The sequence below is a fragment of the Mercurialis annua genome, linkage group LG4 (assembly GCF_937616625.2).
Source record: "Mercurialis annua linkage group LG4, ddMerAnnu1.2, whole genome shotgun sequence".
NCBI lineage: Eukaryota > Viridiplantae > Streptophyta > Magnoliopsida > Malpighiales > Euphorbiaceae > Mercurialis > Mercurialis annua.
This window is the reverse complement of record NC_065573.1, coordinates 19,330,386-19,391,333: the sequence shown is the minus strand read 5'-3', so window position 1 is coordinate 19,391,333 and position 60,948 is coordinate 19,330,386. Positions and strand designations below refer to the sequence as shown.

The window sequence follows — 60,948 nt, the reverse complement described above, 5'->3', positions numbered from 1 at the left end:
CCTGAAATTAAGATACAAAGATGAAAGACAAAAAAAAAAGCAAAATAGTGAGATCCAAAGCTACAGACAGTGTATAGACTGAAAGCACATGGTAAATTTTGAGAAAAACAGAAGAAATTTTCAGATGAAAAACAAAAAATGAAGATAAAGATGAAATATACAACACGTATACATTCCGAGGAAATAATGGTGACGGTCAAGAAACCAAAAGGATGAAAACACAACGGATGAAATATATGTGGCAATTGCAATAACACGTGTCCAAAATCCATGAACTATGGCAGACACGTGTCAAAATATAAAAAACTAAAAAGACTCACCAAGGAAGTGAAAAGACTCGTTGAAAAAAAGATAAAAATCAAACAAGATATAAATGCCAAGACATTAACTTACTTACGGGGGTAAATAATGGAAACTGAATTCCAAAATAGTATAGTGCACTAAGTCATATAGGGTTCGCCATCGAAGCAAACTCGAAGACTCGCCCAAATAAACAATGATCGAGCCCAAGGGGCTCGCCCGATAAGAGAAATCTGAAAGGACTCGCCTAAACACGTGAGATTCAGTAATCAGATCTAGTACAACTTGTCAAAGTTCTAATTCTAAATACGATTCAACTATGAACCGACAATATAAAAGATTATAGAAGACCCAAATCTCTTAGAATCCCGGAAATATTTTCATACTTGTAAACATGTTCCAATTTAGGAGTCTAATCCTATTTAGGATTCTTCCCTAAATAGGACTCTTATTGAATAGAAATTCTTTCCTATTTTGACTCTTCTACCAAATGGAAATTCTTAATCCTATTTGCATATTACAAGGTATTACTCCTTAAACACTATAAAAGGACTTGAGGTGTGCCTACAAACAAAATAATTACAATTTACGCATAATACTCACTCAAACTCATATACTGACTTAAGCATCAGAAAGTTAATCGGATAACTACCGTCCGATCAGCCATCTACCTTGTTTTGCAGGTCAAACTTCAGTTGCAACGACCAGACTTCATCAATAAACTATAATTGTTTTCTCAATTTAATCACGAATTTCAAAATGTCTCAATTGTATGCAGGAAGTTCCATTTTTCTTAATTTGATACATATGTTGACGTGACACTCGTTTATTGGTGTGATTTTGCTGAATTGGACATTCTTTTTGGCAGCCACATCACCATATTATGATCTCATGTGTCGAATTGAAAAAAAAACTTTATGCATACAATTAAAATGTTTTAAAGTTCGTAATTAAATTGAAAAATTAAAGGGTTAATTACAGATTAAATTACGAACATTACCCTGATTTGCAATTACAACACGAACTTTGAAACTTGACAATATTAATAATCAACTTTCATTTTTTTGAAAAATTAGTACACCAAACTAAAAAAACACTAACGTGAACATTGTAATATATACAGCCACGTTTTGTTGCATGATTGACCGGCATAACAATTTGCCAAAAATTGAAAGTTGGTCACTGACGTTGTCAAATTTTAAAATTTGTGTTGTAATTACAAATTATATTGAAGTTCATGATTTAATTTGTAATTAATTCAAAAATAAATATAGTTTATGAATTTTTTATAATAATATCACTATAAATTTTAAAGTAAAATTTCGAGTGTGATTTCTCTTCTTAAGTCTGGAACAAGATTCTGAGGATCTCTGATGAAAGAAGACAAGGCTTTGTGTGGAGAAGGGAGATCAGTTTTTTGTCAAGAAGAGCTAGAGGGAAGTCTAGAAAAGCTAAGGCTAGAAGGCTTTGGTTTAATGCACAATTTATTCAATCAAAATGTCCAGTGCTGTGAGCAAATCTGTGCTAGAATTACTAGTGATGTTAGAAATATGTTAAGATAAAGCTTAGGCTGTCTGTTGAGCAGGGTCTCAGGGTTTATTTTGCCTGAGCTTTTTTTGTTTCTTTTCTGGTGCTAGCCTGTTAGCATCCAGTCTGTTTTCCAGCTGGGCTGGTTGTATCCTGGGCCTCTTTTCGCAAATATATTTGCTCTTTGGTTGATTGACAAAAAAAAATTAAAGTAAAATGAACAAGTTTTATGTAAGTTGTGGTCATTAGCTATTTTAACTAGAGTGTACAAAAAAAATGAATCTGAATAACTATTTGATTTGATTTGGCACAATAAAAAGTTTATAATTTTTCATGGTTTGATTATAGAGAAGAAGAAAAAAGAATTGTAATGATGTTTTAGAGAAAATCGACCAAAAAAATAATGGTATTTATAACTGTACAAAAAATAAGATATGGTATTCTAGAATATATAACAGTAGGTATGTATATAATACTTTATTAGGTAACACATATAATAATTTAATATTTTAAATTAATTTATTTTATCAATCATAATAATTAGGAATAAATTACTTTTTTTTTATTTTTTTATTTTTTAGATGATTAAATTTAGATCTTATTTTAATTTATTAAATTATATATTTTGACCAAACAGTAAAAATATTTAATTTTAATCAATTCTGTCTTTATTTTAAATTTGGGGAGCAAATATAACTTTTCTTTTTAATATTTTTAGCACCCTTGCTGACTGAGTGTCAATTTTAAAGCATTTTAAAAAGTTATTGTTCATTTTGTTACAACAAAAAAAATTCAATAAGGTTCGATTTATTACATTCTATAAACGTTTTGAGTCATTTTACAATTTATTTTCAATTATGTATTCTAATCGGTCACTGGTATGATTAATAAAATCAGATTTTGTCATGATCAGCATCACTATAAAACTAGATTTTGATTGCATAAGTAGATGCAAAAGATTTTAATTGTGTCTTCTAATTTAAATATATGTGCAACTTCAATTGTGTCTTCTAATTTACACTAGTAATTCATTTTGTCAAAAAAGCAAAACCTCTTAAAGCTAAAGGATTAGCACAAAATAATTAATTTAGGAGTAATTGAGACGTCTAATCCACTTCCAAAGCAATTGCTTTAGCTGTAGCATAACTAAAAGAAGTTAAAAGTAGGGCATGATAAGATATGATCTGATCCATGCAATATGATTTTGGATAAAATACTTCACGTATAAACTATGAAAAATTATTGCACACAATCGTTGTGCCGTGTCATTCGTGCAACAAACTACTTGTGCGTTAACAATGTGGAAAATTGAAAGATAAAAAAATAAGTAATAGTTAAAAAATTCTCTACCGCAAATATTCATTGGCTTGATGTAAAAATGACGTGGCACAACGGTTGCATTAGATAAACACTCATAAACTATAATATAAGTTTTTTCATTAGTGGGCATTGTATTAGGATATTCTTCTATATTTGTGTTTCAGGTGTCAAGAATCAAGATCCACTGAAATCAAATTCCTTTATTCCCTTTTCTTTTGAAATAACAAATAGCCCAATATTATCACTATATTTATCAACAAATTAAAATTAATGATAGTCGAATTTGATTATTAGTATTGTGATTAAATTTTAGAGATATGAGACTTTTAATTTTTTATATAATTTTATGTAATTTGGACATTTAAAGATAATGTGGTTTATTGGAGGAGATAAGATAATATCCGAAAAAGATTAACTACATCAATTTCAGATATGTATGAAATTATAAAAAAAAAAAGATTATACATGAAATTATCAAAAATTAAAAAGCATTAAGGAACATTATAAAAATTACAAAAATAATGACAGAATTGTGAATTTCACTAAAATACAATTTATTTATTTTAATAAGTAGTAGTTTGTAATGTCAAGATAAAAGATTATATTTTGTCATCTTTCAATCAAAAGTCTTGCTCTATGAAAGATCTATCAAGATTTACACCGTTTATTGTATTTTTTTGACCTGCACCGTTCATTTTATAATGAAGGTGTAGATCGTGACCCCCTCAAATTCAAAATGAACTTGAAAAAATTTCATTTTTTTATGTTTAATTAAAAGGACTAAGCATTTAAAAATACATATTTTATATCTTTTTAATATATTTTTGTTTGTGGTCTAAATTTTTAAAATCATCAATTTTAGCTCATTTTAATTTTCATACTCAATTTTACATAAAGGATATATTTAAATATTTGTCTACTCTAATTTAAATAAATAATTATAATAAAATTGAAAAGTGAGATAAATTTGACGATTTTAAAAGGTTGGTCATAAACAAAGAAAAACAAAAAATTGAGTATTTTTAAATTATTATATCTCAAAATAATATTTTAAAATTTTCAAAAAAAATATAATTATTGGTATTGATTATCATTTAAAAATAACAATAACAAATTTTGAATTTTGAATCATCTTGTATTTACTTTTTAGTAATATATTATAACAAAAAATAATAATTTTTAATTTTTAAAATCAACCATCTTCTTAAAACCAATAAACAATGAACAAAATATAAAGTATTTAATGGTTGTACTACGGTATTTTTATAATAAAATTATTAATATTTATAAATAAAAAGATTTAATTGGTTTGATTTGTTGTATAAATGATGAATAGTTATAAAATTTATAAAGTTATGAGTATTTATAAAATAAAATAATATTATTTATCTTTTTAAATATTTTAAATGATAAATATTTTATTGGTTTGTTGTGTAAGTAATATGGGGCCTCGTATATTTATTCGCGTGAAAATCGTGTAAAACAAAGTGAATAAAACATAAGTGAATGGACAACAACTGTCGGTCCACAAGGTTGAGTTGTTGACTCATGCAAGTAGAACAAAATAGATCATTCACATATTGTTTAGATTTAAAATTATTAAACTTGACCAATACTATTTAGAAAGCTTTTACAGTTTACTTTTTAAATTATAACAATAATTTCGGATGTTTCTACATATCATTTTATATAGATATATTAATCAACTCTACATATATACAGAGCCATGAACTAATTTAAAAGTAAATAATTTTTTATATATATAATTAAAAGAAAAAACATTCATGAAAAAAATCGATCACATGACGTAGCAAATTATCAACACTTATAATATTTTGAACTATTGCTAAAAGTAAATAAATGAAATATGCATTCACACTCATTTTTTTTATCTGATTATGAGGTGTCCTGAACGGGATTCAACAATAAAACAATACTTTTAAACCTTACACATTCGACTAATCCTCACTCGAGCCGGGTAGGTTTCTTACGGAAGGCAAAGCTCTAACCCCAAATTTTAAACGGCTGCATATATGAGTATGGTTCGACCCCACGACCTCACTTAAATTAGAGAATGCCTTACCAACTCACCTACGTTTTGGGGTTACATTTACACTCAATATTAATCATAGAATACAATATAAAATCATTAATTGTTATAGTCAATTCCATTGCTTGTTACCCTACAAAAAAAAGTAAAACATAAAACTGTGTACTGGTATTTCCATAATTGTATTTTGTTTTTAAAGTGATATGAATTATGTTGAGAAGTGGTAAATGCAATAATGAGTAGTGTACATGTGAGTGTATGAAAATGACCTAATGAAGGGCACCATAACATACCCTTTAGCCCCTCTCCTGCTTTATATAAAGCCACCTTGTTCTACCCTTGAGCATTTTATAAAATATAAAAATCAAAGCAAACCAAAAAACATGAAGAAATCAATGGTGTTGTTTCTTTTTCTCTCTGTTATTCTGTCTTCAGCATCTGCTCGTCTACTCAGTTCTAAACAAGGTACCCTTTTCAATTTCTTTCACATCTAATTATTATTATTCTTCCACTAAATCTAATGAACTGGGCATTTTGCAGATGGAGAAGAGGAGAAAAGCTATGTCATTCCTGAGACGAGTAACTATAATTCATTAACAGAGATTAAAGAAGATATATCCAATGTAAGCAAATTTAATTTGATTTTTCTAATTTTTTATATATATAATTGGAAAAAATTGTCTGGCGTTTATACCATTTGAGCTACGGTTTGATTGTGTTGTTTTTGATTTTTAGCTAATGGGATTAGAGAAATGCGGAGATGGAAATGAAGAATGCGAGAAGAGAAGAATGATAGCCGAGGCTCATCTCGATTATATTTACACTCAGAACCACAACCACCCTTGAGATGTTAGAAAGTAAATAAAAATAATCCCATCAGACCAAAGCATTTAGGATTGTAACCCATGTGTAACCTTAAAGTATATGAAGTTTGATACTCAAGTAAGTTTTGTGTACCTAATTATTCTCTGCTATTTCTAATAAATTAGCAAATGATGTTGCTCATTTACAGTACAAAATGTTAATGCAAAACGAATCTTTCTTAATTTCTCTTCTTTTGTTGGTCTTGTGGGGGTTTAGTTTAGCTGCAATCCAAAATAGTTGAGTATATTTTATTGCTGATCTGCAATTATTTTGATATAGCTGTTAAGTCTGTGATCCACGAAGCTGATCTGCAGCTCATCAACAGAGAATATTGAAACCCAAACAAAAAGAAAAAATACTTATAGAACAATTGTTTTTAGAACCGAACCAAACCGGTAAGTTCAATAGACTAGAGATCAATCCGATTTAACTCATTGTCTAATTCCTTTTACTAATTAAAATGTGCTCAATTTCAGCCATTTACTAGTTAAAATGTTATTATCTATTCAAGAAAAATTTAAGCAAATATGCTTATTATAGAATATATAGAAATACGATTTTAAACCACTATATATATATAGATACGATTTGAACCCGCAATCATATTGCCTTGCAATAATTTAACTAATTGAACAAATAGTTACACCAGCTGAACCATGAACCCATAGCCATACCAGAACACCAAAGAAAAGAAAAAAAGGTGGTTTCTTTCCTTCTGCCATGGAAATTATGTTAATCCATCAGGCAAGAATTGAACATCTATCGGTGGTAATAAAAATAGCCTTATAATCAGTGAAAATTAAGAGTAGATTGTGCCCGGAGAAACAAAATATCCATACCACAAAAACCACTAAATTAAATTCACCTTCAAAGCATCTTCAAAACCAACCTACAATGCCTTAATTTCACACTGCTACTCATCTGTAGTTACATAAGGCAAACACGAAAATACTATTCTTCCAACTCTCCTGAGAGTTCAACGCTTCGCCTTAAGAAAACCTGATACAGAGTGACTGAATTTAAAACTATACATAAAGCAGAAGAACACCATACAAAGAATCCAATAATAAAAGTGCCGTCCTCAAGACAGTGAGCTAGGAAAACAAAATCACATACTATATTGTTGTCGCATTCGCAATTTACATTAAGAAACAATCACCAATAGCTAAACCAGATATCCAGGGAAAATAAAAAGTAAAAACAAAATAACTGGAAGCCAATTGTGAAGCTGTTAGAATAGATGAGAGTACTTTTCCTTGCGAGTGTTTGCATGAATAAGAGATCAATGAAGCAGAGACCTGCATCAGTAACTATGAAACAACACATCAAGGAACCACAGACCAGCCACATCAGTCAAATTGTAGTGTATAACCAATAACCATCTAGCAATTATGTATTTGTATTGGACTAAAACAAAAACAAAAAAGGAGAAAAACCAGCAGGAAAATTACAAGACAGCTCTCAGCACCATTTTGGTGCACAACAAAATTATCATACAGCCATTAGAAATACTCTATGTATGCTCATTATACAAACATTTGCGGTACATGACGGCGAACCTGAATTTCCATGCTCTGCTTCTACCTGCCAATCAGCCATGCTGTCTTCAGGCGCTATCCATCATTATCCTACCAAAATTTATAACATTCCATCAACCATCCACCAACGTGAAAAAATGACTCCCAAATAGGTAAAATATGGACAAAACAGAAAAACATGGTATGACGTTTTCCATCGCAAGAGAATTCATGATAAAATCAGATACTAAGATATTAATAGTTGGTAGCAGGAATAAACCAGACACAAACATTCTGAACTGACTTGACTAGAAAAAGGGCACGACTTGATCATTCTAAAAATATATACTTGGTGCACAAGTCTTAGAAGAGAGACTGGTTTATGACTCAAACCCAGGATCTTTCAGTAACAAAAAAACAGAGGCAATGATGTGGCAAAGTTCATCCTCAGCATTCTAGATTATAGGTACTAATTATGACCCCCTTGTACAGACCGGGAATACAAGTGACCAAAGTCTGCTGAAAATGAAATTAAAAACATGAAATTGCAGAAGTAATTTTGCCGCCAAAGTACTAAATTAAAAGGAGCACCTTTATTTTATTTTATTGTCTTTTCTTTTTAAAAATGATTAAAAGATTTCACCTACCCCCATGGTGATTTGAACCCAACCCAAGACATTTAAAGTGATTTTTATATCCTTAGACCCAATGGTGTCGCAAGTTCAGAAATTCACCGAGGCACCAAGTCCTCTATAAGAGTATCTAATGAAATTTAAGCCATCAACATCTATCACAATGTATCCAAATCAAAAAAACTAGCACAATGACTGATGATCCAAGAAACAAATTGAAAAAAAAAAGAACAGAAATAGATAACAGACCTAGCATACCATGTAGCAGGCGGGGAAAAACAAGTGGTCCGTTTAATCTTTTGATAGATGCAGACACGCAAAGAACAAAAGATAATTTCCTAAATTAACTTACCATTTCAATAACACTTGTCAATCCCAACTCATCAACTGAACTGTTTGACACACAGTTCACATGCACAATGGGCCCCTCAGCATTCTCATTTCCAGTTCCTATCTCACCCTCCTTCGAAGCAAGTGACAAGCGAACTGCTGCTTTAAACATCCATTTGTTCTTTTGTTGACTATAATAATCTTCAAACAACCCACCACACAGAACACATACGCATCGATCTTCATCTGCAGGAACCATAGGCCCGTCATCATCCACTGTCCTCCCAGATTCATCCATGAAAGCAGATAAGTCGATTCCAAATGGAAGTCCAGCCTTTCCAGCAACCCAATTCCCTGAATCTGCATACCATCTCCTTGTAACTCTATTTATATCATCTGGTTCAACCTTCCTCCAGGTATGCCACTCTAAGTGTCTATCAAGACTTTCTTTGAGCTTAAGTTTAAGACCACATATGCTGCATTGATATTCAAAGTCGTCATACATTGCAGCAATTACAGAAGGATGAAATTCTCGGAGTACATCAGGTTTGAACTCAAATCCTAAAAGACTTTTTCTCTCTGCTGAAGCTGGCTGATGTGCTGCAGCTGAGTTTTTAGCATCAGCTTTGGACAGAGATACTTCAACTTTGGTAGAGGAAAAGGATGTAGCAGAAGATGCTCGAACAGGGGAAGTCGGTTTGGAGCTAGAGTTAGATATGCTTGGGTTCTGTGATTCTGAATGAGCAAGCAACTCAGACGGCGACGGTGATGATGTCTCTGACTTTGATGCTGATATTAAACCCTTGGCAACTAATGAACTCAAAAGGTTTGATAAAGGGTTCACAGCCTTACTCGCAGCATTTGATGACTGTAAGGATGACAGCAGAGGGCCAGCAGGTGGCAGTGGCTGCTCTTCTTTCTTCTGAGAAATATTTGACGTAGCTGAGGTGTCATTTTGTGACGGATCAGCTGATGCTGTCGTAATCCTTGTCCCAGAAGATTTAAATGTCGGAGGAGGGCAGCTTGGAAGAGGAGGCTGAATGCTTGAATGAGCCGACATTTTCTCAACATCCTGAGAACATTTACTAGAAAGACCAGCAGTTGTTATATTAGGGAGAACGCCACTTTTCATAACAGCAGCCAACAAACTGCTTGTGCTTGATTGTCCTGAAGTTTCTGCATTAAGTCGAGTTGAAATGACTGGTGCAGAACTCACTAATGTTGGTGGAGTACCAATTTTAGAAACATGCATTGGTTGTGATTTTTGAAACTGACCAGAAGGTTCAAGCTGACTGGGTTCTACTTGACGTGGCTGGGGAAAAGGATACTGGCGATTAGGTTGTACAGAAGGTAGTGAAGAAACCGTCTTTGGCAAGTCTTTGTCATGCAGTTTTTTCAATCGACCAGGCTGAACATTTGGCGGAAGCAAGTTTCCTGACAATTGATGTGTCTTGTAATCAGGTCGAGGCAGTGATTGAGATTGTGGGAGCTCTTGCTCGGCTGAATTTAGCAATTGTTGATGTGGATAGCCTGGAAATGAAGGTGAGAGTCGATGTTGGTGCATGGATGACTGACCTGACGATGCTAGAGATTGCAACCTTTGTTGCCCTAAGGTTCCAGAATATTCTGAAGATGTATTTGTAGAAAACCCAGAGCTTGAGGTTCCCGTATGTGGTTGAATGGGAATTCTGACGATGGAGGAAGTTCCACTAAGCCCAGCAAGAGCAGCAGGGTACCCCTCTGTCTGACCAGTACTAATAGTAGAAGAAGCATGAGTTAACAGTCTGTCAGTTGGTAGCAACTCTTTCGATCTCCATGGGGAGGGTAAACGATGACCAAAAGAAGATTGCTCTCTTTGTTCAGTGGACTGTGAGTCAGAAGAAGTTTCTCTGTCAAATCTTGACATGACCTCAAGTGCACTTTGCGGTTTTCTAAATTGATTTTCATACTCCTACACAAAGGGAAAAAACATAAGGAATTGTACTCTCAAACTAACATGTCACTTGAAAGAAGAAAACCCTTTTTATCCATAACAAATAACTCATCAGGTACAAAATTGGATTGCCTCATAGGCACCCTTTTAATCCATAGAATGTAAAATTTATAAATTTAAAGATTCCACTGTTTGGATTAAATATAAAATCCATGAATTCATAAGAATAAGAATAATTTTGAAATAACAAATTATTAAAACAATCAATCACCCATAAATAATAATAATAATAATACATTTCAGCTTTCCCACCTAAAAGGTAGACATTTTTAACACAAATTTTGAGGGATGATAGATTTTTAAAATCCATGAATTCTCATTACCAAACGGTTTAATTTTGTATAAATCCAAGTATTTTGTGATCTTTATCGTAAAATCCACAGATTTTGTTATCTAAAATATCTCAATTCAAACAGTGCAGATACATAATCATAAAAAGCATTTCCTATAGCAATATTAAGAAGCAAAAGATTAATTTGCTACAACTGTGTTCTTTCTGTCCTTGTTCAAATCATTACTATGTTTAGGAAACTTATGTTTTTGCTTAATCATTCTTACCAATTTCTCTGAACCATCAGGATTCCAATGATCTTTTCTGGAATTTATAGAGAGATGGGCTGTATCTTGATCAGATAATCTGGAGTGCATCTCCCACATAAACTCCTCTTCCTCAGAGTTTTTCCAGCTAGCAGACACGGAAGGGCTGCTTTTACTTACAGTGCTCTGTGTTTGCTGTGGACGTAAATCAACATTAGCAGACTTGGGGGTTGAGTAATTTGGAAGTCCCTGCTTCACACTAAAACCATTTTGTTGGCCAGGTATTGATGCTGCAACACTGTTTCCAGCTCCATACCAAGGTTTTTCATGTCCTTGCTCAGCTACCCTTCCACTACTTCTTCCAATTCCCAACCCTAAGTTCCTTGGGATGTCAGAATTATATTCAAAATCTCCATATGTGGGTTCAATTTTCTTCTCATGACCAGACTCGGTCAGTATTTCTCTTTGAGATCGTTGAATATTCTGAAAAATATGCTATAACATGAACCCATAGAAAAAGAAATAATTGCATTACTTCAATATGAATAAAGAAAAAAAAAAACTTCACGCACATGCAGTTTAACAGCAGGATCTACCCAAGGGCGTCCACCAGCAATACCAGTTGCTCTTTCTGGCCTCTGTACATCCTCCCCGGAGTTGGCCAGGCCAGTTGTCATTCCCTTTGTCTATATCACATTGAAACAGAGGGAAAAAAAACATAAGGACTGAAAATTTAGTAGACCCAGCAACATTTCTCCTTCAAGCATTAGAAACTATAAGGTTCATAAAAATGTAATGCATCGACAATCAGCTAAACTAATGCTTGCTTTTGTGACAGAAAAATCTTTGCGAAGATTTCCAAGACATCATAAATAATCCCTGGTCCAAAGGCTTACCTAGCTAATTTAAATTCAATGTACTACTGAAAATGATTAGCACTTAGCAGTATAGAAATCTCAACCTCCGGAAATTTTTCATCAATTTTTTAATTGTATTTAAAAAGACTACCTTTAATGTTTAATTCTTGCAGCCACGGCATTTATAACATCTTCCTCTTGATACTAGAGACTAAACAGAAGGAATCAAAAGTTTCTTACCGTAGGGCCTTGGCCATATGCAGAAATCAACATGAAACATTTAACGTTAAGTATGCTTACCCTACTTGATTGCTGAATATGCTGAATTTCCAATATCTTGGGATTAATATGAATGCTTTGCCGTCGGGACTGAGAATCTGACCTAGATGCTGCAGCACCTGAAGATGAGCCATTTACGACAGAAGAAAAGCCAAGTTCTTTCTCGATCATTTGAAGCGACTGAGGAGGGAAGACTCCTTTCCATGTTCCAAAAAGATGCCTCATACTTGCATGAACAGGAGGATCAACCTGCCTGTAGGCTTTGCAGAATACCTAAAATGCAGAATGAATTGGCTACCAGTTAATACCCTATGGAAAAATAAACATTGATCAGAAGAGGATTGGGTGATCAACTAAAATGACCAAAACGATATCTACATTTCACAGACGTGTAGGAGGTTGATGAAGCAATGAATACATAAGAAAGAGATAAAAATTCACACATAAATAAGGAATATTCCTAACGTACAGTATTGACTCCAATAGTATGACATTCTCAATTGTCTATTTAATTAATCAGGCTTTCCAAAAACAATTTTATATTTATGAGAAAAGCATGCCATTACATGCCACGCAATAGGAAAATCTAACCTCAGGTAGCCTGGCAGCAAAGTATTTTATGTAATCCCTCCCGATGTTCTTTACAATGCTGTCTAAAAGATAAAGTGATGGCAGCTTTTGATCACTGGGAACCTGCAAATAATTATTATGATCAGACATGGAAGAGTAAAGCTCCATGGAGCATGACTAGAGGCCTAATTTTAATAAACGAAGGAAGAAGACAAAAATGGTTCACTAGATTTCACATCACAAAATATTTTTGCTTCATATTATTCATATAGCAAGCAATAATGGTAATGTCTCCTCAAGACAAAGAAGAAGAACAAAAAAGTAGTAGATGATAAACCATGAATAATAATCTAATGTTGAGGGAATCCATATTAGTTAGAATAAAGCCACAGCTTTCATTACAAACAAAACACAACTCTCAACCAATTTATTAAATAGAAACATTAGTAATCATAAGTTTGATTCCCCTGTTCCATCCAACAGGGAAGGCATTGCAGAATATTCAGTAATATCTATAATACAAAAAATGTTGTCATGAGCTTTGCAAAAAAATCAGTAATAACCCCATCAAGAGTATGATGATTCATATTAACAAAAGTAAGCAGAACTTACTGTCACTGAGAAGCTGCAGATTTATTAAGTAACCAAAAGATCATAATAAAGAAAAAACTGCACTAAAATTGCTCGACGAGACATGGAGATTTGCAGGACGCAACAAAAGTTCAAACAAACCATTTATTATCGGAAGTAGTGATTAGATGGGAGGCAAGCATACAGCAAAAGCCCCGAAATTGGATAATCAGGCAATTCAATAAGAAGGGTTACTATAATTCTCACAAAGCACCAACTTTAAAATCTCAAAACTTATCATTAATTTGTATTTACACTCTCTATCTATATCCATTATATCATCACAATTAATACCACTACTGCTACTTTTCTTTAACATTTAACTTTACAATCTAATTCGCATATCGAAAACTGATGACGGAATCACCTCAATAATATTAGTGCAAACAGTAGCTGCAACAGCTTTCGCAGCATGGAGATTCTCTCCAGCAATTATAGTCAAATTAGTAATAATCGGCTTCGAATTAAACGTCAATTCCGCTAGCGCTGTACGGTACTGACTCACTAACTCATGAAATTGCTGATGCGGCGTTGGTGCCTGTGGATGATAAGCGCCGCTTTCCGACTCGGCATCGCTATTAATAACCCTAAATCTCGACGCAGAAGGTTGCGGCTGAGCTGATAACGCAGGTGTAGCGCCTGTTCGAAAAGAACGGCCATTAGGGTTTGATTGATCCTCTGTTAATCGAGGTTTCTTTAAGGCGGCTGGTGCTTCTCTTGATCTATCAAACGGTCTAGTGCGCGTACTCTCCATTTCCATGAACAATTAAAGAAACTAAAAAGAATCAAAAACCCTAACCCTAATCGATAATCTATTAACCCTAACAATGTAATGTAATCTATTTAATACAATAATCATTGAGATTGAAGTTTATAGATTCATAAAAATAAACTAAAATTACAATAAATTGAAAACATTGAAATTGAAACAAAACCCTAAGGGGTAGTTTTGTGTACAAATTGAATGAATTAAGATACAAGGGGAGAAATTGAAATTGTACATAAACAGATTGAGAGATTATTAAAAAGAAATTAAGGGCGATTTACAGAGACAGAATTAGAAGTGGGAGGATTAAGAATTGGAGATAGAGAGAGAGAGAGAGTGAAGCTCGTTTTGAGACAAACGAGCGCTTCGGAATGGGAAGACAGGGATTGGCATTTTTTTTAGTGGACTACTATTTACCGCCCCAAATTACTACCCACCGCCCCAATTTTGACCAAACTACCCCTAATCCTTTTAGGACTCAAAAAAACAAAAAAACCATCCTCTCAACTTCCTCTCAAACCAAAATTCTCTAAAATCCATTACAAAATCTCAAGCAATAATCGGAGCCGATTTATGTCGGAATTGACGAAAGATAAAAGACGGGGACCTCCGGTAAGTAATTTAATTTCAGTTTTAAATTTTTTTTATTTTTTTTTTTACGGAAACCGGTCATCGTCCGGCGATGGCGATGACCGGTTGCACCATCGCCGGCCGATGGCGATGGTGCAGCAGACCATCGCTGGGCGATGGCGATGGTCTGCTGCACCATCGCCATCGTCGGGCGATGGTGCAGGCCGTCGCCTGGCAACGGCCTGGCCGTCGCCGGCGATGGTGCAGGCCGTCGCCGGCGATGGCCAGGACCCGCCGGCGACGGCCTGGCCGCCGCCGCCGTCCGAGGGCCGTAAATCGATTTAAATTTTTTTTATATATATTTTTTAATTTAAAAAATTAAAATTAATCGATTTAATAAATAATGAAATAACCTAATAATTAATTAAAAAAATTAATTGAAAAATACAACTAAATTTTATTAGTTATAGGTGTAATTAAATTAAATTTTATTAGTTATAGGTGTAGTTAAATTAAATTTTAGTAGTACAATTTTAGGTTGTATAATATAATTTTTTATTTAATTAAATTTTATTATTAGATTTAATTAAATTTAATTTTGATAGTGATATTATTTTAGATTTTAAGAAATAATCTTTAATTTTACGGACTAAATAAATTTAGGTATTTACAATTTAGAATTTTATTAATATATTTTTATTTGCTTAAGTTTAATAGTATAATTTAATTAATATTATTGTTTGTAAAATTGATAATTGCAGAAAGAAGGACCCGGTAATGGTAGCAGGGGAAAGAGTAAGCCTATTATAGCTGAAGCTGATTTTGAGGAGTCGGGACAGCGAAATGTTCGAAAGCGTGGTGTGAGTGCCTCAGTCCGACGACACAAGAAGGGGGCTCCTGCTATTGAGGGAGCTAGTGAGACGCCAGTCGATGATCAGATACAGGATGATCGGATGGAGGATGATGACATGGAAGACCGCCGGATAGACGATGCTGATTTTGAGACTTCTGAGGACGAGAGTTTAGGACCAATCGTGAACATTCGACGGAAAAAGGGGAAAGATGGACGGTTTATTGCTGAAACGTCATCAGATAAATAAAATTTAATTATTTCATTAATTTAATAATAATAGTTAAAAGATATTAAATTTATGTTAATTGTTGTAATTGTAATTTCAGTGACGAGTAGAAGAGCCAGGACTGAAATACCTGCTTGGACTGTTAGTGATCCAGTGCCAGGTGGACCTGAGGACGGGAGTATTATTCCCAGTTTCCTTGGACATGTCGCTTATGGAATATGGACAGGGAAGGAGGAGCGAGGCACTCTGAAGTGTCAGAGTAGACATGCAGTTTGTAAGAGGCTGTCAGCATGGCATCATGACGCCTCAGACGAGGTCAAACACCTGATAGCCGAGAGTGGTTTGGGGCATCTCCCTGATATTATGTTCAGTCACTTGGATATTCCGCTCCTTTCTGCATTTGTGGAGCGATGGCAGCCTGATACTAACTCTTTTCACCTGCCATTCGGGGAGATGACCATTACACTGCATGACGTGTGGATTATTCTCCGTATTCCTGTGGACGGAAAAGTGGTTTCAGGTAAATTTTACTATATTTTTGTTTAAATTACATATTCATTTTAATAATTTATTTTGTATTCCTTAAAATAATACATGGCTGGAATATGTTTTCAGATAAGCCCGGGAAACAGTTGTTGCTTGCCTCCTGTGTAGAGATTTTAGGGATCTCTATGGATGACTTGTTAGCTAATTCGACGAAGCATTATGAAAATGGAGGGGTTCTGATTGAGTCCATTTTTAGGAATTGTGGACGGGGTTTGAGTGCTGAGGTTGAGGCAATAGCGTGGATGTGGCTGACGCTAGGTTGCACTCTTTTCGTCGATAAGACTGGCCACCGGGTTAAACCAGCCTGTCTTTGGGAGGTTAGGGATGGAGTCGCAGACGCGAAGGATTATTCTTGGGGTTCTGCTACACTGGCCTATTTATTTCGTCAGTTAGGAATCGCCTCCAGAGGCGACTGCCACAGTTTGTCTGGGTGTCTGACATTTCTCCAGGCTTGGATATACGAGTATTTTCCATGTTTCAGACCCCAGCGAGATAGGCTAATTACAGAGATTGGCACTCCTCGAGCGTGTAGTTGGAGTGTATCCGGGACAGAGTGCACAGAGATCCGGCTTCAGTCATTGCGTGCCCGCATAGACAGTTTGACTGCCGACGAGGTACGTTGAATTTAATTGTATAGTTCAATTTTCTATATTTAGTTGAATTAAATTAACATGTTATTTTTTAATAATTTTATATATTTTGGGCAGGTGTCGTGGCTTCCCTTTGGTGGTGACCCTGCTGCAGTCCTTCAGCGGACTGCTTACATGGGTTGGATAGTGTACAGGGACATTGTTGAGCCGTACATGTCCGCCAGATTTGTACGTCAGCTGGGGTATGTGCAGAGCATACCGTCGCCTATTCTTCGGCCGGAAAAGGCCGTTAGGGCGTGGAATTCAAAGTTGTACAATGTGGAGATGGCTCAGATTGGTGCGGTCGACGGCTGGCAGGGTTTTCCTATGACTTGCATGCTTCCTTTGACGTTGCTCGAGCCAGCCACTGTTCTTGCTGGAGCTTGCCATCCCGCGTACTTGGAGTGGTACGCACGATTTTCCCACCCGCAGGTCCTTAGCTCTGACGTTACAGCTTCACGAGGCCGTCCTTCTCGCTCCAACATTGATTATGTAAGTCTTTATTAACTTAGTAATTAATATATATATATTTAATTGTTTAACTGATCTTAATTTACTTTCCTTTTGTAGTGGGTAAATCGTTTCAGTTCCCTGAGTCAGAGAAATCTCACGCGTATCACTGCGGCTAGTGCGCCGTTTGCCATTCCGGAGATAGATCATAGCATATCTGAGTCGACCACTGACTTGGAGCGACTCATTGCAGACTGACGGCTGGCAGATTGAGATTATTATTTTTAGTACTCTATTATATTATGGTTTTTTTTTATTTTGTTTGTTGTACTACATATTAAGTGATGTTTTTTAGTACTCTATTATGTTATGTTTTTTTTTTGTTTTTTTTGCAACAATTTATATCTAAACATTTGGCAGCACTTCCTCTATACTACTAGCGTAATACATATATAGCATCAATCCCAACCTAAAAACACATTATTTTGAAAAATATAATTTTTAGCAACAAAATATAACAAAAATTCGGCAGCATTTCCTCTATAATAGTAGCATCACCCATTTTCAGGGACTTCCTGTAAAACACAAATACATATATATTTGCCAACAACACCAACCAAAAAACACATATTATATTTACAGAGTATTTTTAGCAACAAATTCTAACAAAAATTCGGCAGCATTTCCTCTATAATAGTAGCATCACCCATTTTCAGGGACTTCCTGTAAAACACAAATACATATATATTTGCCAACAACACCAACCAAAAAACACATATTATATTTACAGAGTATTTTTAGCAACAAATTCTAACAAAAATTCGGCAGCATTTCCTCTATAATAGTAGCATCACCCATTTTCAGGGACTTCCTGTAAAACACAAATACATATATATTTGCCAACAACACCAACCAAAAAACACATATTATATTTACAGAGTATTTTTAGCAACAAATTCTAACAAAAATTCGGCAGCATTTCCTCTATAATAGTAGCATCACCCATTTTCAGGGACTTCCTGTAAAACACAAATACATATATATTTGCCAACAACACCAACCAAAAAACACATATTATATTTACAGAGTATTTTTAGCAACAAATTCTAACAAAAATTCGGCAGCATTTCCTCTATAATAGTAGCATCACCCATTTTCAGGGACTTCCTGTAAAACGCAAATACATATATATTTGCCAACAACACCAACCAAATGTATTACTAAGTAAAACAAGTGACACGGCCTCAAACATAAGCATCTAACAATCTCTGCCATTGCGCTCTCCTGAGAACGTACAATCCCTCCAAATACTCAACGGTAGCATCCCTGTTTGTGAACCACAAGGAGGCAATAGGAGGGACTGGAAAATTATCACATAAATCTAGACGAACAAAATGAGCGTATCTACCCAAAAATAGTATCACTATCTCTCTCAGTGGCCGTGAGTCGATATCAGATGAATGTAAAGGCAGAATTGTACACGTACCAAAACCCGGCTGTGAGTTCGTCGCGCCATTTATGAAAATGACAGCTACATTGAAGAGAGTGGCAATGGGGAACAAGTCATCTATAACCTGCATCCAGTGATCGCGCCCACATGCCTCCCCTTCCCACCTAATACGTGAAATGGCCGCTTGGATCCCATCACTGCAAAGACCGTCATATAGGCCAGGGTTGCCGGCTAGTTCATTTGCAATGCTTCTTCTTATGAAACCCCACTTGTTTTGATCACCGTATATGTAATCTGCGACAACGCGAAACCCACAGTTCCCGTCGCCATCCACGTCCACATATTTCGTGACAAATGGCAATATGATTCCAGGAATAAGCTCTGAATTCGGGATAAAATCTGCATAAAACATATATTGACATTATTGTTATACACAATATATTAACTTCGCTGCATTATTGTTATAAAATATATATTTACCTGATGTAGGAGCACTGTAGCCCCGACCTTGTGATGACTTCGCACGGCCACGACCACGACTGTACTCCCAAACACTCTGGTTCCGCTTGGTGGATGTGCTCCCCTTCGGTCTACCTCTCACCGTGCTCTTTACTTCTGGTTCAAGATAAGCAGATTCTTCGGGATGAAGTCGCTCGTTGATAATATGAGATATGTCGCGCACAATAGAGGGATCTTGAGACATCACCTCCTCCACAACCCCGCAAAAGTACCGATGATCCTCTGACTGAAAAGCGGCATAATCGGCTTGTTCTGATGTTTCAACCCCGTCACCGATAACAAGCGTCTTCCAAAACGAATGGATACTGTCCAGACTAATTGGAACACCTGACAATATTATATACGACACTTATATTAGCTTTCAATAAGAACATTACTATCGAAATAAAAAGTATTGCATTGTACCTGCATCAATCACCGCTTTCAGCTCACATGCACACGGAATCTGATGTGTTGTTCTCAGCACACAACCACAACGAACTAGAACATCGCAACTCAACTCTCTCATACGCCTTAGTTCCTTCGCCACTAAATCAAGACAGTAGTGGGACACTTTGTAGGAGACATGGTCGTATGGATAACCTCGTCGATGGACGCCTATAGTCTGTCTGGAGCCCTCGAGTGTTTTCCTGCCAATATAGACAACACACTAAATTAATGATAATGTCAACGTTATTTTTTATTATTAAGAAACTATTAATTATTACAAAAACATACCTAATATCAGTCAACTGGGACTGTATAACGCAGTCCACCTTCGTCCAAACTGTGTTTAGAGCACCGGTACTAGAGTTGAGCCACTGCTTTAGCTGAGCATGTGCACTCTCCACTCTACACGTAGTGGTGTTTCCAAAATGTAAGACTTTGTTTGTCCAACATGATACAAACTTCTCTTTGTGCCCCAACCAAGTACGGTCAAGATATTGCATCACAGCTGGAAACGCTCTAGTCCGCATTTTCACAGTGGTCAAAGCTGCTACGTATTGTTCCTCTGTTTGAGCCTTAATAAGTTTCTTCCACGACCCATTCATGAAAGTATCAGTTATTGCGGTGTCTCTCCCACACAGTTTGAACACTTTGTCTTCTACATCCTTATTTATGTGCCACGTACAAAGCAGATGAGGGGTATGTGGAAATAACTCTTTCACTGGTTTAAGCAGCCCCAACTCTCGATCAGTAAAAATACAAGTCGGCTGTAGGTGGTCGCCAATCAAAAACCTCAACCTTTCCAACACCCATCTGTAACTCCCCTCAGTCTCATCCTTCATAATTGCATATGCAATTAAGAAGTTCTTGTTAGAAGGAGTCATACCGATAATCTCAAAGAAAGGCATGTGGTATTTGTTGGTCTTATACGTGGAGTCCATACCGATCACCCAGGGGTAAGTTCGGACTAACCGCACGGAGTCAGGATGCGACATGAAAAGATGGGTCAACACACCTGTGCTCTCCTCAGAAAGCGTCCAGTGTAAATAGTTGTGCGTCAGAGCCAAATGAAAAAACTGACCTACCATATCTCTATCCTCAAAGCTGGACTTTCTCAAATTATCTCTGTAATTATAAACTTGTCTTCTTGTAGGGTTGTCAGATGGAAATTTTTCTTGAACAGCCGCCAAAATAGCACACGGCTTAGCTTGTGCCGCACTCATATCCCGCACAATCATTTTGGCCGCAGCGCTCAGTCCGCTCATCTGACGGTGTCCCTCAGGATACACAGCTAACGCATGATTGTGCATACTTGAAATCCCAGACTTCACAAGAACAGTCCATGTGCCATTAATAAATTTCACCATAATCCTGAAAGGGCATTGGCAGGCCTTCGTCTTCGTATTCTTTCGTGCAAAAGAATCTAAATCTGTGTGCGACCCTCTATATCTCTCACCCCGACAACATCTCAAAAGTTTTACCAACCCCCCTTTCTTGTGAGACGAAATAACCAGCTCAAACCCAATCCGTATAGAAATTCCCTTTGCCCAATTTATTGCTTCGGTATCACTTTCAAACCCGTTTTCATAAAAAAACCGTTCACTGTAATCGATACCGTCACTGCCATAATCTTCTAAATGAACCTGCAAAACGAAAATAATTGTAACAATTTTCAGAAAAATAAATTAAAATTACACTAGTTAAATAAAATCACAATTATAAAATAACATTAAACACATGAATACAAAAATTCGCTAACAAAAAAAGTTAAATTTAATCGAAACTCTAATTAAAAACACTAACAAATAAATAGTAGTCCACATAAAATTTAATTAAAACACTAAACTTATATTATAACTAATAGAATTTAATTGATCTCTAACTAATAAAAATTAATTAATTTAAAGACATTTAATTATTTATTTCATTAATTAAATTCATTAATTAATTTTTTTATTATTTATTTAAATTAAAAAAAATGAAAAATATTGTCCCTCAGGGACGGAATCGTCCCCGAGGGACAATTGATCCATTGGGCCATCGCCCAACGATGGCCCATGGCCGCATGGCCCATCGCCATCATTGGGTGATGGCCCAATGGTCCATCGCCCAAAGATGGCGATGGACCATTTGGGCCATCGCCCAAAGATGGCGATGGCCCATATGGTCCATCGCCATTTGTCGGCGATGGACCATTTAAAAATATTTAAAAAAAATTAAAAAAATTTAAAACGAACGTAAATAGATAAAATACCTCGGCAAATCCGGATACGCTAGTTTCAGATGGTGGATATTCGTTTCCCGACGAATTACGAGCGTTATCCGTCATTTTAATCGAATTAGTAAATGTGGACTACTATCATTTGAGAGAACACATTTTTTTTTTGGTTCAGAATTTTTTTTTTTACAATAAGGGTAAAATGATAATTTTTGGGGCGGTGGCCAGTAATTTGGGACGGCGAATAGTAAACCCCCTTTTTTATTGTGGACTGCTAAATACCGCCCGAATTTAACTACATACCGCCTTAAATATTACATTTCTATCCTTTAGCTAAAAAAACTGAAAATCAAACTCTTTCAACTCTATTCAAATCCGAAGAACAACAATCATTATATCAAGCTCAAATGTCGGATTCTAACCGAGAAAGTGGACAACAACAACCGGTTATTAATCGTTTTTAGTTTTTGTAGATTTTTAATAGGAATTTTAGTTTTTTTTTTTGAAATTTTTTTGCTGCAGACGCGATCCGAATGGGTCCGCAGCAGCGGCGGACGTCCGCCGGAGAAGTGCGACGATAAGTCGCACATCTCCGGCGGACGTGCGATGTCCAGCCGGACGCAACCCGGCGCCCAATGGTTGGACACCGCAAGTCCGGCGGAGACGTGCGGCTTACCGCCGCACTTCTCCGACGGACGCCCACCCTCCTGTCGTAGTTTATCGGTATTTAGTTTATTAATAAATTATATAATTTATCGGTAAATTAATTAATATTTGTATTTTAAGTTTAGTGTAGTCAGTAAATCAATTATTTGAATTTAATTTTAGTTACTTAATTCAAATATTTTTATTTAACTAATATTATTCTAAATTGGTAAATGTACAGACAACCTGATAGAGGAAAGGGTTCATTGATACCTACGGATATTGAGGGGTCGGGAGCTCGACATATCCGGACCGGTAATGTGGCCGCCTCACAACGACGACAGAGAGACCAGTCGAGGACTACTGATTCAGACGATGGTTGGCCCGATATCTTCCAGAGTGATGATGATCCGCAAAGTTTAGACGAGCCAGCACACCGCCCTCCCTCCCGTCGTAGGACCGATTCATCGTCCGTAGGTAAGTATAATTCAATTATTACGTGAATTTGATAATATTGATAAAAAAAATAAATTTGTATTAATCATTAAATTCATAATTACAGAGTCGACTGGACGATCTCAGGTTGACGGCTGGATCGTTCGTGCTCCAGTGCCGGGTGGACACCATGACGGCACTGTGATTCCTAGTTTTCTTGGTCATGTTGCTTCCAAGATATGGGAGGGGGAGTTTAGAGGCATGCTGAAGTGCCAGAACAGATACTCTGCTTGTCAGAAGTTGGTGCTGTGGTATAAGGAAACATCAGAAGAAGTTAGGAATCTGATAAACCTTACCGGTTTGGCGCATCTCCCAGATACTATGTATGCTCACCTGGACGTTCCGCTTCTTTCTGCATTTGTGGAGCGTTGGCAGCCTGACACTAGCTCTTTTTCACATGCCATTTGGGGAGATGACTATTACGCTGCATGACGTTTGGTATATACTCCGCATTCCAGTCGAGGGATCTTTGATTACTGATACGCCCTATAAGTTAGATTTGCAGCGTTCTTGTGCAGAGATTTTAGGTATCAGTGTAGAGAGATTAGCTTCTGGGGGGCATCTGGCGCAGGGAGGGATTTTTATTGAGTCGGTAATCGAGTTGTGTAGTCAGGGTGCTGCGGGTGAGGCTGAGACTGAGGCCATTGCTTGGATTTGGTTGACTTTAGGTTGCACCTTATTTGTTGATAAGAGTGGACACAGGTTCAGACCGGCATGCCTTTGGGAGGTTAGGGATGGGTTAGGGGACGCGCCTTCTCATTCTTGGGGCTCCGCTACACTGGCGTACCTGTATCGGCAGCTAGGAGTGGCTTCTAGGGGTGATTGTCAGGGGTTGTCTGGTTGTCTGACACTACTTCAGGCATGGATATATGAATATTTTCCATGCTTTCGACCAAACCGTGAGCAACTGATTCTCGATCTTGTTTCTCCTCGAGCTAGCACTTGGAGCGTATCATCTTCTGAGAGAGCGGATACCCGGGTTTTTGCATTACGCACCCGTTTAGACCAGCTTACTGCGGACGAGGTATGTAAATTAAAATAAAAAATTCTAATTACTTATTTGTATTTGTACTAATTTCTTGTTTCTTATTTAATTTTTGAGCAGGTGACGTGGCTGCCTTTTGGCATCGATCCTGCTATCACCGTTCCCAGGACTGCATACATGGGCTGGATACAGTACAGGGACATCTAAGAGCCATATATGCCTGTTAGGGTCCTTCGTCAGCTGGGTTACGTGCAGATTATACCTCCTCCTATTTATCGGCCTGAGAAGGCCGTGAGGCCGTGGAGTTCACTTCGGTACGTGATGCAGACCTCCAGGGTTGCTGCGTCTGACAGATGGGGTATGTTCCCATTTGATCATATGCTTCCGTTCTTAAGGTTAGATGTTGTGGTTTATGCTCTAGAGTACTTGGAGTGGTACGCCCGACATTCGCATCCTCGCCTGCTCAACACTGATGCATTACCTTGAATTTTTCAAAAAATATTTTCTCGAGTAATTCTTGTATCCATAAGATTGGGCATAAATAAAGATATCTTTCAATTTGAACCTTTGCGTAGTGAGTAGGATTCTGATTCAACAAGAGTGACTCATAGTCTTGAACTCTATCTTGGACATCAAACCACGCCCATCCCTTTTCAAAGGTGTATTCATAAGCTCATGCATTAAATGACATGCACCTCTATCCCAGTTTAGTGAACGCTATATAAATTTTTGCCCTTAAAGTTCATAGAAAACGGCCCCCACTTCCATATTCACAAAGGTGAAACTATCAAGAGTACACATGTAGCTTGGTATTCCACTCCATTTGGAGTATATAATTCGTTAAGAGATTTTATTAACTCATCCTCGATCGCTTTAGGTATCATGTTTCAATATTGCATGTTCTGGCTCATATCATTCACAACTTGTTATTGCCCATTGAACCTATTTCTTAGAATCTACAGTCAGTTAGTTCGGGTTTCCATCATGAATGACTCATTCTATAGGCAATAGTCCCATTTATTTAAAAGTTTTGTGAACTTCCTCTCTAGCCCAACCTTTCATCAAGGGATCTGCTAAGTTATCATTAGTGTGTTCCTGATCCACTATAACACTTCATACTATTCTTACGACATATATGTCGTTTTCTAGAGGTATATAAACAGCTCTCAATTTTTGCAATGGCCGCGGTACTATCGCTATGGATCAACACAACTGGTATCTGTCTTTTCCATAAAGGATTCTCATATAGCAAAATTCCTAGACATCCTGCTTCTTCACTAGTAGTGGCTAGTGCTATCATTTCTGACTTCATCGTTGATTGAGTTAAGATTGTTTGTTTATTTGATATCCAACAAAAAGTTCCACTAGCTATACTAAAAGTATAATCACTCGTAACTTTGGAATCATTTGACAATATATTTCAATCTGCATCGTTGTGTCCTTCAAGGACTGCAGGATGCTTTCGACAAAGTAACCCAAGTTTCATGTTTCTTTAAGGTACCTCATTATCCTTTCAATAGCATGTCAATGCTCAATACAAGGTTTACTTGCAAACCTGCACAAAAATCCAACGACATATGCAATGTTGGGTCTAGTACAATCAGTGGCATGCCGAAGGCTTCCAGTGATGCTCGCATTATCATATTGTTGTACACTATCACCAATGTTTTTAATTAGTTTTACATTTGGAACAGGTATACAGTCAAAGTAATTGTATTTCTTTAGAATCTTCTCAACATAGTGAGATTGATCTTAAAGAAATTCCATGTGCATTCTTAGTAGTATTGATATAAGACTTACACTCACTTCTTCGAGATCTTTCGTATCAAAATTGGCACACAACAATGATTTCATAACCTTAACAACATGAATATTTGATCCAAAGATCAGCAAGTCATCAACATATAAACATATGAAAGTACAAAGTTTATTCTTAGATTAAAAGTAGATATATTTGTCACTTTCATTCACTTTAAAACCATTTGAGATGACAAGGTTATCAAATTTTTTATGTCATTTTTAGGTGCCTTTTTTAGACCATGCAAAGATTTGTCTAACTTGTGATACACATAATTTATATAGTACTTTTCTAAGTATAATGTGTGCATTGTATATTATTTTGAGAAAATTATATTTGGAAAGGTGTTGTTTTATAGGTCAATTATGCAAGAAATTCATGGACCAAGAATCAAAGGAATTTGCAAAGAAACGAAGAAAATATGTTATCCTTCTTCAAGACTTCAAATGAGAAAGTGTTCTTCATGTAAATTTTAGTAGACATCCTAAGATCTCCAAAATATCAAGAATTACATCATTAGGAGGTGTATAGCTCGACTTATGAAATTTTAAAAATTGACAAACTGCGCTTCACATTTTCCTACTTACAGATTTGACCTTTCTCCATTGATTGGATATTTAGGAATACTTAGAGATCTCTGGTGAAATTCTGTTTTTCCTATGAAATAAACGAGACATCTCAAGATTTCCAATGAATTAGGAACTAAGTCATTTGGAGGTGTGTGCATGCCTTTCTAAAGTTGGTGATTGCACAAAGGATTCTGTCGGCCGGCAAAAATGGAGAACTCGGCAAGAATGAAGTCTGGAAATCAATCTTGTCGAGTTTAACAAGCCTTGACAGGTGTAGAAAAGAGGGAACTCGGCAAGGACACTTGAAAGAGTGAAAATTGACAAAAATCTCATTTGAAATGCGCTAAATTCATCGTGGATCAATCCTAGTTCGACTCAGACTTTTTTTACAACATAAAAGGTGGAATCTTATACTTATAAAAGATTGAGAGCATCAAAGATCAAAGTCCAAATTGGATTATGAGTGTTTCTCTACACATTCAACACTTGATCTTAATCCTAAAAGGAGATTGACGTATGATAAAACTTAAGTTTCAAGACCTCTATAAATAGAGCTCGGCTCAAGGCTAATAATTCATTCAATTCATTATGTAAATACATTCATTCTTCTATTCTTTAGGTTAGTTTAGTTTTACTTTTTATTTTAGTTTTTCTTTAACTTCACTTGTAAAATCATCCAAGCACAATTTGGATTTCAAAATTTCATCGAAGCAGATTATTTTCAAGTCAAATCAAGTTTGATTTTTTCTCTCTTCTCTTTAATTATGCTATTATTTATTGTTTGCTTATTTAATTTTACCATGTCTAGCTAAATTTCTTGACTTGGAATATTGTGAGTAGTATGGATGTTGGGTTTAAAATCTGAAAACTAAATTACATATGTTTCTTTTTTAATACAATCTTAGTTATTGAGTTTAATGCTTGTGATTAATTGGCCAATAATTGCATGAAGTTAGATTGAATTGTAAGGAGGGGACATAAGCAATTTAATTGGAAGAGGTAACCAATACATAATTACAAAACATGAGTCTAACAACCATGTTTGCGTTATGTGGATAACTTGATCTTAATGCTTTGGTTATAATTGTGGGTTATTTTCTATTGTCATGTAAGTCGTAACAGTAAGGATTATTTGAGGTACTCGAGTTATAATCAATCGGCTAGTTCGAGCCTGAAAGCGGGATTAGTGATTTTCGATATATCCTCCATTGTATGAAACAACTAAAATTGATGATATGATTAATATTTATAGGGCATCAATAATACATACGAAAACAATATTCTAGATTGTTTGTTATCATTTTTAATTTCTTTTATTTAGTATGTTCTTCTTTTATTAATTTAATTTAAAATACAAAAACACCTCATCTTTGATTGCTCAGATAATAGTTTAATTAACTATTTTTCTATTAGATTCATTGCTTGTGGGTTCGACACTCTACTTACTATTTATTACTTAATCATGATATTGTATACTTACAATTTTGTGCATCAACTTGCACACTTTTTATTCCTGACCATGTATCACAAAATCTTCAGGTTGGTCCATGTAAATTCCTTGGATATTAAACTCTGTGGATCACTCAACTTATGCCAAATTACAGAATGATCACTAAAGTCACTTTTGTTACAAAAGTGTCACTGATCTATTTCATAAATTACAACGGGAGGTCACTCCATTGAAACTCACCGTTTTTGTTATAAAACGCTGCGTTTGTTGCCTAGGTACTGCCGGATTTGTCCAACTTGTCAATTAATAACCCATGTCAGCCAAAGGACACTGTCTGAGAATTTCAGAAACCAAAAGTAATTCTCATTCCTTATCTGAATATGAAATACAAAGAAAGTATTTATAGAGAACATTGAGAGATATACACGAGAGATTATAATGGAAACAAAAACAATATGTAGGCAATAAGTCTCCAACGGTATAGCTGAAATCATGGGTTAGTATAAGGCAAGAATCTCTTTTGTTTAATGCCCATTGATATTGCAGCACACTCCATGATATTAGCTGCAGAATTTCTTATTTCCTTTATTTGAGTTTGAGTCAACCTTTGATTCTCTTCACCCTTTTTCAAACTGGAGGGAACGAGAGAGTGTACTCCAAGTTTGCTGCGAAAAAGACAGAAAGGTTGTTTTGGTAAGGGCTTCGTGAATATATCTGCGATTTGATGAACTGATGGAATATAGCGAGTGGTTAATGCACCGATGGCAACTTTTTCTCTGACAAAGTGATAATCGATCTCGATGTGCTTTGAGCGAGCATGGAAGACTGGATTAATGGTCATGTATAGAGCACTCTTATTGTCACAAAAAAGTTGAGGTGCTTCATGGAGTTTGACACCAATATCTCTGAGTAAAAACGTGATCCACACTATTTCAGCAGTTGTAGAGGCTAAAGATCTATATTCTGCTTCAGAGCTGGATCGTGAGACTGTTGGTTGTTTCTTTGAGGACCAAGAAATACAATTGGCACCTAGATATATACAATATCCGGTTGTACTCCTTCGAGTGTGAGGGCACCCTGCCCAATCCGCATCACAGAATCCGTATAGCTTTAATGGACTTTGAGTCAAAAATTTGATTCCATAATGCATGGTTCCCTTGAGATATCGAATGATTCTTTTAACAGCTTTCATGTCTTCTACTGTTGGATTTTGAAGTTTTTGACACACCTTGTTGACAGCATGAACAATGTCAGGACGAGTGTAGGTTAAATATTGAAGAGCTCCTACTAAACTTCGATATTCTGTTGCTTCAATTAATTTTGAATCTTGTGGCGTTAATTGAGTTTTGAGCGCCATTGGAGTGTTAAAATGAGAGCTGTCAAGAAGTTTTGCTCGATCAAGGAGGTCTTTTATGTATTTACTTTGGGAGAGAGTGATGCCACCGGAGAAACGTTGTACTTCAAGTCCGAGAAAATAACGAAGTTCGCCAAGATCCTTCAAAGCAAATTCTGAACTGAGTTGTTGTATAAGAGAGTGAATAACCTCTTCATTATTACCTGTAAGAACAATATCATCGACATAAATTAGCATGAGTATAACCACATTATTTTTGTGTAAAATAAATAAAGATGAATCAGCCTTGCTGCATATAAAACCAATATGAATTAAGAAATCGGATAAACGGTTGAACCAAGCGCGCGGTGCTTGCTTAAGGCCATAAAGGGATTTGTTTAATTTGCAAACAAAGTTAGAAAATTTTGGATCGCCAAATCCAGGAGGTTGCTCCATGTAGACAGTTTCTTTCAAATATCCATGTAGAAAGGCGTTCTTGACATCAAGTTGTCTCATTTTCCAATTTGATGTAGTTGCAATAGCTAGTATGAGACGTATGGTAGTTGCTCTTACAACCGGGCTATAAGTTTCTGCATAGTCTAAACCTTCTACTTGAGTATATCCTTGAGCCACAAGACGAGCCTTATATCGCTCTATGGATCCATCTTCTTTGAATTTAATTTTAAAAATCCATTTTGAGCCGACTATATTTGTGTTTGTAGGACGAGGCATGAGAGTCCATGTGTGATTGTCATGCAAAGCTTGTATTTCTTGTTGCATTGCCTCTTTCCAATGAGGAATATGAAGAGCACTTTTATATGATTTTGGAACATCATTATTGTTGTATGTGATATATGTCACGTGGCTCCTTCTGTCTCGAACTTTTTGAGTATCTCTAGCAAGTGCTGGATCAAGTTCAGGACATTTCTTCAATTTTAATCTAGTCACCATTGGAGTTCCTTGAGACTTTTCATTTTGACCTGCATCATGTAAATTTAAGTCAATATTAGGTAAGGTGCCAAAGGCATTAGAAGAGTCCAAAGGCTCATGTTCATCAAGAGATACAATATTTTCATTTGAACAATCAGGGGGATCTATATTTTCTGTTGTGTTTTGAAGCGCAACATCATCAAGGGCAACATCAGTAATGTTTGTTGAATTATTGATACAGTTGTCGCTTCCTTGCTTATCTATGTCTTCATTGTAACACAAAACTTCATTTGCTGTATTAGCGATGCTACTGTTTTGATCACAGTCAATACAAGGTTCCCCTTTTTGGATTGATTCAAGTTTGTTTTGAATATTGTTGGAGCTGTTACAAGGTTCCCCTTTTTGAGTTTGAGTATCCTTGCTTCTTTCTTTTGCCATCCATTCAATCTTGTTTGGGAAAGTTGTAACCTCCAATTTTTCCTGCGATGTAGAAACTGTATGGGGAGCGTAAGGAAAGACACTTTCGTCAAAAATAACATGGCGAGAAATAAAAAATTTATTTGTTAATGGACAAAGACATCTATAACCCTTGTGCATTGGACTATATCCAAGAAAAATGCAAGGATATGTCTTCTTGGAGAACTTGTTCTTTTTATGATCTCTCAAGTATGGAAAGCATCTGCATCCAAAGATTCTTAAACTCCCATAATCAGGATCATAGTTAAACAATTTAAAGAAAGGAGTTTTCATATTGAGAGTAGAGGGAGGCATACGATTGATTAGGAATACTGCAGTAAGAAAAGCATCGACCCAATACTTAAGAGGAAGATTTGCTTGAAATAGTAAAGTTAAACCTGTTTCCACAATATGGCGGTGTTTTCTTTCAGCTACACCGTTTTGCTCTGGAGTGTAGGGGCAAGAAAATTGGTGATGTATGCCACAATTTGATAAATGCGTCTCAAACGCAGTAGACGTAAATTCACCTCCACCGTCGCTTTGGAAAACTTTGATTTTCCTTTCAAAAAAGTTTTCAACTTGTTTTTGAAATTTGACAAAATTTTTAAAGAAATCAGATTTCTTCTTTAAGGGAAAGAGCCAAGTGTACCGAGTGCAGTCGTCAATTATAACAGCATAATATTTAAATTGTTGACATGAAAAAATAGGGGCAGGACCCCATAAATCACAATGCAATTTATCTAAAGGGAAATCTGAAATATTATTAGATAAAGAAAAGAAAATTTTACAACTTTTTCCCATTTGACAGCTAATACAAACCGACTTCTGTTTTTCCCAACTAGAAATATTAATCAAGTTTCTTGAATGCAAATGCTTTAGAAAATTTGAATGAGGATGACCCATTCTTTTATGCCAAATACTCTGTGATGCTTTATGTGTAAAAATTGCTAGAGCTTCATGTTTCCTTTCATCTAAGGCATATAATCCTCCATTCTTGTAGCCTTTAGCAATTACTTTTCCCTGCTGAGACTTAACAAAGAAACTATTAGCATCAAATTGAATAGTACAAGCGTTATCTTTGGTTAATTGTCCCACGGAGATAAGGTTCTTTTTAATATTAGGAACAACTAAAACATTTTTGAGTTTTAATGTACCATCTGCTGTTTCAATATTTCCTTCACCAGTGTGTGAAATATTTAAAGTTTCACCATTTCCAACAAAAATAGTTTCTGCTCCTTTGTATCGAGTAATTTTAGAGAGTTTACCTGGATCATTTAGCATATGAGTAGTTGCTCCAGAATCAGCATACATGATAGGGTCATCATCTGGCTTTAAGTTCACTGCTGCAAGAGCTTTTTGTATATGATCCTCTGGCTGAAAAGTATGATCAAATCTATTCCAACACTCAAGAGCAGAGTGATTGAATTTTCCACATATTTGACAAGTTGTGGTGCCTTCTTTTCTTTGTTGCTGATTGTTATTTTTCCAATTGGAATTGTGTTCAGTGAAGTTTCTTCTAACCTGTTCATCACTATTGAAGTTCTGTCGAGGATTGGAGCTATGTCTGGCAGCTGGGTTAAATCCTCTTCCTCGAGAATTAAACCTGCCTCCATTGCGTCCCCGTCCTCGTCCTCGTTGGCCAAAAAAGGCATGATCATGTCGTGGCATGTTTTCTTGATCATCAGTGTTGTTCAACATCTGTTCATGAGCTTGCAAGGATAACACAAATTGATGGTAAGTAGGATAAGGTGGTTTTGTTAGCATAGCTGTTCGAAAGTCTTGATACTTGGGTCCAAGACCTGTAGCTAAATGAAACACTTTTCTAGTTTCATCAATAGGTTTTTTGATTGCTGCAAGACTATCGCAAAGACTTTTAAATTTTTTAAGATACTCATCTAGAGGGAGATTACCCTTTTTCAAAGACATCAAGGTATTATTTAATATCATTTCCTTTTCAACAGTAGTAGGAAGGATTTGTTCCTCAATCGATTTCCATACCTTGTGGGCTGAACTCATGTTTTCTAGAGAAATGAGTACCTCTGTGTCTATGTTTCTTAACAGCCATGCCGTTAGGAGCCCGTCATTCCGTAGCCAAAGAAGGTATTCTGGATTTGATTCAATTTTTCCGTCCTCCTTTGTGATCTCCTTTGCTGGTTCATTGCCTTCGATCAAGTGATGCGCCATGTTGATACTGTGAATCAGTGGCTCCATCTGTGAACGCCAAAGCAAAAAATTAGAGCTGTCCAGTTTGAGTGAAATAAGGCTGGAGCATTGGTGTAAGGTTTGTAAAGAAAGTTCAATTTCTGGTTGAATTTTGACAATAGCAGAAGAGGCCATGAGAATCGAAGATTTAGTCTCTCGTGTTGGCTCCGATACCATGAGAATTTCAGAAACCAAAAGTAATTCTCATTCCTTATCTGAATATGAAATACAAAGAAAGTATTTATAGAGAACATTGAGAGATATACACGAGAGATTATAATGGAAACAAAAACAATATGTAGGCAATAAGTCTCCAACGGTATAGCTGAAATCATGGGTTAGTATAAGGCAAGAATCTCTTTTGTTTAATGCCCATTGATATTGCAGCACACTCCATGATATTAGCTGCAGAATTTCTTATTTCCTTTATTTGAGTTTGAGTCAACCTTTGATTCTCTTCACTGTCCACATCATTTTTAACCTATCCATTGGGTAAGTCTTCCTCATTAATTGACAACGGTAACTTCTCTCTTTTACCAACATCCACTCTCCATCTTCTACCTCCTTATTCAAGTCTCTGATGAGAAAATCCCCAATTCACAAGAACCCTAATTTTTTATTATCTCCCTTTTGTGATCTGCTGGCACTAATAGATTGTTGGTGTAACTTCTCTTTTTCTGCAAGAACCCAAATCTGATATTTTGCACCCGCCTTCAGCAAAATGGAGCATCCAACGTTTGTTCCCAACTGCCATTGCAATCAACCTGCTGTGCTGAAAACAGCTTGGACTCAAGCTAACCCTGGAAGGCGTTTCTTTGGGTGCCACGGTTATCAGGTTAATTTTTTTACCATATGTAATTTGTTGTTTAAATTTTCTGATTTGAAACTAAATTATGAAATTTTCGCATACACAGTCAGGAGGTGGGTGTGACTACTTCTACTGGTTTGATCAAGCATTGCCCAGTAGAACAAAATCTATCTTAGCTGGATTGCTGGAAAAGGTTGAGAAGAATGAGACTGAAAATAAGAAGGCTTGGAATTGGACTTATGTGAAGTATTTTGTTGTTATGGTTATTGGTTTTTATCTAGGAAGATGCAGCTGCAAGTGAGCTAAAGAGTTACATGAATGTTCACTAAATTTATGTCAAGTATTTTGTTGTAATGGTTATGTCTATCTATATATAATGTTAAGTTAAGAATGTTTGTAATTGAAGTGTTGATGGAATTTAATGAAACTAAAGTGTTTGATTTATATATGCAATGCAATTCAATTATGCAATTATAGTACATAAAGAAACAGAAAATGACAATAGCATGTACTTTAAACTCCTGCATCCATTTAATATAAAAAATTTGTCCAAAACTAACAGGAACAACAAAAAAAGGAAGTGGGGCAGATGCAATTCAATAATGCACCACCAACTATACAAAAGCTAGAGTTTAATATTCTCTGCACAACAACCTAACAATGGTCCCCCCATTGTAGCAAAATGCATAAAATATGAAAAGATTCCTGCCCTACACACTTCCACAAAAAGTTGTCTTCACTCTGAATTTTACAGCTCTTTCTTGGAGCTTTGACCAGGTGGTAGCCATATCTTCCTCTTTTTGGTTGTTGATGGCTTAGCACTTGTAATTTTGGCAGCACTTGAAGCTGTGGATCCTGTTGGTGCTACTGGAGTAGGAGGAGCTTTGGTAGATCTTGGTGCCTTGAAAGTACTCAGCTTAGTAGACAGATCTGGAGCTTTTTGGACAGATCTTGGAGCTTCGGGGGCCTTGTTGGTAGATGGTGGTGCTGCTGCAAGTGAGGTACTGTAAACTGCTTCCAGATTTCTCTTTACTGGAAGCTTTGGAGGTCTGGGCAGCTGGTCTTTGGCCACTTCACTCACATGGGTCCTTTTAGCTGCAGACTTGGGTCTTCTAGAAGGGGTTGGAGCTTGGACTTCAATCCTTTTAGCTTGGACTTGAATCCTCTTAGCTTTTCCTTTCCCTTTCTCCATCCTCTTAGCTGCAGGTCCATTAATCTCTAACAATGTTCTTGTCTTTCGTGAAATTAAATCATCAAGTGGTGTGCGTTTCTGGAAGACAAACTGCCCAACAAACACAGATGCAGCAAAAATCACCCAACAAACACAAATGCAGCAAAAATCACCCAACAAACACAGACAGACCCAACAAACAATTACAAATTATAAACATAGCAATTAGATGCATACCTGGGACACACTGTCTTCAGTAGCTGCACTGAGGCCTTGGTCCTCATGAGGGGCAGAAGAAGGAGGCAAGTCCTCATGAGTTGCAGCAGCAGGAGGCAAGTCCTCATGACTTGCAGCAGAAGGAGGCAAGTCATCATGAGTGGTAACAGGAGGCATGTCTTGACTGCCAATAGGAGGAGGCATGTCCTGACTGCCAATAGGAGGAGGCATCTCTTCAGGGATCTCATGTTGAGTAGCAGCTGGCCTTTCCCTAGGTCCCAAAGGTATTCTACTAGTGCCCTGTAAAAACAAGTTAACACATGAGTTAGCAGTCAAAATTAACAGCATATAGTCATAGGTAAGTATTTTAATCAACTTACAAGTGCAGCCCCAGCTTCCTTCTCATGTAGTTTCTTATTGTGACCTCTTTTACCACAATAAGAACATTTTGAAATCCCTCCCTTTTTGGTGACTTTCCCATTGACAATGCCACTATTTCTAGGCCTCTCAAGCTCATCATCTTCCTTTCTTCTCAATAACTGTTTTTTACCTCTTCTAAAATTGACTGCAGGGGGGGGTATGACTGGTGGGTCATCACTCTTGGGCCACATTTCCTTGCCATTGGTAGGAGCTAGCAAGTGTGTGTATATCCTCAGGTAGGTTTCAACCTTGTAGCAGTCATCCATGAAATCTTGAGGGTTCTGATTGTTGTCATTCATAGCTGAAATTGCATGATGGCAAGGGATGCCTGACAGTTGCCACCTTCTACATGCACATGTAGAAGTGTCTAAATCAACTGCAAACTGACCATCAAATCCAATTACTTGGTAAGTTTTCCCTCCTGACCAATCAGCCCTATAGAACCAACTTAATTGTCTTGCCTTTTCTAATTTCTTTAAAGGTTTAGGGCAGAAGACACTGTCCAGCCTAGACATTGCATCCCTCTTCTTGTGAATTCTCACCATTAGCTTAGTCCTAATCATCTCATTCATTGTGATAATTCCCTTAGTTCTAGCTTCTAATATGACATGATTGAAACTCTCACACAAGTTGTTCAAAAGCATGTCACATTTAAAGCGTTCTTGGAACTTAGACCTAGTCCACTGCCCTTCAGTAATCCTTTGTAAATACCCATATGCACCCTCTGACATGTTTTGTAAATCCAACATACACTTATCAAAACCCTGTTGGTAAGTAGCCCTATCACATGCCCACAGTTGGTCCTTAAGGGCCTTACCCTTATACGTTTTCCTAAAGTTACATAGAATGTGCCTAACACAAAACCTATGCTCAGCATGTGGGAACAAAGTCTCAACTGCAGGTATAAGACCCTATACAGAATTACAAAAAAATCACAAGCATCAATAACAAGTTAACACTGCCATTATAAACTTAAAAAAAGAAACACAATCAAACAAACACTTATAAAGAATTCATTATAACACTGAAAATCAATAACAATCAGACAGTAACATGCCATTACACACTTAAAATGCAGCTTACAACATATATTTCATATTAATACATAAAGTGTAGAAAACTGACCTTCTATCTATCGCTCATAAAACACCATCCGTGGCTGTTGTTTATTGGCAAATCATCTGCTAGAAGACCAAGGAACCACATCCAATTCTCCTTGGTCTCCTTATCAACCACACACCATGCAATGGGATATGTGCAATCATTTGCATCAATCCCAACTGCAGCTAATAACTGTCCACCATATAAACCCTTCAGCCAGCAACCATCAATAGACACAACCCTCCTGCATCCTGCCATAAAGCCATCCCTCAAAGGTCCCAAACACACATACATTCCTTCAAAAACTCCCAAACTTCTTTTGAACATTACAGTAGAGTTAGGATGAGTCCTTAGTAACTCAAGCCTGTAGTCCATTAAGGATGTCATCTGGTCAGCCTCATCCCCATTTAGCTTAAGTAGAGCTATATTCTTGGCCCTAAGAGCAGCTACTCTGCCTATACTAGCTTTTTGATTGGTTTTAACAGCCTGCATTATCCCACTCAGGCACCAATTTGGATCAGCCCTGAATTGCTCCAAGTACTTTTGTGCAATCCACTTGGGATTCACATGCCTAATGTTGTGATCCCTACTGCACTCATGCTTCAGCTCACCAGATTTAATCTGCACAGTCATATTGTCCTTGCTCATCTTGGAAGCCCACAACCTGAATGGACATCCCTTTTGACAGTATGCCTTGCACCTCTTCTTGTCATTTGGCCTAAACTTCATCACATAACGGTTTTTCACCCCATAGTTCCTCACTGCCTCTTTAAATTGTGCAAAATCCCTAAACCTCATGCCTATGCAAAACTCAGGGTCCTCCATATTCTCCTCATTGAAGTCACGATATTTGGGTTTCTCTGAGTCACCATCAGAGTCTCCCTCTGAACATGACTGTAGCTCATTGGATTCTGCAAGAAAAGAATCCCCTTCTCCATCTCCATCTCCAGCAACTGCATTCCTTTCACCATCAAAGTCTCCCTCAATTTGTGCATTAGTTTCTGTGTCAGCAACTCCAATATCCTCTTGTTGCACATCTCCATCTCTATCTAGACTATGATCATCACTGTAATCAGAATCTTCTAATAGACTTCCCTCAGATTCATTATCTTCATTGCCAGGTTCACACTCTTCTGATAAGCTTGCATCATTGCCAGCAGGATCATTTTCTGCATACAGAGGATCTTCAGCTTCAATGCCACTCACACCTGCATTCCCATCAGCAGCAATGCCAACACCAGCCATACCAGCAGCATGATCCCCATCAGGCCCATCCACCTGGTTCTCATCTACATCACTACACTCTGTATAACTCATACCCAACTGTAATGTTGCATGAACATCTACTATTTTTCCAGGACCCACATCCAATGCCATCTTAAGGACATCTCTTTCATTCCGGAGGCGAACCAAAGAGATATGTCCTCCCTCCTCACATATATAAAAAAACTTAAACCCATCTGCATCTGCACCTAAACCCAGACTCACACCCATACATACCAACTCAGGCATTGTCAAATTCAGAGCAATGCAATAGTCTATGTAACCCAACAATTTCCTATCATACCTAATTGTATGCCCTACTACTACTTTGTACATTCGCAAACTGAAGTAGGTAGAATTACCACCTGACAATCAAACAAAATAATAGCAAACTTCAAAAGTTGCTCAAAACAAAACAACTAACCCTAATTTACTGCAACCTATTAGCACAAAACAACTAACCCTAATTTCTGAAATTAAAGACAAAAATAAATGTCCATAAACTACTGAAGTAATTTAAAAAAACTAACCATAATTTGAAGGTGGATCTCGAGCCCAGCGAGGTCTCCAATCGCGATTCATGGATTCTTCATTTTCAAATCACAAACTATTTAGGGTTGACGGGTTTTCAGAGACAAAGATATCAAATACTAGGGTTCTAACGAAGAATTTGGGAAATTGCAGCAGCGTACAATTTGAAATGGAGATTAGGGTTTGCAAAAGGGAAAAGGGGAAAAGAGAACGTTTGTTGTTCTGATTTGGAGGAATTTCGAATTAGGGATTTGTTTTTTTTTTACCGTTTACATCTTCCAATAACCGTTCTGATTTGGGAAAATGAGAAGACATACGTGGCAAGTGACACGCTGACATGGAGGAGAGAGTATTTTGGCCCAATTCCGGTGAGCCACCTAGGCAACAAACGCAGCGTTTTATAACAAAAACGGTGAGTTTCAATGGAGTGACCTCCCGTTGTAATTTATGAAATAGATCAGTGACACTTTTATAACAAAAGTGACTTTAGTGATCATTCTGTAATTTGGCATAAGTTGAGTGATCCACAGAGTTTAATATCCTAAATTCCTTCCTCTAATTCATCATAAAAAACAGTCTTAACATCCATTTGGTGTACAACCAAATCATACAGTGCATCGATTGAAAATCAGTGCTTTAATGGACGTTATTCTAGTAATAAGTGAATAGGTATCAAAGAAATCAATGTTTTTCACATTTTCCATAACCCTTGGCAACAGGACGAGCTTTATACTTATCAACAACGCCATCAGGTTTCAATTTTATTTTCAATATACGTTTACAACCAATTGTTTTGCAACCGGGGAGTAAAACAGTCAAATGCCAGGTTTTATTGGACTCCAAAAGATCCATCTCCTCATTGATGGCTTCTTGCAAAAATCAGAATTTAATGAAGTTAGAGCTATCTAGAGGTTAGCACAATCCCCCTCTAAGGAGTAGGCATGGAAATCAGAACCATAGTCTTTCGAAATCCTAGCTCGTTTACTTCTTCTAATCTCTTATTCTATATCATCAATAATTTTACTATTTCTGACCACAAGAATATTATTAGATGATTCGTCCCTAATATTTTCCAATTTAAAAGGAAATTTGTTCGTAAAAATTAGCATTCATAATCACTCGTATAGTCAATTCATATAATATATAAACTTTGCTATTAATTGCGTAAACAATGAAAACACATTCATATGCTCTACTTGCTAATTCTTTTCGGATCAGAAATCTATATATAGACTAAACAGTTCCACGTTCTCAAATAAGACAATTTTAGTTGTCTATTCTATAAGATCTCATATAATAAAGTCTTAAACTTAAGAACTCCATTAAACATATATCATACATTCAATAAAATTTCACCTTACTAAAAAGAGGCAACAATAAAATTAAATAAAAACAAGATCTTCAGTTACAATCACAAAAAACTTAAAAATGTCAATTTCATCACTTTTATTTTTCATTAAATACTCATAGATAAAATTAGAGTAGTCATCTTTAAAAGTGATGACAGAACTGCGGATTCATTATCAATAGCTGTGGAACAATCGTAGACTTGAAAGCGAGTTCATACCCGGTTTAGACCATCGGGGAGGAAAGCAGCAGTTGTTCAGTTCACGAATCAGCAGTTATATCATTCTAAAATAACGTTTACCAAATCTAGTCAACGTTTCATCAAGTTCACATATATCCAAATAAATCATTTTAAACATTTCAGATATTCTAATAATAAATCATGCGTCGTTTTAGTCATTTTCGCTTAACTATAAAATACTCATTTTTTTTAAAATCATTAAATATCCTTTTAGGTATTAAACGTTAAAAACTCATTTAATTAAAAACTTTGTTATCAACATCATGAAATTTTAGCATGTTAAACATTAAAATCACATAGCATATAAGCAGACGGAAAAACAATATTTAAATTAACAATTAATTTAAATATACCATCAGTGGTAAAACTTTTTCAAAAAATATATCATCCTTAATGTAAACATCATCTCCGATAGTTTGAGCAAACCCGGCCTTATCCAAGAAAACATCAAAGACCAATTCTTTTTAGGTTTAAATGCACCAAAAAGTCATAATTTTCGCGTGTTTTTTCTATTTAACATAATCTTTTAATTTTGGGTATATTTAACATGAACATTCCAATTTTTTTGCAATTAAGACCATGTGTGTTTCCTTTGAAAAATAATGTCATTTTATATCAAAAACGGTGCCGTTTTACATTCAAAACGGTGACGATGTCTTTAATTGCAAAATTTTCAAAGTTCATATATTCTTTTGCCAAAATTAAAAGATTATGTTAAATACCAAAAACACGCGAAAGTTGGTGATATTTAATGCATTTAAGCCTATTTTTGTTATCATAGGAGTGTGCAACACATCGTCAAAATCAAACTTTTTCTTGAGGTAAACTTCAATTCTATATTACCAATATCGACAACAGTAGTGGTGTGGGTATCACTCAACAATACTTTTATCTTTAATAGCAGTGTATGTTTTAAACATAACAAGGTCATAGCAGAAATGACCCGATGTGCCAGTGTATGCCCACCATATGTTTAATATACCATTAAGGTTGATCTCAGAAATAAACATTCACAACGTGAACTTTTCAATCAGGTTATTTTGTGAAATAGAAATAAGCCTGTTTCGATACTTGCGTGTCATGATTTATCACAGTTTTAATTCACAGCCTATCCAAACTCATTTTTATATCCATAATATAATTCCATAAATGCAATTTATAATTGAACTTTCGAAAAGACCGTTATATGAAACAATAAAATATTCATGTTCAACATTCTATTTCATTAGTTCTTTATTAAAACAGAGTCTAAAAATACTAAATTCAATAAACGAGTTTTTAAATTATTATTAAAATCTTAATAAAATTCCTTCCACGAAGGACAAAAACAAATCAATAAACACAATCGACAAATACAAACAAAAGTAATTGGCTGTTCATGAGGTTACCGTAGTTGGAAAAAAACAGCGGTAATGATGATGATCGCAGAATCACGTATATCCATCAGTATCAAACATAACGTCTTAAAATTGTTGTAACTGTTTGCACAAATAATCAGAATAATAAGATTAATTTGTTGAAAACAATCTATAAAATTGGAACAAATTACCAATGATAAACCTGGCTAAGTCGTAGACTATATCGCTCTTTTTAAGACGTTTCGCGACTCTGCCCAGAGGTACACGACAGTCTATCAACCATGCCGTTCTCAGGATAAAACAACCAATATAGTTTTATGTTGAGTACTGCATTATAATTCAACATTCAAATTACACCTTCACCATCTATTGATCAAAAAAATCAATGAAAACCAATTCAGCAAAAGTTGTTCATGTACAACACAAGTTGTTCTAAAAGTATAGTGGGGTTTTTCATTTTTGAAGTGTATTTGTGAAGAGGACAATAGTGATATTTATAGTGTTGTTAGAAAAAAAAAATTGTAATTGCAATGAATTAGAAATTCAATTACAATTAAAAGAGTGAGGAGTGTTGTCATGTCAACTATGGAGGCCGATTTTGAAAATTTTGAATATAATTGACAAAACTCTCAAAAAAATTGATATTTTTTTGTGATTAAACATTTTTATAATTTGTTCAAATTCTTAATAATAGCCTTAAGTAGCCATTGGTAAAAGGGTGTTTTACACAAATCCCCTAAAAATGCTATGGTGTTTCACTTTTCCCTCACCATTTTGATTTTGGCAAAAATCTCTCAAAAAAAATAAAAAGTTTACAAAAATTCCTCATAACTCAAAAATAAAAAATAAAGACAATATTGTCCTTGGTATTTGTCAACATTTCATTGGTCTATATTTGAATCAATCAAATGATGACACGTGGCAAATGTGGATTTGTTTAGACAAACTAACCAACCGCCACCGACCAAATTTCGGTCCGACCGGCCGGACCAACGCGGTCAACGCCCGGACCAACGCGGTCAACGGCCGGCCCACATCGGTCAACGGCCGGCCCACCACGGTCAACGACGGTTAACCAACGGTCAACGACAATCAACAATAGTGGTGAGATTTTAAAAGAATTAAATAAAATACAAATTTGCTATTAGTAGGAATAGAACCCATGACCTGTAACTCTTTCTCCATGTGTCTAGCCATCAAGGCAAGACATGTTTGTTGTCTTTATTTACTCTTTTATATATATACATATACTCTTTAATGATGTATAAGAAAGCATTTAAACTAAATATAAACATATTAAAATGGTTGATTATAAATAATATATTATTATAAAATACTAATAAAATTTTACGCTTGTTAAAATTTAAATTAATTTATTCTAATTAAATTAATACTAGTGTAAATTAAATATTAACTTAAAGTAAATTAAGTTAAAATAAATTTATAAATTAATATATTAGAAACACAATTAACTTAATGTCAACTCGATATAAACTCAAAATAAATTATATAAGTTAATTTAATTGATATTAAGTTAGTTTTTAAAATTATAATAAATTATTAAAAAAATCGCTTCAAATTGATATGTAACCTTCATTAAGTTTACATTGAGTTGACATTAGGTTCACATCGAGTTGACATTAGGTTCACATTGAGTTTACATTGAGTTGATATTAAGTTACATTTCAAAATTAAAATAATTTACTTTTTCGGATTGACATTAAATTTATATTGAGTTGACATTAGGTTTGCATTGCATTGACATGATATTTACACTGAGTTGACATTAGGATTACATTGAATTGACATTACGTTTACATTGAGTTGACATTGAGTCGTCATTAAGTCGACATTGAGTTGATATTAAGTTAATTTTTAAAATTATAATAATTTACTAAAACATTTACTTTGAATTGACATGTAGTTTACATCAATTTTACATTGAGTTGATATTAGATTTACATTCACTTGACATTGAGTCGACATTTAGTTGATATTAAGTTTAATTTATATTAAGTTTACATTGAGTTGATATTAGGTTTATATTGAGTTGACATTGAGTCATCATTGAGTTTACATTGATTCGGCGTTGAGTTGACATTAGATTTATATTGGATTGACACTGAATCATCATTGAATTTATATTGATTTGACGTTAAGTTGACATTAATTTACACAAATAATTGCGAAAAATCTTAAATAATTTACTTTCAATATACAATTAGTTTATTTTTAAAAGTATGAATTATAAAAACATAATTTTACTATTATAATAAAAAATAATTTCATTTAAAATTTATAATTATTTATCAAAATATTTACTTTTATGATTGAAACTCTCACACAAGTTGTTCAAAAGCATGTCACATTTAAAGCGTTCTTGGAACTTAGACCTAGTCCACTGCCCTTCAGTAATCCTTTGTAAATACCCATATGCACCCTCTGACATGTTTTGTAAATCCAACATACACTTATCAAAACCCTGTTGGTAAGTAGCCCTATCACATGCCCACAGTTGGTCCTTAAGGGCCTTACCCTTATACGTTTTCCTAAAGTTACATAGAATGTGCCTAACACAAAACCTATGCTCAGCATGTGGGAACAAAGTCTCAACTGCAGGTATAAGACCCTATACAGAATTACAAAAAAATCACAAGCATCAATAACAAGTTAACACTGCCATTATAAACTTAAAAAAAGAAACACAATCAAACAAACACTTATAAAGAATTCATTATAACACTGAAAATCAATAACAATCAGACAGTAACATGCCATTACACACTTAAAATGCAGCTTACAACATATATTTCATATTAATACATAAAGTGTAGAAAACTGACCTTCTATCTATCGCTCATAAAACACCATCCGTGGCTGTTGTTTATTGGCAAATCATCTGCTAGAAGACCAAGGAACCACATCCAATTCTCCTTGGTCTCCTTATCAACCACACACCATGCAATGGGATATGTGCAATCATTTGCATCAATCCCAACTGCAGCTAATAACTGTCCACCATATAAACCCTTCAGCCAGCAACCATCAATAGACACAACCCTCCTGCATCCTGCCATAAAGCCATCCCTCAAAGGTCCCAAACACACATACATTCCTTCAAAAACTCCCAAACTTCTTTTGAACATTACAGTAGAGTTAGGATGAGTCCTTAGTAACTCAAGCCTGTAGTCCATTAAGGATGTCATCTGGTCAGCCTCATCCCCATTTAGCTTAAGTAGAGCTATATTCTTGGCCCTAAGAGCAGCTACTCTGCCTATACTAGCTTTTTGATTGGTTTTAACAGCCTGCATTATCCCACTCAGGCACCAATTTGGATCAGCCCTGAATTGCTCCAAGTACTTTTGTGCAATCCACTTGGGATTCACATGCCTAATGTTGTGATCCCTACTGCACTCATGCTTCAGCTCACCAGATTTAATCTGCACAGTCATATTGTCCTTGCTCATCTTGGAAGCCCACAACCTGAATGGACATCCCTTTTGACAGTATGCCTTGCACCTCTTCTTGTCATTTGGCCTAAACTTCATCACATAACGGTTTTTCACCCCATAGTTCCTCACTGCCTCTTTAAATTGTGCAAAATCCCTAAACCTCATGCCTATGCAAAACTCAGGGTCCTCCATATTCTCCTCATTGAAGTCACGATATTTGGGTTTCTCTGAGTCACCATCAGAGTCTCCCTCTGAACATGACTGTAGCTCATTGGATTCTGCAAGAAAAGAATCCCCTTCTCCATCTCCATCTCCAGCAACTGCATTCCTTTCACCATCAAAGTCTCCCTCAATTTGTGCATTAGTTTCTGTGTCAGCAACTCCAATATCCTCTTGTTGCACATCTCCATCTCTATCTAGACTATGATCATCACTGTAATCAGAATCTTCTAATAGACTTCCCTCAGATTCATTATCTTCATTGCCAGGTTCACACTCTTCTGATAAGCTTGCATCATTGCCAGCAGGATCATTTTCTGCATACAGAGGATCTTCAGCTTCAATGCCACTCACACCTGCATTCCCATCAGCAGCAATGCCAACACCAGCCATACCAGCAGCATGATCCCCATCAGGCCCATCCACCTGGTTCTCATCTACATCACTACACTCTGTATAACTCATACCCAACTGTAATGTTGCATGAACATCTACTATTTTTCCAGGACCCACATCCAATGCCATCTTAAGGACATCTCTTTCATTCCGGAGGCGAACCAAAGAGATATGTCCTCCCTCCTCACATATATAAAAAAACTTAAACCCATCTGCATCTGCACCTAAACCCAGACTCACACCCATACATACCAACTCAGGCATTGTCAAATTCAGAGCAATGCAATAGTCTATGTAACCCAACAATTTCCTATCATACCTAATTGTATGCCCTACTACTACTTTGTACATTCGCAAACTGAAGTAGGTAGAATTACCACCTGACAATCAAACAAAATAATAGCAAACTTCAAAAGTTGCTCAAAACAAAACAACTAACCCTAATTTACTGCAACCTATTAGCACAAAACAACTAACCCTAATTTCTGAAATTAAAGACAAAAATAAATGTCCATAAACTACTGAAGTAATTTAAAAAAACTAACCATAATTTGAAGGTGGATCTCGAGCCCAGCGAGGTCTCCAATCGCGATTCATGGATTCTTCATTTTCAAATCACAAACTATTTAGGGTTGACGGGTTTTCAGAGACAAAGATATCAAATACTAGGGTTCTAACGAAGAATTTGGGAAATTGCAGCAGCGTACAATTTGAAATGGAGATTAGGGTTTGCAAAAGGGAAAAGGGGAAAAGAGAACGTTTGTTGTTCTGATTTGGAGGAATTTCGAATTAGGGATTTGTTTTTTTTTTACCGTTTACATCTTCCAATAACCGTTCTGATTTGGGAAAATGAGAAGACATACGTGGCAAGTGACACGCTGACATGGAGGAGAGAGTATTTTGGCCCAATTCCGGTGAGCCACCTAGGCAACAAACGCAGCGTTTTATAACAAAAACGGTGAGTTTCAATGGAGTGACCTCCCGTTGTAATTTATGAAATAGATCAGTGACACTTTTATAACAAAAGTGACTTTAGTGATCATTCTGTAATTTGGCATAAGTTGAGTGATCCACAGAGTTTAATATCCTAAATTCCTTCCTCTAATTCATCATAAAAAACAGTCTTAACATCCATTTGGTGTACAACCAAATCATACAGTGCATCGATTGAAAATCAGTGCTTTAATGGACGTTATTCTAGTAATAAGTGAATAGGTATCAAAGAAATCAATGTTTTTCACATTTTCCATAACCCTTGGCAACAGGACGAGCTTTATACTTATCAACAACGCCATCAGGTTTCAATTTTATTTTCAATATACGTTTACAACCAATTGTTTTGCAACCGGGGAGTAAAACAGTCAAATGCCAGGTTTTATTGGACTCCAAAAGATCCATCTCCTCATTGATGGCTTCTTGCAAAAATCAGAATTTAATGAAGTTAGAGCTATCTAGAGGTTAGCACAATCCCCCTCTAAGGAGTAGGCATGGAAATCAGAACCATAGTCTTTCGAAATCCTAGCTCGTTTACTTCTTCTAATCTCTTATTCTATATCATCAATAATTTTACTATTTCTGACCACAAGAATATTATTAGATGATTCGTCCCTAATATTTTCCAATTTAAAAGGAAATTTGTTCGTAAAAATTAGCATTCATAATCACTCGTATAGTCAATTCATATAATATATAAACTTTGCTATTAATTGCGTAAACAATGAAAACACATTCATATGCTCTACTTGCTAATTCTTTTCGGATCAGAAATCTATATATAGACTAAACAGTTCCACGTTCTCAAATAAGACAATTTTAGTTGTCTATTCTATAAGATCTCATATAATAAAGTCTTAAACTTAAGAACTCCATTAAACATATATCATACATTCAATAAAATTTCACCTTACTAAAAAGAGGCAACAATAAAATTAAATAAAAACAAGATCTTCAGTTACAATCACAAAAAACTTAAAAATGTCAATTTCATCACTTTTATTTTTCATTAAATACTCATAGATAAAATTAGAGTAGTCATCTTTAAAAGTGATGACAGAACTGCGGATTCATTATCAATAGCTGTGGAACAATCGTAGACTTGAAAGCGAGTTCATACCCGGTTTAGACCATCGGGGAGGAAAGCAGCAGTTGTTCAGTTCACGAATCAGCAGTTATATCATTCTAAAATAACGTTTACCAAATCTAGTCAACGTTTCATCAAGTTCACATATATCCAAATAAATCATTTTAAACATTTCAGATATTCTAATAATAAATCATGCGTCGTTTTAGTCATTTTCGCTTAACTATAAAATACTCATTTTTTTTAAAATCATTAAATATCCTTTTAGGTATTAAACGTTAAAAACTCATTTAATTAAAAACTTTGTTATCAACATCATGAAATTTTAGCATGTTAAACATTAAAATCACATAGCATATAAGCAGACGGAAAAACAATATTTAAATTAACAATTAATTTAAATATACCATCAGTGGTAAAACTTTTTCAAAAAATATATCATCCTTAATGTAAACATCATCTCCGATAGTTTGAGCAAACCCGGCCTTATCCAAGAAAACATCAAAGACCAATTCTTTTTAGGTTTAAATGCACCAAAAAGTCATAATTTTCGCGTGTTTTTTCTATTTAACATAATCTTTTAATTTTGGGTATATTTAACATGAACATTCCAATTTTTTTGCAATTAAGACCATGTGTGTTTCCTTTGAAAAATAATGTCATTTTATATCAAAAACGGTGCCGTTTTACATTCAAAACGGTGACGATGTCTTTAATTGCAAAATTTTCAAAGTTCATATATTCTTTTGCCAAAATTAAAAGATTATGTTAAATACCAAAAACACGCGAAAGTTGGTGATATTTAATGCATTTAAGCCTATTTTTGTTATCATAGGAGTGTGCAACACATCGTCAAAATCAAACTTTTTCTTGAGGTAAACTTCAATTCTATATTACCAATATCGACAACAGTAGTGGTGTGGGTATCACTCAACAATACTTTTATCTTTAATAGCAGTGTATGTTTTAAACATAACAAGGTCATAGCAGAAATGACCCGATGTGCCAGTGTATGCCCACCATATGTTTAATATACCATTAAGGTTGATCTCAGAAATAAACATTCACAACGTGAACTTTTCAATCAGGTTATTTTGTGAAATAGAAATAAGCCTGTTTCGATACTTGCGTGTCATGATTTATCACAGTTTTAATTCACAGCCTATCCAAACTCATTTTTATATCCATAATATAATTCCATAAATGCAATTTATAATTGAACTTTCGAAAAGACCGTTATATGAAACAATAAAATATTCATGTTCAACATTCTATTTCATTAGTTCTTTATTAAAACAGAGTCTAAAAATACTAAATTCAATAAACGAGTTTTTAAATTATTATTAAAATCTTAATAAAATTCCTTCCACGAAGGACAAAAACAAATCAATAAACACAATCGACAAATACAAACAAAAGTAATTGGCTGTTCATGAGGTTACCGTAGTTGGAAAAAAACAGCGGTAATGATGATGATCGCAGAATCACGTATATCCATCAGTATCAAACATAACGTCTTAAAATTGTTGTAACTGTTTGCACAAATAATCAGAATAATAAGATTAATTTGTTGAAAACAATCTATAAAATTGGAACAAATTACCAATGATAAACCTGGCTAAGTCGTAGACTATATCGCTCTTTTTAAGACGTTTCGCGACTCTGCCCAGAGGTACACGACAGTCTATCAACCATGCCGTTCTCAGGATAAAACAACCAATATAGTTTTATGTTGAGTACTGCATTATAATTCAACATTCAAATTACACCTTCACCATCTATTGATCAAAAAAATCAATGAAAACCAATTCAGCAAAAGTTGTTCATGTACAACACAAGTTGTTCTAAAAGTATAGTGGGGTTTTTCATTTTTGAAGTGTATTTGTGAAGAGGACAATAGTGATATTTATAGTGTTGTTAGAAAAAAAAAATTGTAATTGCAATGAATTAGAAATTCAATTACAATTAAAAGAGTGAGGAGTGTTGTCATGTCAACTATGGAGGCCGATTTTGAAAATTTTGAATATAATTGACAAAACTCTCAAAAAAATTGATATTTTTTTGTGATTAAACATTTTTATAATTTGTTCAAATTCTTAATAATAGCCTTAAGTAGCCATTGGTAAAAGGGTGTTTTACACAAATCCCCTAAAAATGCTATGGTGTTTCACTTTTCCCTCACCATTTTGATTTTGGCAAAAATCTCTCAAAAAAAATAAAAAGTTTACAAAAATTCCTCATAACTCAAAAATAAAAAATAAAGACAATATTGTCCTTGGTATTTGTCAACATTTCATTGGTCTATATTTGAATCAATCAAATGATGACACGTGGCAAATGTGGATTTGTTTAGACAAACTAACCAACCGCCACCGACCAAATTTCGGTCCGACCGGCCGGACCAACGCGGTCAACGCCCGGACCAACGCGGTCAACGGCCGGCCCACATCGGTCAACGGCCGGCCCACCACGGTCAACGACGGTTAACCAACGGTCAACGACAATCAACAATAGTGGTGAGATTTTAAAAGAATTAAATAAAATACAAATTTGCTATTAGTAGGAATAGAACCCATGACCTGTAACTCTTTCTCCATGTGTCTAGCCATCAAGGCAAGACATGTTTGTTGTCTTTATTTACTCTTTTATATATATACATATACTCTTTAATGATGTATAAGAAAGCATTTAAACTAAATATAAACATATTAAAATGGTTGATTATAAATAATATATTATTATAAAATACTAATAAAATTTTACGCTTGTTAAAATTTAAATTAATTTATTCTAATTAAATTAATACTAGTGTAAATTAAATATTAACTTAAAGTAAATTAAGTTAAAATAAATTTATAAATTAATATATTAGAAACACAATTAACTTAATGTCAACTCGATATAAACTCAAAATAAATTATATAAGTTAATTTAATTGATATTAAGTTAGTTTTTAAAATTATAATAAATTATTAAAAAAATTGCTTCAAATTGATATGTAACCTTCATTAAGTTTACATTGAGTTGACATTAGGTTCACATCGAGTTGACATTAGGTTCACATTGAGTTTACATTGAGTTGATATTAAGTTACATTTCAAAATTAAAATAATTTACTTTTTCGGATTGACATTAAATTTATATTGAGTTGACATTAGGTTTGCATTGCATTGACATGATATTTACACTGAGTTGACATTAGGATTACATTGAATTGACATTACGTTTACATTGAGTTGACATTGAGTCGTCATTAAGTCGACATTGAGTTGATATTAAGTTAATTTTTAAAATTATAATAATTTACTAAAACATTTACTTTGAATTGACATGTAGTTTACATCAATTTTACATTGAGTTGATATTAGATTTACATTCACTTGACATTGAGTCGACATTTAGTTGATATTAAGTTTAATTTATATTAAGTTTACATTGAGTTGATATTAGGTTTATATTGAGTTGACATTGAGTCATCATTGAGTTTACATTGATTCGGCGTTGAGTTGACATTAGTTTTATATTGGATTGACACTGAATCATCATTGAATTTATATTGATTTGACGTTAAGTTGACATTAATTTACACAAATAATTGCGAAAAATCTTAAATAATTTACTTTCAATATACAATTAGTTTATTTTTAAAAGTATGAATTATAAAAACATAATTTTACTATTATAATAAAAAATAATTTCATTTAAAATTTATAATTATTTATCAAAATATTTACTTTGAGTTGATATTTAGTGAACATTAAAATTACATTAAGTTGACATAATTTTATATTAAGTTCACATTAAGTTTACTTTGAGTATATATTGAGTTTACATTGAGTTCATATTAAGTTTATATTCAGTTCATATTAAATTTATATTGAGTTGAAATTGAGTCATCATTGAGTTTACATTGATTCGACGTTGAGTTGACATTAGGTTTATATTGGGTTGACACTGAGTCATCATTGAGTTTACATTGATTCGACGTTGAGTTGACATTAAATTTACATAAATCATTGCGAAAAATCTTAAATAATATACTTTCATTCTACAATTAGTTTATTTTTAAAAGTATGAATTATAAAAAAATAATTTTACTATTATAATAAAAAAATAATTTCATTTAAAATTTATAATTATTTATCAAAATATTTACTTTGAGTTGATATTTAGTGAACATTAAATTTACATTAAGTTTACATAAATTTATATTAAGTTCACATTAAGTTTACTTTGAGTTTATATTAAGTTGACATTGAGTTCATATTAAGTTTATATTCAGTTCATTTATTTTAAATTTACTTTCGACTCATGTCAATAAAATCTTAGATAGTTTGCTTTTAAATTACTATTACTTTATTTGTCATTTTATAAATTATTTTTAATAGTATAAATAATAAAGTTAACATTAAGTTGTCATTGAGTTGACATTAAATCGTTATTAGGTTTATATTGAATTTTTGCCCACCATGGCGGGTCCCACCACCACGTATCCGACCACGACCACCTCGGGTTTGACCAACAAACCATTATATTTTTTAATTTTAACAAGTGAAATATCTTACTAGTCTTACTCATTTATTAATAAAGAGTGTGAAATATAAATATATGTATATTTTAAATTTTTACTGTGTAAATATTTATTAAATAAATTAAATTAGACTAATTTAATAGTAACTTTAAGTTAAACTGATATTTAGTTTATATTTAATTTATACTATAAAAATAATTTCATTCTAATAAATTTATAATAAGATGTATATAATATATATATATATACATTATAGAGCAAATGTTGACAGCAATAAGTTTTTGCCTTAATGGCAAAACACTTGGTCATTCTTATAAGAGGTCAAGGGATCAAATCCCCTCAACCCCAATATGATATTTTTTTTTTAATTTTTATTTATTAAACAAGTATTGGTCCAACCATTAAAAATGGTCAGACCGCCAACCATTGGTGGTCCGACTGGCGTTCTCCAGCATTGGTCCGACCGTTGACTGCGGTGGTCCGGCCGGCGTTCTCCAGCATTGGTCCGACCGTTGACTGCGGTGGTCCGGCCGTTGACCGGCGTTGACTGCGGTGGTCCGGCCGTTGACCGGCGTTGACCGCGGCGGTCCGGCCGTTGACCGGCCAATAATGACTGACCGGTGGTGGTTCGGTTAGAATTGGCCGGTTTATGTAAAATGAGGAGAAATTATTAGGTGTAATGAAAACACAATAGGTAAAATACACCATAGAGATAAAATAGTAACCGCAACTATTAAAAGGTAGGAATGAAAAGAATCTTTTAAAATTGAGGGATTTTTGCAAAAAAAAAAGTTAGGTGATTTATACAAACTTTTGAGTTTTTGGGTGATTTGGTGTAATTTTCTCTTGGTAAAACACATCGAGGCCTCTAATGTGTGAAAAGCCCAAAGATGCCCTAAACCCCATCTCTCCCCATTTTCACTTTAGAACTAAAACCCTAATAACTCATCAATCTCAACCACCTCTGCTCCATTCCTTCTTCCTCTGGCCGTCAAAGGTAAATATTTTTTCTATCTTCATTTCAGTTTTATAGAACAATTTAGCCATTAATTTCTATGTAAACACACTTTTTTTATTGAATTGAATTAGGCAATAATCAGCAACCATGTTAAAGGTGAAAGCACCAGTGAAACCAAGAATCAAGCGTGCCCTTGAGAAAAGAGCTCCAAAACTTGTACAGTAAACTACCCTTTGTTTTCTTTTATCATTTTCTGTTTGTTTCTTGAGAAAATTTAACTCAAATTTCATATTTGTTTTTTTTTGCAGATTGAAACTGGGAAGAAGACTTTGATACTTCAAGGTACAAAGACGAGTAGTGTGTTGAATTCTGTGTTGACAGATTTATTTCATTTAAAGAAAGGGAATGCTATTCGATATACTCGCAAGAATGAAAATATTAGGCCTTTTGAGAGTGGTGGTGAAACTTCCTTGGAATTCTTTTCTCAGAAAACAGATTGCAGCATTTTTGTGGTACGTCCTCTCTTTTTTTTCCCTTGTAAATGAGCTTTCTCTTTTTTTTCCCTTGTAAATGAGCTTATTCTGCTTCTGGGTAGTGCACAGTTTTGAGTTTTAATCACTAGAAAGTCTCCATTTTGTTGGTTTATTGATTCATTTTGTTGGAACTGTATGCTTCGATGCATGTTGTAATGGGTTGTCTTTCACGAGTAATTACGATATCTTACTTTAATGTTACTATTGAACATTGGTTAGTGACAAGCTTGTCGAGTTATTTTAAAGTTAGAATCTAATAATGCCTAGCGCATTCAGTAAGTGAAGAATTTTATTTTATTTTGTTTTTGTATTTTGTTTCATTGCTTCTTTCCATCGATTCATGGATTTGTATAATATTGAATTATAGATGTGCAACCTTTACATAATGTGTATATAAATTGAGCTACTACTTAGATGCTAAAGTTTGGAACTAACTACACCAAAATGCTAAATCTCTGCAAGTGATTTGATGTTTCCACATGTAACGTATGTTGTGCCTTTATTTTTGCAGTATGCTTCCACGTCAAAGAAACGGCCTGATAATCTTGTGATTGGGCGAACATATGATTTTCACATATATGACCTTATAGAAGTAGGGGTTGAAAATTTGAAGACCATGTCATCATTCAAATATGATAAGAAAGCAGCTCCACATGTAGGGTCTAAACCTTTCATTGCTTTCGTTGGAGAAGGATTTGAAAGTGTAGATGAGTTGAAACATTTGAAGGAGGTCTTGCTTGATCTCTTGCGAGGAGAGGTGTGTAATGGCTACCATTTAAATTTTTTATTGGAACAGCTACCATTTGGACATGTGATATGAATTTGTGAAGGATTACTGATAGATCTGATTATTGCAGGTTGTGGAAAATTTGAATCTTGCTGGTTTAGATCGTGTATATGTGTGTACAGCTACATCTTCGAATCGTGTGTTTCTGACTCACTGTGCAATACGCCTAAAAAAGTCCGGTACAGTAGTCCCTCGGATTGAACTGGTTGAAATCGGCCCTTCCATGGATTTGGTAGTTCGTCGAAATCGACTTCCCAGTGAAAGCCTAAGGAAAGAAGCTATGAAAACAGCTATAGATAAGCCTAAGAAGAAGGTCAGCCAGCTAGATTCTGCTTTTGTTTTGTAAAATGTAAAAGATTATGTCATTAACCACCGCATTATTTTTTTGCCTGCAGATTAAAAATGTTAGTGCCGACGCCTTACATGGCACACTTGGAAAGATTTATATTCCTGATCAGAAGGTAAGAGAACCTATTATTGAGTATATATGCATATAATAAGTCTTTGTTATTGTTAAATCTTGTATGTTTGATTTGTTTCTGTAAATTCATGATATGATTGACTTGTTGTTGCATTTTAGCTTGGAGAAATGCAACTACTTAACAAATCAAAAGGTGTGAAGAGAGAGCGCCGAGAAGCCAAGATGAATCGGAACAGCGAGCATGCATCAAAAAAGCAGAAGGAAGATTCTACATAAATTATTTTGACGTACAACCAGCTTCTGCTCTAATTCGTCGTTTTTTGTTTTTGTTTTTAAGTTGGTGCAAATCTCAAATGGAAATTGAAGGGAGAAATACAAATGTAAGAGTCATGAGATGTCTGTTATTCTTTCTTCACTATAGATATACTGCCTGTGAAACAAATGCCAAGAATACCAATTGCAGATTTTAGTTTTGGGCATGTGTATTGCAAATTCAGAATTATTTTAGAGTTTTTATTTCAACTATTTCACAAGTTTTTAGCAACAATCGCTAATTTAAATTCAGAATTGTATTGTTTTTATGTGAAATTCATAATTGTTAGTAAGATATTATGCGCTGCCACCATTAACTCAATCAGCAAGAATTCTTCAAAATAAAATTTTGCTAAATCTCACCGAGTCTAAGAAAGAATTCAAATGAGAGCTTATATTCAATCAATTATTGTATATTAATAATAATAATGATAATGTTCAACAAATAAACCCTATATGACTATCTATCATCCTTCAAGGTGGCCACCTTAAGCTCAGCATCAGGGTTTTCATCAGCCGGAAAGCCGGAACTTCCTGCAGGATGTACAGGACCTAAATCCCAGACATCCGAGAAACTGAAACTTGGTCCTAACTCGGGCACATTATAGGGGATGAATAAGTCTTGGCTAGAACTTGGCATGGAAGTTTGGTTGTCAAATCCAATGCTCCATACATCCTCTTGCTTAACAATACTCTCAATCCCAGAAGATGAAAATTCCTGAAAGTTCTTCTCAGACACCAAATCATCTGGAAAAGAGAAAAAATATTCCGGTCCGAATTCCTGTTGTGGATTCATAATGTTCTTTCCTTTGAACTCGGGATCTCCAGTTCCCAAGTTTGATTGACATTGTCCAAATTGAGCAGGAGTCTCAATAAAACTTTGAGCAGCGGCTAGATCATCTGATATGGGATGTAGCAGGTCTTGTAAGTTGTAGTCAGGAGATTGTTCAAGGGGTACAGGATCCAATTCCGGGACTATAGATGAAAACGAGACATCTTCCCACTCCTCGTGTCTGTACTTAACTATCTGTTGTTTCGGAGGTGATTCTGATTGATCTGGTACATTTTGCTGATGCTTGACAAACTTCTTTTTCATCCTTGATGAGCCAATACATCCTTGTTCCTTGTTTTTCCTGAGACGGTTCAGGAATGCTTGATTCTGAAACAACTTTGCCAAGAAAGAAAACATCTGTTTCTGCCTTAGCTCTGCAGCCTCAAGCTTCCGATTCACCATTTTTACAAGGTGCACAGATCCGTGTTGCTGCTGCTGCAATTCGATAACCTCCTGCATCATCATACTCCTCTCTTTCCTCAGCATCTCTATCTCACTTTCCACCTCTGGTTTCCCTGTTTCAATAGAAGGTCCAGCCTGTGACGACTTGCGCCTCTGAATGTTCTTCAATAGATGCCTCTCACCGCGCCTGAAAGCTTCATTGGCAAATTCCCATTTATCGCTATCAATCTTGCGAAACCCCTGAATACAATAACACTCTTCAAGAATGACTTAATGAAAGAAGAAACAATAAAAACAATGAACGATCATGCAAGAAAATCCGATTCTGTCAATTATCATGCACAAAATGAGCTAATCACACAACAAAATTAATCTCAAAACATGCAGAACCAAGGAAACATAATTATTTAACGAACTTGAAAACAATTTATAGACTTTTCTCCACTTAGAACATTAAAATCTACCTGAAAACAAGATGCAACCTCCCCGCTCCAATTCGTCGGTATTAGCATGAAGATCAAGTCTCAGCCTCTACTACAATACAACCTTATATATATATATATTTCATAATCCATTTTACAAAGAAATAGAAAATTCTTCATAAAACTATTAACTATTACATACAAAATCCATAATCCCCTATACAAAAAATTAACAAATTTACATGTAAATTCGTAAAGTTAGTACAAAGTTGCCCTCAGGTTACATCTTTACTATACAGACAGTGAACAAAATCAAATCTACAGGTTAACTTAACCATCAAGTTAGTGGAAAAAAGATACCCACATAAGTATTTAGTTGCCTGACAAAACTGGAGAAATTGTTATGCTTGAAATTCCTGGGAAGTACGATTTTACAGAATTCGACAGGGTCCCATACTACGAAGCTTTCTCCTGCTGCACCCCACGAGATTATATTGTCAAGCACCTCATCATTCACCAAATCATAAGTTTTCGATAGAAAAGGCGGTACCGGGTTCCCATGTAAGCTTGCAAGTAGCTGCGGGTGCGGCATATCAACAATTTCCATCGTCTCGTCATCAGCATCACCTGTAGAATGAGGTTTTTCAAACACCTCCATTAATAAAGGGCTCTCGAGAGATGGTTCTGAGTTAGAAGATGAAGAAGTAGCTGATTTTGGTGATTTTTTCCTATCTTCTGGGTTCATTTGTTTTTAACCAGTAGTAGTCACACAAAATATCAAAAAGAATGGGTTTTTTTCTGGGTTTTGTTGTTTTATGTTGGTTTTGATGAAGGTAAGATTCTGGAAAAAAATGGAGGGTTTATAAGGGTTTTAAAGGTATCGCCGACAAACTGTTTGATAAAAATCTCGAGAGAGTCGGTGAAACTTCCATTTTGGACCGTGTTTTTGAGGGAGTGAAGTATCCTGGCAACTCAGGTTGAAGAGGTAGTTTATTATGTGGTTAAGCTTTTAAAGAGGGGACAACTTGGGTCCACATGAATAATGTTAGAGAGTTAGTTAGATATTTGTGTCAGGTGTTGGATTTTATTGGGTATTTTGATGTGTGTTTTGTGAATTTTGATTGGTTGTTTGAAAAACTAAAAATGATTACTGTTGAAGTTTGAAGAATTAATTAATGCTTGGTGGCTAAGCTAAGTGTATTGGCCAATTATATCTTATGGCCCATCATTTTCGCCCAAGATTTCTGGCCCAGGATTTATACGTCATTCTGATTTCTGTATAGTAGTATTTTGTTTTATTTTTTAAAAATATTTAATAATTACTTACGCTATTAACTCATTTCACACCTTAATTTGTAAATTCTTAACCTCTGAAATAGTCATTTTTATAATTGTTTAACCCCTTTTTGTCCATATAAGACCAGCGTTTGATTATAAACAAAAAATGACACATAAAATCCCTTAACTTAAGTCGATGTATCATATATTAAAATATATTTACTCCTCTGAAGTTATACCAATTTACTCATTTTGTCACAATCAAAAAAAAAATTACTCATTTAGTCTTCCAATTTCCAGTTTAATCTTTTTGACATACAAATTTTTATTTTTTTATAATTTTTATGAGAATTAAAAAGATTAACTTTATTTATATAAGAAAATTCAAGAAAATAACTTTTTTTACTTTTTCAAAAAAAAAAACGAAAAATAAATTAAAATATATATAAAAAATAAAATCAGCTTTAGAAATAAAAACAGTTAATAGTATATAATTCTTAAACTACAAATAGAAGCAGATGTCAATTTTTTAAAAAACTAATTGCATTTAATTGTTAGTTTTATAATTATGAGCTTTTTTTGTTAAAAACTAAAAAATTAATTTTTAATTTTTTTTTACTCTTTCATCCATTCAACCCCTATATTTTTCAGTTTAATCTATTTGATCTTTTTTTTTCGAGTTTGGTGATGTGAGTCCAATCATCAATTTCTTTTGTCACATCAACACATTTGTGACAAAATTTATAAGTTGTGATGTCAAATATGTTAAACTGGAAGATGAGAGATCAAATGAATAAATAAGTATAAATTCAGAAGTTAAAATATGCATTTCTTTCGTTCTAATAAAGTTATCAACTTTGAGATAATTTTTGGCCAAATGTTGTAAAAAGGCCAAACCTTTCACAAAAATTTCACAAAAGTCCTGACCTTTCAATTTTATCGATTTTGGCCAAAAACTGATTATTTGGTTTCACAAAAGTCCCGACCTTTCAATTTTGTCGATTTTGGCCAAAAATGAATTATTTGGTTTCACAAAAGTCCTGACCTTTCAATATTTGATATGCCACATAGGCGCCACATAGGCGTCACATAGGCAAATTGAAATCAAATTGAGAGTTGGTCACAACTGAAACCAAATAATTTGTTTTTGGCCAAAATCGAAAAAATTGAAAGGTCAGGACTTTTGTGAAACTTTTGTGAAAGGTTTGGCCTTTTTACAATATTTGGCCATAATTTTTTGCCCCAAAACTCTTCTATACTTTTAAAAGTAACAATTTTTAAACTCAATCTTTCTATATTGTTTCTATTTAAAATACATTGATGAACTAGTATTTATTGATATCTACAAGTACATTAAATAAGAATATTATAAGAAAAGTATAGAAAACAATCAGTGATAATGTCATAAAAATTCACCAACTTTACACGTTTTCTCAATTTAATCACGCTTTATACACCAACTTTCCGTTTTTTCCAAATGCATACACGGTGTTGAGGTGACACTCATTTATTTGTGTAATTTGATGAGGTGGAAGCTATTTTTAACCAATAAATAAATATCATGTCAACGCCGTGTATGAATTTGAAAAAAAAAAATTAGTGTATTTTTTATGATCAGTTTAAAAGACGTGATTAAAATGAGAAATCGTGTAAATGCGGTGAATTTTATGAAATTAACCCAAATATTATAAATTTTATAACGATAATTGTGTGTTTTTTTATATTTTGTGATAAAGATAAAGTGTACAATTCTATTGGGATGGAGAGAGTATTATTTTATTTATTTTCATGTAATAATTTATAATTGTTTGCAATTTTTAGTTTTAATTTAATGTTTTACAAACACTTTAAAATTCTTTCATAAAATTTAAATGTCTAAACAGTACTACTAACACTATACATGAAATTTAATAAAATGAACAAGATACAACTAAATAAATGTATTAAATTTATCCCACAAAAAATAAAAATAAATCATATCTTAAATTACATTTTTGTCATGTTAAACATCTATAGTTAAGTTCAAAAAATTCCTGAGAGGAATGAGAATAAGTATGAAGTATGAGCCTGTGTTGTAAATTGAGAGAAAACAATTCAACATAAATTCATTTCACCCTTCAAATTTGTAATTTTTTAATAAATAAACTCACCTAGCCGTCAAGATTATTTTTTTGTTTCGACTGCCGTTAATGGTGTATTCTTGCCATTGACGGTAACCATTCCTTTTTTTTATTGTTTTATTTACATAGATAAAATAAATAACTGATTCTTTTTTCATCTTTTTTGGTTTGTTGGTAAATTTATCGACGAGATACATCATATCAATATATATTTGAATCAAAAATCAGGGATAAATCACGACCTTTTTAAGACTGAAGATGAAATTGTTTAGAAGTTATATTAGTTTTTTTATGATTCTTTTTTGATAATTTTTTTTGTGGTGATTGTTTTTCTTTTTAAAAAATTTGTTGGCATTTCTAAATCAAAAATTAGTTTGTTGCTTTTTATGTAGTCGTGGTGAATCTCCTGTTAGACAGCAAAGAATTGAATTCTTATAATGGTAAATCAGTTATGTAATTTTGATTTTATAAGGCGATCTACAAATAAGATTTTGCTTCTTATTTTATGTTAGATTATTAAATTTTTTTTTTTTTAAAATTGTTATACTTGTAGCTGCTTAATATTAATGAAAGGTTATTTTGATTGTCAAAAAGAACTCACATTTCGTCAAAATTGGATATATACGCTTATAATTCCAAATTGGAATATAAAATGATCCAACTTTGACAAACCATGGATTAGTATTTGTTAAAAAATACAGATTTAAAAAGTTACATTTTTATCGCATTCCATTTGAGAAAATTATATATTTTGAATATTTCCATTCTATTTGACTTCTATTTTTAAAATATTTTTCACACTATTTTTTTAACCTCCTCAATTAAAA

The 60,948-nt window shown here is 34.6% G+C and overlaps 9 protein-coding genes across 9 annotated transcripts; 6 read left to right on the top strand and 3 right to left on the bottom strand.

Moving 5' to 3' along the window:
• The first annotated feature begins 5,520 nt into the window (after window positions 1-5,520).
• Window positions 5,521-6,243, top strand: LOC126677971 (putative phytosulfokines 6). Its single transcript, XM_050372793.2, has 3 exons — window positions 5,521-5,662; window positions 5,738-5,820; window positions 5,933-6,243. Exons 1-3 carry the CDS (start codon window positions 5,581-5,583, stop codon window positions 6,041-6,043), a joined length of 276 nt encoding a protein of 91 aa, XP_050228750.1. The 5' UTR covers window positions 5,521-5,580; the 3' UTR covers window positions 6,044-6,243.
• Window positions 6,244-7,410: 1,167 nt separating this feature from the next.
• On the bottom strand, window positions 7,411-14,557 carry LOC126676940 (uncharacterized). Its single transcript, XM_050371314.2, has 7 exons — window positions 13,774-14,557; window positions 12,798-12,899; window positions 12,228-12,479; window positions 11,643-11,756; window positions 11,092-11,553; window positions 8,563-10,491; window positions 7,411-7,689 (listed from the first exon to the last, which is right to left on the bottom strand). Exons 1-7 carry the CDS (start codon window positions 14,164-14,166, stop codon window positions 7,675-7,677), a joined length of 3,267 nt encoding a protein of 1,088 aa, XP_050227271.1. The 5' UTR covers window positions 14,167-14,557; the 3' UTR covers window positions 7,411-7,674.
• Window positions 14,558-14,707: 150 nt separating this feature from the next.
• Window positions 14,708-15,842, top strand: LOC126678404 (uncharacterized). The gene is made up of 2 exons (XM_050373302.2): window positions 14,708-14,784; window positions 15,504-15,842. Exons 1-2 carry the CDS (start codon window positions 14,746-14,748, stop codon window positions 15,840-15,842), a joined length of 378 nt encoding a protein of 125 aa, XP_050229259.1. The 5' UTR covers window positions 14,708-14,745.
• A 51-nt stretch (window positions 15,843-15,893) lies between these two features.
• Window positions 15,894-17,719, top strand: LOC126678403 (protein MAINTENANCE OF MERISTEMS-like). Its single transcript, XM_050373301.1, has 4 exons — window positions 15,894-16,341; window positions 16,437-16,981; window positions 17,075-17,488; window positions 17,567-17,719. Exons 1-4 carry the CDS (start codon window positions 15,894-15,896, stop codon window positions 17,702-17,704), a joined length of 1,545 nt encoding a protein of 514 aa, XP_050229258.1. The 3' UTR covers window positions 17,705-17,719.
• A 971-nt stretch (window positions 17,720-18,690) lies between these two features.
• On the bottom strand, window positions 18,691-22,170 carry LOC126678402 (PKS-NRPS hybrid synthetase cheA-like). Its single transcript, XM_050373299.2, has 5 exons — window positions 22,096-22,170; window positions 20,133-21,484; window positions 19,814-20,044; window positions 19,377-19,729; window positions 18,691-19,295 (listed from the first exon to the last, which is right to left on the bottom strand). Exons 1-5 carry the CDS (start codon window positions 22,168-22,170, stop codon window positions 18,691-18,693), a joined length of 2,616 nt encoding a protein of 871 aa, XP_050229256.2.
• Window positions 22,171-22,466: 296 nt separating this feature from the next.
• Window positions 22,467-24,391, top strand: LOC126678401 (protein MAINTENANCE OF MERISTEMS-like). Its single transcript, XM_050373298.1, has 7 exons — window positions 22,467-22,505; window positions 22,582-22,782; window positions 22,851-22,858; window positions 22,946-23,181; window positions 23,267-23,522; window positions 23,575-24,223; window positions 24,305-24,391. Exons 1-7 carry the CDS (start codon window positions 22,467-22,469, stop codon window positions 24,389-24,391), a joined length of 1,476 nt encoding a protein of 491 aa, XP_050229255.1.
• A 9,217-nt stretch (window positions 24,392-33,608) lies between these two features.
• Window positions 33,609-34,031, top strand: LOC126678400 (uncharacterized). The gene is made up of 2 exons (XM_050373297.2): window positions 33,609-33,757; window positions 33,837-34,031. Exons 1-2 carry the CDS (start codon window positions 33,644-33,646, stop codon window positions 34,029-34,031), a joined length of 309 nt encoding a protein of 102 aa, XP_050229254.1. The 5' UTR covers window positions 33,609-33,643.
• Window positions 34,032-52,904: 18,873 nt separating this feature from the next.
• LOC126677325 (ribosome production factor 2 homolog) lies at window positions 52,905-55,288 on the top strand. The gene is made up of 7 exons (XM_050371889.2): window positions 52,905-53,053; window positions 53,146-53,230; window positions 53,323-53,526; window positions 54,059-54,304; window positions 54,405-54,647; window positions 54,730-54,795; window positions 54,915-55,288. Exons 2-7 carry the CDS (start codon window positions 53,162-53,164, stop codon window positions 55,029-55,031), a joined length of 945 nt encoding a protein of 314 aa, XP_050227846.1. The 5' UTR covers window positions 52,905-53,053; window positions 53,146-53,161; the 3' UTR covers window positions 55,032-55,288.
• A 148-nt stretch (window positions 55,289-55,436) lies between these two features.
• On the bottom strand, window positions 55,437-57,716 carry LOC126677324 (heat stress transcription factor A-3). Its single transcript, XM_050371888.2, has 2 exons — window positions 57,088-57,716; window positions 55,437-56,541 (listed from the first exon to the last, which is right to left on the bottom strand). The coding sequence occupies exons 1-2, from the start codon at window positions 57,466-57,468 to the stop codon at window positions 55,528-55,530; spliced, it is 1,395 nt and encodes a 464-aa protein (XP_050227845.1). The 5' UTR covers window positions 57,469-57,716; the 3' UTR covers window positions 55,437-55,527.
• Between the last annotated feature and the right edge of the window lie 3,232 nt (window positions 57,717-60,948).

What these genes read in the sequence shown, in the direction of transcription:
- LOC126677971 (XM_050372793.2), top strand. Translation starts at nt 5,581, where the DNA reads ATGAAGAAATCAATGGTGTTGTTTCTTTTTCTCTCTGTTATTCTGTCT. An exon ending in TCTACTCAGTTCTAAACAAG is followed by an intron (nt 5,663 to 5,737) that starts GTACCCTTTTCA and finishes GGCATTTTGCAG; the next exon opens with ATGGAGAAGAGGAGAAAAGC. An exon ending in TTAAAGAAGATATATCCAAT is followed by an intron (nt 5,821 to 5,932) that starts GTAAGCAAATTT and finishes TTTGATTTTTAG; the next exon opens with CTAATGGGATTAGAGAAATG.
- LOC126676940 (XM_050371314.2), bottom strand. Translation starts at nt 14,166, where the DNA reads ATGGAAATGGAGAGTACGCGCACTAGACCGTTTGATAGATCAAGAGAA. An exon ending in TTGCTGCCAGGCTACCTGAG is followed by an intron (nt 12,480 to 12,797) that starts GTTAGATTTTCC and finishes TCTGCATTTTAG; the next exon opens with GTATTCTGCAAAGCCTACAG. An exon ending in ATCCTGCTGTTAAACTGCAT is followed by an intron (nt 11,554 to 11,642) that starts GTGCGTGAAGTT and finishes CATATTTTTCAG; the next exon opens with AATATTCAACGATCTCAAAG.
- LOC126678404 (XM_050373302.2), top strand. Translation starts at nt 14,746, where the DNA reads ATGTCGGAATTGACGAAAGATAAAAGACGGGGACCTCCG. An exon ending in ATAAAAGACGGGGACCTCCG is followed by an intron (nt 14,785 to 15,503) that starts GTAAGTAATTTA and finishes TGATAATTGCAG; the next exon opens with AAAGAAGGACCCGGTAATGG.
- LOC126678403 (XM_050373301.1), top strand. Translation starts at nt 15,894, where the DNA reads ATGTTAATTGTTGTAATTGTAATTTCAGTGACGAGTAGAAGAGCCAGG. An exon ending in GGACGGAAAAGTGGTTTCAG is followed by an intron (nt 16,342 to 16,436) that starts GTAAATTTTACT and finishes ATATGTTTTCAG; the next exon opens with ATAAGCCCGGGAAACAGTTG. An exon ending in ACAGTTTGACTGCCGACGAG is followed by an intron (nt 16,982 to 17,074) that starts GTACGTTGAATT and finishes TATTTTGGGCAG; the next exon opens with GTGTCGTGGCTTCCCTTTGG.
- LOC126678402 (XM_050373299.2), bottom strand. Translation starts at nt 22,170, where the DNA reads ATGACGGATAACGCTCGTAATTCGTCGGGAAACGAATATCCACCATCT. An exon ending in GCGTATCCGGATTTGCCGAG is followed by an intron (nt 21,485 to 22,095) that starts GTATTTTATCTA and finishes TTCGTTTTGCAG; the next exon opens with GTTCATTTAGAAGATTATGG. An exon ending in TCCCAGTTGACTGATATTAG is followed by an intron (nt 20,045 to 20,132) that starts GTATGTTTTTGT and finishes CTATATTGGCAG; the next exon opens with GAAAACACTCGAGGGCTCCA.
- LOC126678401 (XM_050373298.1), top strand. Translation starts at nt 22,467, where the DNA reads ATGTCGGATTCTAACCGAGAAAGTGGACAACAACAACCG. An exon ending in AAAGTGGACAACAACAACCG is followed by an intron (nt 22,506 to 22,581) that starts GTTATTAATCGT and finishes TTTTTGCTGCAG; the next exon opens with ACGCGATCCGAATGGGTCCG. An exon ending in GACCGATTCATCGTCCGTAG is followed by an intron (nt 23,182 to 23,266) that starts GTAAGTATAATT and finishes TCATAATTACAG; the next exon opens with AGTCGACTGGACGATCTCAG.
- LOC126678400 (XM_050373297.2), top strand. Translation starts at nt 33,644, where the DNA reads ATGGAGCATCCAACGTTTGTTCCCAACTGCCATTGCAATCAACCTGCT. An exon ending in TTGGGTGCCACGGTTATCAG is followed by an intron (nt 33,758 to 33,836) that starts GTTAATTTTTTT and finishes TCGCATACACAG; the next exon opens with TCAGGAGGTGGGTGTGACTA.
- LOC126677325 (XM_050371889.2), top strand. Translation starts at nt 53,162, where the DNA reads ATGTTAAAGGTGAAAGCACCAGTGAAACCAAGAATCAAGCGTGCCCTT. An exon ending in TTGATCTCTTGCGAGGAGAG is followed by an intron (nt 54,305 to 54,404) that starts GTGTGTAATGGC and finishes TGATTATTGCAG; the next exon opens with GTTGTGGAAAATTTGAATCT. An exon ending in TTTATATTCCTGATCAGAAG is followed by an intron (nt 54,796 to 54,914) that starts GTAAGAGAACCT and finishes GTTGCATTTTAG; the next exon opens with CTTGGAGAAATGCAACTACT.
- LOC126677324 (XM_050371888.2), bottom strand. Translation starts at nt 57,468, where the DNA reads ATGAACCCAGAAGATAGGAAAAAATCACCAAAATCAGCTACTTCTTCA. An exon ending in TCAGGCAACTAAATACTTAT is followed by an intron (nt 56,542 to 57,087) that starts GTGGGTATCTTT and finishes TATTGTATTCAG; the next exon opens with GGGTTTCGCAAGATTGATAG.